Source organism: Ursus maritimus, unplaced genomic scaffold (genome assembly GCF_017311325.1).
Source record: "Ursus maritimus isolate PB19 unplaced genomic scaffold, ASM1731132v1 scaffold_29, whole genome shotgun sequence".
NCBI lineage: Eukaryota > Metazoa > Chordata > Mammalia > Carnivora > Ursidae > Ursus > Ursus maritimus.
In genome coordinates this window covers 23,386,317-23,458,405 of record NW_024425452.1, presented here as the reverse complement: position 1 = coordinate 23,458,405, position 72,089 = coordinate 23,386,317, and the positions used below count along the sequence as shown (strand labels likewise).

Genomic DNA, 72,089 nt, shown 5'->3' with positions numbered 1-72,089 from the left:
TGGATGAGGAAGACTGGGTGGTGGAAGTTTAGCAGGGATGATAAAATGCCAGTTTGGGATATGACAGATTTGAGATGCCAACTAGACACTCAAGTGGGGATGTTGAGTGGGAAGTTAAATATAAGCTTGGAATTCAGGGGACAGACCTTGGCCAAAGACAAAATCTGAGTGTCATAAGTGTATATGTGGCATTTAATGTCATGAGGCTGAATCAGATCACCAACAGAGTGAATGGAGATTAAAAAATGAAGTCCAAGTTCTGAGTATTTTGGTGTTCAGAAGGAGTAGCCAATGATACAGAAAAAAAAAAAAAAATAGAAAACTCTGATGTCCTGGAAGCCAAGTGAAGAAAAGGATGAAACAAGATGAAATCTCTGGTAGAGTAAAATGAGGACTGAGAATAAATAACTGGACTTTGCAATAAAGAGTTTTAGTGGGGTTGTGGCAAAGAAAGGCCAGGAAGGTTCCAAGAGAAAATGAAAGGAAAGGATTTGGAAGCAGTGATGGAGACAACTCTTTTAAGAAGTTTTTTTTTTTTCTATACAGGGAAAGGAAAAACTAGGATGTTAAAAATGGTGGTTTTTTTTAAGATGGGAGAAATTACAGCATGCATCGTATAATAAAAGAAAAATCAAGAGGAGAAAGACAATTTGAGGAAACTGGAGAGAGTGGGAAGAGTTGCTAGAGTGCTGTCCATGAGCAGTGACAAGACCCAGGCAGGTGCAAGGGACTGGAGGCCATAGTGAAGGGGATGTGTATGATTGACCAAGGCATCTGAGCCAAATAAGGAGGGAGTTGAAATACGTGGGCAGTGAGGGACAGTGAAAAGGGCGTAGGGACGGCATAAAGGATTATTGAGATTGGGGCACTAGAGGAAACAAGCTAGAAAGTTGGAAGGGGGTGGTCAGAAAGTGGAGAGCTTGAAATTGAAATTGTGGGAGGGTGGTACTTTTATGTAAATGATCAGGTCAAGTGTATCATGGGAGTAAGCGGAGGAAAAAATAGGGTGTTGGAGGAGAAGATCACTGGAAGAGAGGAGAGCAAGAAATTGAGAGGCCAGAATATTGGAAGGATTATGTACCTGGACACTGAAATCATTGCATTTTATGAAAGTTTTGGGAAGTCACAGTGACCTAAGAACTAAAATCTTCCCTAATAATATCCACACTCCAACTCTTCAAGGTGACTATTTTATACATTTTCTTTCCTCATGCTTTCAACAATCTCCCCATCCTAGTCAGCAGATGGCTTGTTTCTTTATTTCACTAAGAAAGTTAAATCAGTCTGAAGAGAACTTCCAGATGCTCTCACCAGTCCCAGCTCCCCACTCACCTGCCTCCATGCTGTGTTCTCTGCCTTCCCTTCTATTGGAATGGAAGCACAATTGTGGGTTCCTACTTAAGGCAACCTTTCCACTTGTCACCAGATCCCATCCCTCTCACTACTAGACTCCACATTGCCCTACAGCTACCTCCAATTTCTCTGTTTCTTCTTGCAGCAAAACCCAAGGGCAGACTTTAATCACTGTGTCCTCTTCCCCAACTCCCATCTGTCTTCTACTTACTCATCTGGGGACTCATCCCCACCACAACACTGACAATGTTCTGATTCACAGTTTTCAAATCCAATGGTCAATTCTCAATCCTCCTCGAATTGAATCTCTCACTGCATTTGATAGCGCTGATGACTCCCACATTCTTCAAACACTTTCTTCATCTGACTTCTGAGATATTATGCTCTCATGGACTTTTCCCCCAACAGATTCTCTTTTCCCCCTAGTGCTCCTAGACAGTTCTTGGGTTGCTTCTTTTCTCCATCATCCTTGTTTCTGTGGTGATCTCAACCAGTCCCATGACTTTAAACATCATCCATATGCCTGTGACTTCCATATTCATATCTCCAGTCCCAACCTCTCCTTTGAACTGCCTACTAGACATCTCCACTTGGATTTCTAACAGACACCCCAAACCAAGTATGTCCAAAATGGAATTCTTGAACCCCTATCCCCCCAAACCTGATCCTGCTTCAACATTCCCTAGCTCAGCAAATGGCATCTCCATTCACCCAGATACTCATGTTCAAGTCCTAGAATCACCCTTGATTCCTTTCTTTCTCTTATACCCCTCTTCCAATTTATCAGCAAGCAATGCCAACATTACCTTAGGAATACGTATCTGACCTTTCCTCGTCACCTTCACCCTATGACTGTAGACCAGCGCTAACTAATAGAAATATAACATAAACCACATGAATAAATCTGAATTTTCTAGTAGCCATATTAAAAAGGGTACAAAGTGGGGTATCTGGCACGTTCAGTCGGTATAGCGTGTTGACCCTTGATCTCAGGATCGTGAGTTCGAGCCCCACCCTGGGGCTTAAAAAATTATTTAAAAAAAAAAGGTGGAGGGACACCTCAGTCGCTCAGTTGGTTAAGCATCTGCCTTCAGCTCAGGTCATGATCCCAGAGTCCTGGGATCAAGCCCCGCGTCGGGCTCCCTGCTTAGCGGGGAGCCTACTTCTCCCTCTCCCTCTGCCTGCCGCTCTGCCTACTTGTGCTCTGTCTCTGTTTGTCAAATAGATAAAATTTTTTCAAAAAATAAAAAAGGGTGGAAAGAAGCAAGTGAAATCAATTTTAATTACAGACTTTATCTAACCAAATACCTCCAAAATGTTATCATTTCAACACGTAATAAACATAAAAATAATAAGTGAGATAACTTACGTTGTTTTTTCAGCTGTCTTTCATTTTTAAAAAAGATTTTATTTATTCATTTGAGAGACAGAGACAGAAGGAGCACAAGAAGGGGGAGAGGGAGAGGGAGAAGCAGACTCCATGCTGAGCCAGGAGCCCGATGTGGGGTTCCATGCGGGACTCCATCCCAGGACCTGGGATCATGACCTGAGCTGAAGGCAGATGCTTAACCATCTGAGCTACCCAAGCGCCCGTCAGCTGTCTTCCTAATCCCATGTGTATTCTATACTTACAGCACCTCCAGTTTGGATGGGCCACACTCTCAGTGCTCAGTAGCAACCGTGCTATCCTATTGAACAGTGCGTCATCTTTTACCTGGACAAATGAAGTCGTATTTTAATTGGTCCCCTCGTTACATCACGTTTCTCTCCTACTTTCCTCCCACAGATATTCACCCCTTATTAGCCAGAGTAAAATATAAAATATAGGCAAGATCATGTTCATTCCCTACTCAAAATCCTCCTATGACTTCCATCACACTTAAAATAAAGTCCAAATACTTCATCATTGCTTACATAGCCCTACACAATCAGGCTTCCTTTCCCACCCCTGCCCCTGCCCTGGACTTTTTCTCCTACCACAGACCCTGTCACCACTCCTTTGCCACCCCACTGACCTCAGCTGTTCCTCAAACATAGCAAACATACCCGCTCTCCACCAGGGACTTTCAATTGCTGTTCCTTCTGCTTGGAACTCTTTTTCCCCCAGACCTCTAGTGGTTTATTCCCTCACTTCATTCAGACCTTTGCTCAGACCACCTCAAAAGTGGGTATCTGGCACGTTACAACCTATCTAAAACAGAACCCTGCCACTTGGGCTTCTCTCTTTGCTTTAGTCTCTTCAAAGCATTGACTATGAAGGTCAGCATTACCTGACCTTGTGTTATGTACTTATTTGTTTGCTTAGCAAATTCCCCAAATTAGAATATAATCTCCAGGCAAGTGTGGGCTGTACTTTCTTCACTACATTCTAACTCCTTTATCTGAATGTTAAGTAGGTGCTTAATAAATATTTACTGACTGAATAGAGAAGGAAGACAAAAAGCAGCAGCCCCTGACATTCAAAACTGGCCTGACACAGTTGGGCCATGTTATATTCCCGTTAGACATAAACCATCTCAGAGATCATCAACTTCAGACAAGCTTACGCTGAGACCATGATGAAATGAGACAAGTAAGGCCACTTCATAATTTTGCCTAAGAATAGACAACAAAAACAGGGTCAATGTGCTACGCCACCCCCGCCCCCCCGCCATGTCCTCTTTCAGACAAAATGAGTGACTGCTGCTTCTTTATAAATTACAACTTCATTCTCATTTTGGTCTACCCTTCTTGCAACTAAAATTTGAGATGCCCATCACAGAACTGTCTTGTTTTCTTCTCCCCTTCTTTAGACCTCCCTGAATCACTCAACCAAGGTACAAATCCTGTAATACACTCTCTCTGATGCACTCTCTTACTGAGAGCCCCATGATTCTCCATGGTGTGTATTCTCCTTCATTACAAGGAGTAATAAACCCAACTTACTCACTTTCTGCTGTGTTCCTGGGGTCCTTTGGCAGTGAACACTGACAGAATGAATGAATGAATCAGCCTCTGCATTTGGAGATTATGGATGATCTCTATTCTCTTCTTCATAATTTTTTATTTCGTCTGTACTCTTTAATGTTTCTATAAAAAAATAAGTATTATTTTGAAATCAGGGAAATTTGAAGACATATTTAATTTTAAAATAACAACTAGTATTGTATATCAGAGACATAAATTCTTAATAAATAGGAGCCCTGGTTCTAAAGCCAATTCTGACACTTCCTAGCGGAGTAAATGTGGGAAGTCTATTTAGCCTTTCTGGATCTCATTGCTAAAATGCAGGGTATATCTTGAGATCCCCTGCAACTCTAAGAGCTTTAATTAAAATTCCTCCAAAGTAACTGTATTTAACTTGACACAGTGATGTTCAGGAAGGGAGCAGTGAGGAGAGTGTTAACATATGATCATATGCCAAATTGTTCTACTTTTTCTGTTAATTTGGACAAATTATTTTAAAACCTTGACTTCTTTCATCTTTCCTATAAATTACAGGTTGTAACACCTCTCCTTACATGGAGATTTCTTAAGTATCATTTTTTTTTTCGAGATTTATGTATTTGAAAGAGAGAGAGCACATGTGTGCACACGTGCAAGCGGGGGAAAGGGCAAAGGGAGAGGGAGAGAGAGAATCTCCAAGCGGTCTCCCTGCTGAGCGTGGAGCCCAAAGCAGGGATTCATCCCATGACCCATGAGATCATGACCTGAGCTGAAACCAAGAGTCAGATGCTTAACCGACTGAGCCACCTAGGTGCCCGTTAGGTATCATTTTGTAAATACCTGTGTCAGGAGTATCAGCTGTGGGCATCTTCCATTTCCGTTCAACGGAACTACTATGGAAGCCAGTTATGTTAACTGGAGACCCAAAACTGCCCTAACCTTAAGAACCTCAGAGTCAGGGCATCTGGCTGGCTCAGTCAGTAGAACACGTGTCTCTTCATCTAGGGTTCATGAGGTTGAGTCCCATGTTGGGTGTGGAGATTACTTAAAAATTAAATCTTAAAAAAAATAAGGAAACTCAGAGCAAACAGGAGAGAGGAAAATGTAAGCAGATGGTTGAAATATTGTATGATGCACTTAATAAGAGATAGATGTCCAAGATCAGAGGACATAAGTGTTGGGGTATCAGGAAAAGTTCTACAGAAGAATAACTAAGAATGTAAGGAAGGATGAGGAAAAGTAGAATATGTTGGAGGAGAGCATTCCATACAAATAAATCTTTTATAAACATGAAATAGCATTGTGTATTCAAGGAGATAAAAGCACGTTAGTATTACTTGAATGGGATATGAGCAGTAGGAGGGAGGAAGCAGTGAAAGGAGGCATTAGGAGGTGAGGGTAGAACTCTTAGAGGTGGTGTATTCCATATTTCAGCCCAATGCAGGAATTTCTTCTAGACTCTATATCTGCACCCTCCACTATGCCCATATGGCTGTTTAAATTTAAATCGTAATTACTTAAAATAATTCCATTCCTTGGTCACACTAGTCATATTTCAAGGGCTCTTTGCCCCATGTGGTGAATAAGTACTGTTTTGACAGGACATATCTAGGACATTTGTATCCCTGCACCATGTTTCATTGGACAGCACTGCTTTATAGTGTCCCTGATAGATGCCCGTTTATCTTCTACTTGAATGGTAGGGAAATAGCTACTACCCAAGATCGTATATTCCATTTTTAAACAGGTTTATTTGCTAAACATAATTTTAAATAATTTAACCTATAATACACTTCCCTCTGATTTCTGCATAAGAATCCTAGTTCTGTGGGTAAATATAATAAGTTCACACTTTCTTTCACTTCATGGCTCTTTGTCTATTTTCAGACCTTGTCTTGTGTCCTTCTTTTGTTCTCTTTCTCAGGCCAATCTTCCCAAACACCTTCTGTGCTTCCTCCCATGCCTGTTTTCAAATTCTTTCTATTCTGGTGGTCCTCCTCCACAGTTCTTCTAGATCATGTTTTCCTAAATTGAACTCTTTGTCTCAGTTGTGGTTTGATCAGCAGAAAACAGAATTACTACTTTCCTGTACTCCAAGAACTTCATTTCCATAAATGGAACCTAACCCTATTTTGCCTTTTAAGTTCTTTTTTAAAGCGTCTCTCATTCTGTTGTGCATTTTAAGCTCATTGACCTGTAATAGCCAGTCCCCACTTTATTTTTAACATAAGTTCGCGTTGTAGTAAGTCTCACTAAGTCTGTATCAGACAAGTACCCCCCCTTTTCTTAAAGCTTTTATTTATTTATTTATTTATTTATTTACTTACTTACTTACTTACTTATTTATTTATCAGAGAGAGAGAGAGAGGACAAGCAGGGGGAGCGGCAGAGAGAGAGGGAGAAGAAGGCTCCCCCCAAGCTGGGAGCCTGATGCAGAGCTCAATCCCAGGACCCTGGAATCATGACCTGAGCTGAAGGCAGATGCTTAACCTACTGAGCCACCCAGGTGCCCCCCCTCTTTTTTTGATTAGACCTCTAATTTCTTGCTGTCAATGAAATTCTGTTATGCACTCCAGAGAAAAAAAGCAGAAGAAGAGTGAAAAAACTCAGAGGTAAAAAGGTAATTAAGAAATATGATTTATTATTAAATCTGTCCCTTAAAAATATTAAATCAGATATAAAAGAAAATATTAAAAAGAGAAATGATAGCCTTTGACAAAAAATGGTAATAAAATTGCCAATTGAAAATGGGCCGACAGTAAATTGTTCATGCCAATAAGTGACTTTTAAGCGCTTCTTAGGTTAATGAATGCACTGAATTATTAAGTAATTCCTTTTCGCCAGGCTAATACCTCTTTAACACATAAAAGTTGCAGTTCATCTTTAGAGATACAGGTTTACCTGTGAGTGTGGCGCTGCAAATTGCAGGGGAATGTATATACACTGTGTTCCGATTCCTGCCTCTGAATGACGCCTGCAGGAACCGCCCAGAGCTGTTCCACCTGCAGCCTGATCTTCTATAAGGAAAAATTCCCTTTGTTCCTTTTGTGGGATCACATGTGGAAAGAGCATTCCCAACCATTCATCTGAATTACTAAAATTGCCTTTTGATTAGGCCATCTCTCCCTACTCTTCTTGTACCAGACTTTGAAACGACAATTTTCCTAAAGCGAGATGCAGCATACATTTGCCACAACAAGTGTGCGTCACGGAGGTCCCAGCAACTCAAGTACCTCAAATCCTACGCTGAGTATTTCGGTACCACTCCATGATCCTAAAATCGGGTAGCTGACAAACAGCTCCACCTCTCAAGTTTCATTATGGGATCAGTTTACACACTTTAGTGAGCCGTGTCGCCTCCTGTGTTCTGAGCCAGTACACTGTGGCCGCTCAGTGGATCCGTCTTCTCAGAACACTCTAGAAAACTGACAGTTGAATATCTGGCTACTCCTTTTTAGGCTGTTTTCAGTACATGGTCTACATATACTGAGTAGTGAAATTATTAATAATGCCTTAGCCTGGATTAGCTTTTTTTTTTTTTAAGATTTTATTTATTTATTCGACAGAGATAGAGACAGCCAGCGAGAGAGGGAACACAAGCAGGGGGAGTGGGAGAGGAAGAAGCAGACTCCCAGCAGAGGAGCCTGATGTGGGGCTCGATCCCATAACGCCAGGATCACACCCTGAGCCGAAGGCAGACGCTTAACCGCTGTGCCACCCAGACGCCCCAGCCTGGATTAGCTTCTTCACATCCATTATCTCCCTGGATCCCTACAACCCCCCATGAGACCAGCAGGGCAGAAATGATTCCCCTTTTATGTAAGAGGAAGCTTAGATTGCGAGAGATAACACGTTTGCTCAAGGTCACACAGAAAGTAAGTGGTAAGCCAGGATTCAGACCTTAGTCTGATAAAAAAAAAAAAAATAGCAATGTTCTTTTTATTATGATGCTTTCTCTATGTTAGGTAAGGTAGAATTCACCTAAAACTTCTCCACTTACTTCAAGAAACTGTCCTTTGTAAAGACTATTCATTTCATCTTTGAAAGACATAACCAGACTTATTCTATGGTACATGCTATGATGTATAATCCTCTGGTGACAAAATTAAGCACATGGTTTACAAAATATTCAGCAGTACCTAAGACTTGAATCACATGAACAACCATTTTCTACTGTTCGTACTTCAACTTATAATGTATCCTTGGAGATTGCCTATTGAACAGGGTTATGCAATATGATGATACAATAGAATTTGGGGCCTGGAAGGGACTTTCATCTTTTAAACCTTTTAAAATTAGCTTTAAAAAGAAAGATTTTATTTATTTATTTGACAGAGAGAGAGCAAGCACAAGCCGGGAGAGCGGCAGGCAGAGGGAGAAGCAGGCTCCCTGTTGACCAGGGAGCTCGATGCGGGACTCGATCCCCAGACCCTGAGATCATGACCAGAGCTGAAGGCAGACGCTTAACCAACTGAGACACCCAGGCGCCCCCAATTTAGCTCTTTTTTAAGTGAAAAGGTAATGCGTATAGGGAAAATTCAAATAGTATAAGAAGATATGTAGGTAGGTATATACCTTCTAATGTACAGATGTACCTACAGACATTTTTACACTACTTGAATTTTCTTACCCTACTTCAATGCTTGAATATTACATATTAAATATTAATATTACATATCAAATATTAATTATTAAATCTATGTATATATTTAACATATATATTTATATCTCAACCAAGAGCTCCAATTCCCTAATCTTCCTCCCCAGAGGCAATTTATAGATCTCCTAGAAGCTGTCTAGGCACACACAATATAAATGTAAACGAAAGCATGCTGTACATACTGTTCTGTATCTTGCTTGTTTTTTTTAACTTAACGATATATCTTGGAGGCCATTCCTTAGCAATGCATTATTTTCCAGGGCTACATAGTATTCTATGCTATAATTTATTCAAAAAATCCTACTAATAGAAATTGGTGTGGGGGGACTATATGCAGTCTTTTGTTATTATAAACAATACTGTAGTCATAACCTTTATATATATCTTGACTAAAAGTGGAATTGCTGGGCCAATCTGTATGCATTTCTATCGTACTGTTTAATCATTGTAAAATGGCCTTTTTTATCTAGTTTAATGTTTTTCCTATAAAATTCAACCTTGTCTGGTATTAATATTGGGGTCTCTATTTTCTTTTTGCATGAATTTGATCTATCTTTTACCATTCTTTCACCTTCAAGCTCTGAGTCACTTTTTTATGTGTGTCTCCTATTTGGTGCTTACATTTAGGTTTGCTTTGTCATCCAAACTGAGATTCTTATCTTTTAATAAGCAAGTCTATCCATTTTATATGAGTTCTGTCATCCAATTTTGTTATGTTTTCAGTTTTTAATGCTTCATTTTTTTTTTAGCTGGTTCCTTCTCAGAAATCTTTTGCTAAGAAGAACCTTAGAAGGGGCGCCTGGCTGGCTCAGGGAGTGGAGCACGGGACTCTTGATCTCAGGGTTGTGGATTTGAGTTATGTGCTGGGCGTGGAGAATGTTTAAAAATAAAATCTTTTTTTTTTTCAAAGAAGAATGTTAGGAAAGATAATAAGAAACTAATGAAATTGGTCATACATGGGGCTGGGGTGAGAACAAAGTGGGAAGAATCAGGAAAGGGACAACTTGTCTGAGCATAACATGTATAGTTGTTATTTTGGAAAGAAATATTTCTGCTGGGAGCCTGCTTCTTCCTCTCCCACTCCCCCTACTTGTGTCCCCTCTCTCGCTGGCTGTCTCTCTCTCTGTCAAATAAATAAATAAAATCTTTAAAACAAAATCAAAATTAAATGTAGGCATAACTGTGCAATTGAATATAAACAGAAACAAATGAACCTAGTTGTATTTCAAATGAACATAACTTCAGAGGGAAAAATAAACGAATCCAGATTATTTTGAACATAGCACTTTATCTACCCTCGATGTAAAAATAAAAAAGAAATGCCAACAAGTCTTAAATCCTATAATTGGTTAGAAACTTCAGGTTTTTAATGTTTACTTGAATAAACACATACTTTAAAAAAGTTTAAGATATCATTTACAACCATACAATTCACACATTTAATGTATGCAACTCAATAGTGTCTAGTATATTCACAGAGTTATGCAACCATCACCACGATCAATTTAGAACATTTTCATTGCCCCAAGAAGAAACTCCACACCCATTAACACATACTCCCCATTCTCCACCCCCCATCTCCCTCCTACTCTTAGACAAACACCAATATACTTTCTGTCTCTGTACATTTTATTCTAGACATTTCATATAAATGGAAGTCTACAGTATGTCATCTTTGGTTATTGGCTCCTTTCAGGTACTTTTCATAATGTGTTCAGGGTTCATCCATGCTGTAGCACGAATCAACATTTCATTCCTTTCATTGCTGTGTAATAATATTCCATTGTGTGCATATACCACAGTTTCTTTATCCATTCATCAAATTGGACATTTGTGCTGTTTCCACTTTTTTGAGATGAAGGGTTGTTCCCACTATTTACATTGTTAAACAGAAGTGATGAGAGCAGAGATTCTTATTTGTTCCTAATTTTTCACTATCTTCTCCTGGCCAAGTATTACAATGGATCCCTAAATTCCAGACCTGCCCAGCCCTCCTGTCAAATGCAACTTGTTTTTGGTAAGACCTGATTTATATACAGATCAGTAAGAAAAAGACCACTCAACAGAAATAAAATGGAAAAGTGGGCAAGGACATAAATGAGAAAACAACAAAAAGTGCGGTAAACATGTAGAGAAATATTCAAACTGCCTGGAAGTCAGTTAAAAACAAACCAAAGCACCACACTTGCTAATTCAATTAACAGAAATCTAAAACATAACAAATGTGCTATGAATAATGTTGCTATGACTCTTTAAACAAGTTTGTGTGTGGACATGTTTTCATTTCTCTTGGGTATATACCTAGGAGTGAATTGCTCAGTCAAATGGTAACTCTATGTTCAAAGTTTTGAGGAACTGTCAAACGTTTTTTCAAAGTGACTGTACCATTTTACATTTCCACCAGCAGTGAACGAGGGCTCCAATTTCTCCACATCTTCACCAACACTTGCAATAGTCTTCTTTTTTCTTTTTTTTCCATTATACCCATCACAGTGGATGTGAAGTGGCGTCTTATTGCGGTTTTGATTTGCATTTCTATAATGGCTAATAATGTTGAGCATCTTCTGACTAACTCATTCATCATTTGTGTATATGATTTGGAGGAATGTGTATTCAGAGCCTTCGCCTATTTGTATTTTTATTAGTAAGTGGTAAGTGTTCTTTGTATATTTTGGACACAAGTCCCTTGTCAGGCATATGAATTGCAAATATTTCCTCCCATTCTGTGGGATGTCTTTCACTTTCATGATGTCCTTTGAAACACAAGAATTTTTAATTTGGATGAAGTCCAGATTATTTTTCTGTTATCACATGTACTTTTGGTGTCGTTTCTAAGAAAACATTCATTGCTTAACCCAAGATCATGAAGATGCATGCCTATGCTTTCTTCTAGGAGTCTTATGGTTTTAGCTCTTACATTTAGGTCTATGATCAATTTTAAGTTAATTTTTTATGTATGGTATAAGGGAAGGTACAACTTTGTTCTTTTGCATGTGAATATCCAGTTTTCCCAGCACCATTTGTTAAAGATTTTTCTCTTTCCATTGAACTGCATTGTTACCCTTATCAAAAAATCAATTAACCACGTGAGGGTTTATTTTTGGACTCTCAGTGCTATTTCTTTGATACATATGTCTATTCTTATGCCAGTACTATAGTCTTGATTCCTATAGCTTTAGTAAGTTTTAAAATCAGAAAGAATGAATCCTCCAAGTTTGTTTTGTTTTACTTTTTTTTTTGGTATCCTGGGTCTCTTGCATTTCCACTGGAATTTTGGAATCGACTTGTCAATTTAATCAAAAAAGGAATATGATCTTTTGATCATGTTTGTATTGAATGTATAGATCAATTTGGGGAATACTGCCATTTTAACAACTTTATCTTCCAATGCATGAACAGGGGATGTCTTTCCATTTATTTAGATCTTCCTTAATTTCTATCAACAACGTTTTGCAATTCTCAGAATACAATTTTCACCTCCTTTAAGAAATTTCTTCAAAAGTATTGTTCTCTTTGATAGGATTGTAAATGAAATTTTCTTAATGTCATCTTGGTTTGTTCATTGTTAATATATAAAAAAAACAATTGATTTTTGTATATTGATCTTTTATCCTTCAGCCTTGCCAAAGTCACTTATTAGTTCTCATAGATTTTTAGTAGATCCCTTCAGCTTTTCTATGTACATTACTATATAACATCTATATAATGTAATCATCTATCACTATATAATCATCTATGATGATTGTATCATCAGCAAAGAGAGGTGATTTTGTCTTTTTTTTTAAGTATTTATTTATTTGAGAGAGAGAGAGAATGGTGGGGGAGGGGCAGAGGGAGAGGGAGAGAGAGTCTAAAGCAGACTCCACTCTGAGCGTGGAGCCAACCTGGGGCTTGATCTCAGGACCCTGAGATCTTGATCTGAGCGGAAACCAAAAGTCAGATGCTTAACAGACTTTGCTACCCAGGCACCTCAATTTTGTGCCTTACTTTCCCTTTTGGATGATTTTTATCTTTTTTCCTTGCTTAGTTGTCCTGTCTAGAACTTCCAGTGCAGTGCTAATTAGAAGTGGCAAGAGAAGACATCCTTGCCTTATTTCTGATCTTAGGGGGAAAGCATTCAGCCTTTTGCCATTAAGTATGATGTTAGCTGTGAGGTTTTCATACATTAATACTAAAGTATTAGGGATAACAGGCATCATGTCTGCAATCTACTCTCTCAAAGGGGACAGAAAAAGTAATGGGTGTGTGTGTGTGTGTGTGTGTGTGTGTGTGTGTGTGTGTTATGGAGAGAGAACAGAAAGATGGTGAATGTGATAAGGTCGATGTGGTAGATAAGGACTGAAGAATTCTAGAGTGACACATTCTCCAGTCTGTTTCCCCTGAGCCCTTTTACCAACTGAAAGGTTTACTGGGTGCCACCTCATTTACTCATCAAGTTTGAGAGCAATATTCTTGGCTTGATCCTTGCTGCAAACCCAAGACACTTCTTAATTTTCATCTTTTGTTACTTGGAGTTAAGCAGCAGTTGTCTCTTCCAATGCTACAAGTTCTGAATTTCTAGACTCTCTATTCTCTTTTGTTCCGGCTTGTAAACTAGCCAGTTATTTCTGAACCCATCTGTCTTTTAGTAATTTGGAAATGCACAAATATTAACCCATCTCTTCCCTTAAAATTACAAGTCTAGAGACACATCATTTGTCTTCCAAATTATCAGAGGCAGTAGTATATTTTGCTACAGCATAACATGGATCAACATTTATCTTCAAAATGTTTCATATTTGGCCGGTGGGAGAACTTTGAAGCTGGCCTTCTGCTTATTATTCTTTGAACACATCCTTACTTTTGGACAAAACTAGATATTCCAGGCTCATCTTGTACTTTCCCTGCCCCAGCCCTATAATCAGCCATTTATTCAAGAGCCCGAGTTCCTTGAATCGAAAATAGTATTGAGAAACCAAGTTCTAGGAGTTCAATGTGCTCATTGCTGCAGAAATATCAATCCTTCTAGGCCGAACAAGCTAAGTGATGTATGTATGTATATACATACACAGGAAAACACATACCTACATACCTATCTATCAACTACCTACCTACCTTGAAAACCAAGTGTTCACACTGATACTTCTATCTCCAATTCCAGTTTGATACTCTAACATTGATTCTGGCCCTCCTTTGTACCATATTTGTACCTCCTTTCTCTATCAGTGAGAAGCCTGGCTCCTCTTCCCCAATATATTTACTTATCTGCTCAATCCCTCCATATATGATCAGCCTTCCAAACATTTAGGCTCTATCTTTGGCTCTACCTCTTCTGGACACACAAACCACATGTGACCAAGTTCCCTTGACCCTGGCTCCAGCCCTTCTGAGCACTTAACCATATCCCAACCAAAGGAAGGCAGAATGAGCCAACTAAGTTTTTGAGGCAGTTATAATATCAAAGAAATAATAATCTTGGCTAAAAATGTTTGTGATTGTTGGCATCTTAAAAAGACCCTTGGGCCCCCAACCCAAGGGCTATTTATTACCTCAGCAGATGTTAATCTATCCTGACTGATATATCAGTGCATGTGGGTAGGGTGGGAATGTGGGGAGAAGTGACTGTTTCCTAGGAGTAATTCCCTGCTTAGCTTTAAGAATATAACTTTTCTATTCAGTGTGTGTGTGTATGTGTGTGTGTGTGTGTACACACATATATGTATACGTATTTACCTGTGTATATTATATATGCATACATATACATACTACTAGTAGGGGAAAATTATCAAATGTATTCCTTTTTGTAATTCTAAGAACAAGAATGGGTACAGACCAAGAAAAAGTAGTAGTCTATTTTTATTTTTATAATTTTAGTGTATCTTGTTTTCAAGCTAATGTTAGCACTCTCACAAATTGAAATTTAATTCTGCTTGGACTTAATATGTTGGTTTAGACTGGTAATCGCTTTTCATTTTTTTTTTTTAAGATTTTATTTACTTATTTGACAGAGACAGCCAGCGAGAGAGGGCACACAAGCAAGAGGAGTGGGAGAGGAAGAAGCAGGCTTCCAGTGGAGGAGCCTGATGTGGGGCTCAACCCCAGAATGCTGGGATCACGCCCTGAGCTGAAGGCAGATGCTTAACTGAGCCACCCAGGTGCCCCCGGTAATTGCTTTTCAAATTCAAGATGATGCTACCAAACATATTAATGAATGGTAGTGAAAGCATAGTTTCCAAACTATGTGCAGAACAGTAAGCCATTCTATATATCAGTTTGGCACATAAATAAATATGTCCATCTTTCATTTGAAAAGGGCTAATTCATAATTACAGGGGAAAAAATCAGTAAACTAGAATGCAGTCCAATTTCTGAAAGCTTCCTGGGACATGGGCCAGTCAGTTTCTTGGTGGATAACTATTTGCCACCTCTCAGGTGGTCAGTTCTCTGACTTGGTGAAGGACACGCTGATGAAGGAGGACTGAAACAGGGGAGGCTGCTTTGGTTGGTGAAGTTGCTTGAGTCTTACGCTGGAGGGTGGGAGACTGTGATCCTGTGTTTCCCTCACCCTCTCTAAGCCTGTTTTCTTATCTGTGAGATAAGAGGACTGGAAATAGTAATTCTCTGGTTTATCCCAAGTTCTATTATTCTACTATTAGGGTTATTTATTTCCTTAAGTAAGACTTTCCACCTTGAGCAGAAATCTTATCTTCCAAAAGGATTTGATGAACCTGGATTTCTGGCTTGCAGGAATTTAATGGAGAATTCAGGCATTGTCCATGTTCTTATTTAGTTGCAGCTGCTTCTCAAGAGCCTCGAAAGCCATTCCTTTCATAACTAAAGCACAAAAATAAGTTCCTTAATTTTCTAATGATTCTTCTCTGCTCTAGATACCATCTGGGATTTATAATATATTGGCAGTGTCCAGTTCTAACTTCTGATCCACTTGACTAGAGCTGGTGGTACCTCGGGGAAGGTGGAAAAGTAGCCACAGGCTTTGTGTGAAGGTGAAGAGCTCCCCACCATCCAGCCACCTCTGCTGAGGGGACCCCAGGCCTTGGACTCTATGTGCAAGGGGCATTATCCCTGCGATACAGACAAGAGGTGGGAGTTCACAAGGACACCGGGTAAAATGTCCTAGAGCCCTATGTGAGACAGAGCTGGGGGGAGTTTTGTTCATCTTTGATATCACAACTTTGATGTTGATAGGAGACAGCAGAGTGCTCTCTATTTACAGAGGACGGGTTTCTCTTGGGTGAAAGAACAGTTCCAAGGAAAAGCAGCCATTATGGGGAAGGTGATGAATGTGCCATTCTAAAAAGCCTGCCATGCTATTATACCACATGGCCATCAGCCAGCTTCCAATAATTCTGTCCTTAGTATGTTGCTGGGAAGCTGAGAGTAAGGAGTCAAGATGTTTGTACTGTTCAGTCACTGTAAAAATTACAGGTGGTAAATGAAGAATTGATCAGTGAGATTCACCAGTTATTTGTTCTCAAGAGTATGAATGACAAGTGGGTTTGCACCAGTGATATTTTTTAGAGTGGCTTCAGATAATTTTCATTGAATACTTTGCGTATTGACTCTTCACCCTTTTAACAGCTTGGTTTGACTCAAGAAAAATGCAACGAGTATGCTGGGGTTTTTTGTTTTCTTTTCTTGGCTTTGCTTCAGAGTAGTTAAATAAATAAAGGAAAATGGATGGTTTCATAAAAAACAATTACCAATATGTAATTCAGTTGGTATCAATACTTTTAAACCCAAGAAATAACTGATAAACTTTATGGAAATGACTTGTAATTAGCCATTAAACTGTCAATGCTTGTACTTCTTGATGTGAGGGTATGATGTACTGTGAAACGCCTTCCAGAGGGTGATGATTGTGCAGGGAGATGGATTCAAGCTGATGGCTGCTGGGGCAAAGAGGAAATTGAAGTACTAAGAGCGTTACCCAGATGCTGGAGGCCAGGATAACACAGTCAGGCAAGTAAGCATATAATGCTGTTCTTGACTGCATGCCTTTAAGTTCTATAAGCAGTTAAGAAACAAACAGGTTGGCTGAGAATTTCTGGAATGCCACTATTTCTAAAATTAAAAAGATATTTGCTTGATTATCAGTTGCATCTACATTTTATGTTATACTTTGAAATGGCTAAATATAGAAGAAGATATATTAGGGATCTAACATATAAACAGCAAATAAAATGAATTCAAACTGGATACTTTCTTTTCTAAGTTAATCGTTTTAAATTTAGTTTCAAGAGAAGCAATGAAGGGGTGGGGGTAGGATGGGGAGGAGGGGAAAGGGGAGGGTTAAAAGCACTGACTTGGTGGTCAAGAAAGCTAAGTATTGGCTCTGGGGCTACTGAGCAGAGGGTGAGCTCAGTGAGGTCACTTACTAGTCTCTGCACCTGTTTGCTTGGCTGAACATTAGATACTAAGTACTTCCAAGATCTAAGTAGCCATGATTCTAAGATAAACATCTTACCCTCATCCCTCATCCTTCCTCAGATGCATAGTCCCATTACTCAAGAGATCACATCTGCCCACTCTGGTTCTATCCTGCAACAGTAGTTCCAGGCACTGCTCTCAGCTCTTCAACAATACAATCCAGGCGCTGTGCTCCCGTTCTCACCACCTCCCTTTCCTCTTCTACATTTTAATAGGTGATGGCTAATAAAGCTTTAGGGAAATGAGTCAATGAATCACAATAATTATGCATAGCCCTGAAGATAAACTTTATATATATATATATTACATATATATATTTATATGTTTTATATATATTTATATATATTTAAAAGAAATAGAATTCTTTGTAAAATGATTCTGTGTTCAGATTGTTAAATCTTAATGATTTTGTATTAAGGGGGGTGAAGGGCAGTTTCCAGCCCTGCCTTTTCATTGTTTTAAAGGAGAATTTTTAAAAAGTATTCAATAAATAAAGTGGTTTAGCAATTTTATTGGTAATTAGTTGTATTATCAAATATAACTAAAATGCTTTTACATAATATTTATATGATTTTATAAATATAGTTTGCCTGTTGTTATTTCTTGGATTTTTTTTCTGTGTGCAACTGTGAAGATGCTTTGATTACAGAACAGTGTACAGAGGTTTCCATTTTGTCTCTGAGTAGGCGGTTGCTATTACAGGATTTAAAAAATTGTAGACAGATTCTAGTTTTAAAACTAAGGAAAAATCAGAGTGGTGATATCTCAAATGAATTTGAGCAGAAATGGGGCATTTGTTTGATTTTTTATATAACTGAAGAAAAAAAATCCAGCCTCCCATATTGTCAACCCCTAGGGACTGACTCTGTGAGGAGAGGAACATGTTTTTCTATTCCTTCCCTGCTGCTTATAGGGTCTGGTAGCAGACTAAGTTCCTTTTACAAATTTTATATAGGATGTATTAAAGAAAAACTGTTACTGCGAAATGTTTTATTCTAAGTCTACCCACCAGGAGTAGATGGCACTTTTGACTAGAAGCGACCTTAGTTTTTTGCCTACATGTATACAGTCTGCAAAAGTGTCAAATGGAACATAAAAGAGTATTCTAAAAGTAGTACACTAGCAACTGTGGAAAGTAAATGAAAGAATGGGGCACTTAGAGAGAAAAAACAGTCAGTATGAAATGGCTGGAGGTGGGGATGGTCCAGGGAGTAGGAACCATGATGTCAAGTGTAGTCATCTGAAGACATTCCCATACACTCTGGTGCAGAATCAGCAAATCTATCCCCCCCCCCAGGAAATGCAAGCACAGTCATTATTATTTGGGATGGTGGAGGTGGAGTGAGGGAGGCTTCCTTACCATCTTAAGGTTGTATAAGAGTTTCTAAATGCTTACACAGCTTAAAAAACTTGAGGAGGGCTTCTGGCCTTTGGTAGGTCGATGCTGAAAACAGTCATTATTCAAGCTTGCTCGGCCTATTCGAAGGCCGGTGGCTGTCTCCTCCATAGCAGGCTTGGTCCAGGTATCTTGTACCATGGTTCTTGTTATGGTTTGAATTGTGTTTCTCCCCAAAAAAGCTAAGTTGAGGTCCTAGCTCTGGCCTTATTTGGAATGAGGATCAAAACATGACCTTATTTGGAATGAGGTTCATTACAGATGTAATCTGTTAAGATGAGGTCATAATGAAGTAGGGTGGGCCCCTACTCCAATATGACTGGAGTCCTTCTAACAACAGTCATGTGAAAGCAGAGACACACAACAAGAATGCCATGTGACCACAAGGGCAGAGATTGGAGCCATGTGCCTGTAAACCATGGAATGCCAAAGATTGCCGGCATTCCATCAGAAGCTAGAAAGAGGTAAGGAAGGATTCTTCTCTACAGGTTTTAGTGGGAGTAATGCTCTGCTGACACCTTGAGTTCAGACTTCTGGCCTCCACAATGGTGAGAGAATGCATTTCTGCTGTTTGAAGCCATACAATTTGTGATACGCTGTGTGGCAGCCCTAGGAAATGGACGCAGCTCACAACGCAGGGGCACTCGGCATTTAATCCCCAGTCCATCCCCTCAAAGGTGTTTTTGCGGGGGTCCTGCTTGGAGCGGGGTATGAGTGGGCCACACTCCTTCCTGAAGCCAAAGCCCGAGCCCTCTTCCCCTCTCCTCTAGAAGCAGCCCAGGTTAGTCTCTCTCAAAGCACCTGAATCACAACAGCTATTTACTTCCTTGGTAGAAGCAGAGACATAAAAAATAACTTGAGCCTTAAAAACACAATACTGGTCTCTTACTGGATTGGTGCAAGGGACAGAGAATTTATTCTTCCCTGGTGAGGTCACAATAATTAAAGGAAACCAATAACATGGTGGAAAAAAAAGCCCAATGGATTTTTTTCCTTAGTAGCTTACCTATCATGTTAGTGTGCAGTCGTTTCCTAATCTGTGCTGCCCAAACACAATCTCAGTCACCTCAAACCCTGACTGAGAGAATCATAGGAGCGCCAGGCGGTGTAAGGGACTCAGAGGTACAGGAAGTATGGCCCTTTCCCAGCCCCCGCCAGCATGCAGAGACCGGCAACATCAGCATCCCACCGAGAAGAGGCAGGGGTGATGGAGGTGTGGGCAAGATATGAGCCACAGATGGACACTGAGTGGCCAAGTGGCAAGGAGGTCACCTCTGCAGTGAGGAATAACTCACACGCTGTTCTGTAACAACCCTTTCCCAAACATGCTAGTGCAAGGACGAGTTAGCCACTTGGGTTACATACACACTTAAAGATAGACAAAGGACTGGGGCATCTGGGTGGCTCACTCAGTTAGGCATCTGCCTTCGGCTCAGGTCATGATCTCAGTGTCCTGGGATCAAGCCCCCCATTGAGCCCCACATCGGGCTCCCTGCTCAGCGGGGAGCCTGCTTCTCCAGCTCCCTCTCCCTCTGCCCCGTCCCCCAGCTCGTGCTCTCTCACTCACTCTCTCTCAAATAAATAAGTGAAATCTTTAAAACAAAAAAGAAAAGATAGACAAGGGACTATCTAAAAGACTATATGATGAATATTTGTAAATAGAGGTTTCTTTAAGGAATAGACAATTCCAAAGAGTTTAACTGCCACTTTTCCAAAGGAAAATAAGTGGAAATATATGAAATAATCAAAGATAAATAATAAGAGTTTTAATAATAACAACAATAATAACTTTCCTGAATGTAAAAGATGGTGAAACTTTTTAATATTTCCTAAAGTCTGTGAAATCACTGTCCTTGGTCTTTAAGAATTAGTTGTAGAGGGGTACCTGTGTGGCTCAGTCAGTTAAGCCACCAACTCTTGATTTCAGCTCAGGTCATGAAGGTCACAGTCTCAAGGTCATGAGATTGAGCCCTGTGTCTGGCTCCGCACCCAATGAGGAGTCGGCTTCCTCTCCCTCCCCCCCTTCTCTCTCTCAAATAAATAAATACATCTTAAAAAAATAAAGAACTGGCTGTAAAACTGAAGAACTGAGAACCACTGGGTTACCATCCTGCTTACAACAGGACGTTTAAACTCAGGGTAATTATGAGTATTTTAAGTCTAAAATAAATACCTTGAAACAAATGAAAATATAGGCAAAATCTTCCTCTACTTAAGACGAAACAAAACAGTAAAGCAAGACCTTTTTTTTTTTTTTTGATTTGCAGTCAAGATCAGCTCTTTCTTTCTCAGAAAATATACATCTAAAAAAACTCCTTGGCCTTTCAGTACCACCCCCCCTCCTGGGTTAGTACCTCCTTCCTGCTGACAACCTCTGTTCGTGTCACACCCCCCACCCCCCCAAGCTGGACAGGCTGCCCAGCCAGGGACCTATTTATTCTCTGACATTTGCTTAACTCCTCTCTATAAGATACTACACATCCAGTGGGAAGCTGTTTGCCATAAAATATCTCAGAGGAGAGAAAAAGTGTGTAAAAGGAAACAAAAATAGTAACTGTTGATAAATACTGATAATGGTTAAAGTTGGGTGGTGGGTACATTCGTGGGGGACACATTATGTTATTCTTTCTACCTCTGTGTATTTTTAAATTTTTCATAATAAAAGCTTAAGCAACAATAATAAAGTGAATGTCTGGTCTCTTTCCACAGGACATTACTTAATGCCAAGTGGCAATGAATATATTGACAGTAATTAACACATTCTAATGAGTTATACACATCTTAACAGGCGCCTTAATACCATTAACTGTGCAAGTATGCATCTAGACGGCCTTTTGGAAGTGACTCTAATGTGAGGAATATTACAAAGAGCAGGGAAGTTTGGAGAAAAGCACATTTTCTGAGAGGGCTTAAATTAAATCAGGATATGTAGGTCTTGAACTGGTTCTGAGAGTGTCCTGAAATATTTATCTAGTACTCACATTTTGAAGCAGAAAATAAGGAAATATCTTGTATTTCGATTACTGAAATAGCTATGACATTTCACGCCTAAGGATCTTTTTAGTGACTTGACCCTGGTGTGGTAACAAGGCCTACTTGATCGCCTGCAGTGGGGACGGCGTGTGGGGGTGGAGGGGCTTGGCAGGAAGTCAGCAGGAGCTCATTCCCCCACTGGTGCTCATCTAAGTCAGGCTGCTACACGCCAGAAGAGGAGCTTTCCTTTGGCGGAGTATCTGAAAATGTCAGCATTATTCTTTTCTGAAACTATTTTTGTCTCTTACATTTTAATTATTCTAAATTTTGGAAAGCATCTGAACACGGTAAAGAATCTTTATTCTGTTATTTTGGCGCTTGCTGTACTTACAGCTTCCCGTTTCTAGTAAATTCTTTTTAGATTGCCTTAAAAAATTAAACACAAATAATATGGGTAGTTTAAGTGAATTTAGTGTTTCTGAAAAGTAAGTGGGATCTGCCTTACGTAGCCTGAAGTTCTTGGTTCATTTATAGAAAATGAGGGGAACTGCCTTGGAGCTCAGCTCATATCCATGTATGAATGATGCTAAGACCAGGCCCAGTCTCTGACATTTGAGACCAAGTCCATTACTGGGTTAAACTCCTCCCGAGGTGGCACTTGCCAGCCCTCCCCAGCCCCTAAGGCTTTCCTCAAGCAGCACGTTAGCTCGACCTGCCCCAACTCTGTCTTCCTTAACTACCACTTATCTTTTTATTTTATTTAAAGATTTTATTTATTTACTTGACAGAGAGAGAGTGAGAGAGGGAACACAAGCAGGGGATGTGAGAGAGGGAGAAGCAGGCCTCCCGCTGAGCAGGGAGCCTGACTTGGGTCTCGATCCCAGGACCCTGGGACCATGACCTGACCCAAAGGCATACGCTTAACAACAGAGCCACCCCGTCACCCCTACCACCTATCCTTTTTTTTTTTTGAAAAAATTTTTTTAATGATTTCTTATTACATTATGTTAGTCACCATACAGTACATCTCTGGTTTCTGATGCAAAGTTCGATGATTCATTAGTTGCGTATAACACCCAGTGCACCATGCAATATGTGCCCTCCTTACTACCCATCACCTACCACCTATCTTTTTAAATCACTTGCCCCTGGACCTCAAGTGGAACTCTCTGCTACCTGTCTTTTATCAACATCAGAGATCATAGAAGATTCCAAATCTTTTAATATTTTGGGTGGTTTTAAAAAAAAAGAGTGCACTTTCATTTAATAAATCAATTATTTTTTAAATAAAGCAAAAGAATTTGGGGCACTTTTATAGCAATCCAAATTCTTTAAAATGTTTCTCATTATATTTTCTAAACAAAAGCAAATAGCATCGTATGTTTAAATGTTCTTTCAATGACTTGGATTAATCATTTTATTTCACCCGAGAGACCCAACTGGTCCAATTCTAGAATATTGGGCCAGGTAACTGTTACCAGAGGGGAGTCTGAGAAGGAAACAGATCTACCTTCTGGGCTGTGAACAAGACCAGGCTGTGGGCTAGTGAGGGTTCAGTCAAGCAGTCTTAATGCAGCATATAAAGGCCATCACAATAAATAGTAAGTGGTAGCTCACACATGCGATTCCCTAGGGAAGGAGATTCCCTGCAAAATAACAGGAGTGCTAGTATATGTGGACAGAACACGGCAAGAAGGAATCCAAGAGCAGTAACTAAATTGTTGATCAATACAGGGTTATGTTATCAATGAGGGAATGCCTACGGGTAAGCATGGTTTTGCATCTCTTAAGAGAGATAGTGATGAGAGTTTGGCGGGGTAGGTCTCAGAAGGATTTTGTATACAAATATTCAAAACCAGGATACAGTTATCAAAACTTTAAGGTCTTAAAGCCCACCTAGTCATTGCTCCTGAGATTCGAGGCCCCAGTGCCCTGGTAATAGCAGCTTGAATGCTGTGTCAGTTTTCTACTGCTGCATAAGACATTATAACACACTTAGTGGCTTAAAGCAGCACAGACTTACTATCCACAGCTTCCTTGGATTAGGAGTCTGGGCACCTGTTAGTTAGGTCCTCTGCTTAGGGTCTCACTAGACTGAATTTGAGGTGTCGGCTGGGGCTGGGATCTTATCCGAGTCTCGGAATCCTCCTCCAACCTCATTCAGGGGGTTGGCAGAATTCAGAGCCTTGTGGTTGTAGAACTAAGGTCCTTGTGTTCTTGCTGGCTGCCAGCTGGGGATCGCCGTCAGCTCCTAGAGGCTGAGCCTCTAGCATACGGTACCATATGCCTCTAGCCTGTGGCACCTTCCCAGCATAGCATCTTATTTCTTCACAGTCAGTAGGAGACTCTTCTTCCGGTTGGCTACAGTGGGGTCTGTTACAAAGGTAACATGACCACTAGAATAACTGCTCCAGCACCTTTGCCATATAACGCAACCTAATCAGGAGAATGACTATTTCATTATATTCACAGGTCCTACCTGCACTGAAGGGGGAGGGACAGTGCACATACACCAAGGGGAGGGAATCCTGGGGCCACTGTGGAATTCTGCCTACCACAAATACTGAATTATTCAACACTGAGCCAACATTTATTGAGTGTTTACTAAGTACTCAGCACTGTGCTGCAACGGGGGATACAAAGCTGAACAAAGATAGATAAGGAAGCCCACAGACTAATGGAGGAGACAGAATTGACAATTCTAAAACAAGTCAGTACATTTGTAATGGTTGAATGTGGAAAGAACACAGAAAAGACACTCGAGAAGGTGAGGTATCGATCAAAAGGTGTTTTCTAGACAGACAGTAAAGAAAAGGCATTTCAGGCAGAAAGCATGTTTATCATCAAGATGGGGAGATATTGGGAAGCCTGTTTGAAAGTCTCTTAGTGGTAGGTCTTGACTGGAATGGAGAGGGCCTGTGGAAGAGAGGCCCAAACAGATGTCAAGGCCCAGACCAGGAAGGGCACAGAACTTAGGACTTCATTACAGGCAAGAACCACTGAAGGACTTTGTGAAGGGATATTAATAAGTTAAGGTCACAGAGACCAAGTTATACCAAAGGGGGGAAAAAGTGACCTCATGAAAATAAACATTTCAGCATAAACAAGCAGAACGAGGAGCAAAATCTCATACAAATTGATAATAGAAAGACCAATATCCAAAGGAAAAGGAGCAAGGGACAAGTAAAAGCAATTAATAGAGGAAATGAGAAAATGCAAAAGGCTGATAAGCATAGGGAGAGGTGTTTAACATCACTTGTCATTAAGAAGTGAAGATTAAAATAGTGGAATTTTGGCTATGAAATTATTAGGATAATGCCTATATAAAAAAACATCTATACTTACTTAAGACTATTGAAGGACAATTTACCAAAGGTTAAGCAGGTATAAAGGTTTCCTAGATAATTTTTGTTTTCTTCTTTATACTCTGTTTTCTAAATTTCCCCAAGAAATCTGTGTAAGTTCTTAAAATAATAACTAGTACATTCATTTATTTTAAGAAATAGAGCTTCTAATGAAAAACAGCCGTTCTTGCCCAGCCAATTCACCTCCAGGGGCAACCACTCTCAGCTCTTCCATTTGATTCTTCTGGTATTTACCTCCCTCTTTCTACATGACACGCACACATTGTTATCTCTGGACTGATCAGTTTTAGCAATTACCTCCTGGCTTTTTGTTAGTATGGGGTGCTAGACTCAGCTCTGCGACACTATCATCTTCTGCCCACTTCCTCCCCTTCTCTCCACGCAGCTAAGTCATCGCTCAAAAAATTCAAATCAATAACGTTTTAAAAATTGTTATGATTATGTAATAACTACACGTGTTCTGACTTATCCGCTGAGCCAGGCAGTGTACTGTAGGTACATGTCCTTTCCTGCACAAAGTTGTTTTTCTTAGGGTTAATAATTTAAAAATCGTCTCCTTTTTTGTTTGCATAGTTTTCTAGGTTCCTGTTGTTTCCTAAATTCTCCAACATTTCTCAGATGCTTATCAATAATTTTTTTAACGCTCAAGCAAATTAAATAATACATCATTTCCATTTCCCTCTCTCTCCCATATCTCCCTTCTATGCACCTCCCACCTTAGTCTTGTCTGGACTGGTTGTTCTCTGGGTTGTTGCTCGGCTGTGCCCTGGAATCTTCCTTTACTGCATCCCTTGTGTTGAATCTCTTGCTTCCTGGATCCCATGTTTTTTTGTTTTGTTGTTTGTTTATGCCTTCTTTGGCGGAAGCACATCCACCAGCAGTTCCCTAAGATGTAGTATATGAGAGTAAAGCTTCTTTCCTGGGCTTTGCTGTCTGAAAATATTTTGATTCTCATACTTGGTTATGTATGTTCCATGCTCACACTTGGTAGGCTGTACTGAGTTCTAAATGAAAAAATTTTACCTTCAATTTGGATCAGATTGCTTCACTATTTTCCAGTGTTCTGGTGGAAAGCTTGGTACCATTTGTTTTTTCCTTTGTGACATTTCCCTCCCTCTTCTTTGGAAGATTTTTGATTATCCCTGATGGTCTACAATTTCATTATGACTTGGAATGGTACTGGAGGGTCTCTTTAGTCTGGTAATATATTCTTTGATTCTGCTAAATAGTCTTGCATTGACTCTTTAATAATTTCTACCCTGTTTCTCTTTGTCTTTCTGGAACTCCTGTTAGTTGCCTGCAGTGGGGACTGGCATGTGGGCGGGGTCAAGTAGCTCCAGATACATAAAGAAAAGCAGTGCCGAATCTAGGAACAAAACGGGACATGACGTAAGTGGTCTATCCACAGATAAATACCTTGACAGTCAGGATTCATTGTAGGAAACAAACCTCTCTAGTTTCTCTAAAAGGAAAGTACTGAAGTGATGACATTGGAAAGGCTGGGTAGGTAGAGACTAGAATGAACTTCCAGGATGAATTTCAAGAAAGAGATGGCCAAACTGGCCTATGGCAGGGGGCGGCCATCACCTCAGCCACAACGAGAAGGGTGGGGACCTGTTCAGTACAATACGCTAACGTGGTAGTGACTCAGGAATCGGAAGGCGCGGATGTCACTATTGCGATACCTCTTGACTCCACAAGGCTAGAGACTAAACACTGGAGTGCTGCCGCAGGCCGATCCGAAGTCTGTGCAACCGTGCCTGCCCACTGTACAAGCTCGCAGCAGGACGAGGGCCCTGCCTCACATCCCCTTTCAAATCCCATCAAGTGCAGTTAATTGGCAGAAATTGCACTCAGAACCCTCACCTTCTTTGGCATTCTAATCCCCACAGAACAGAAAAACAGAACATTGGAAAAGAGGACAAAGGCCAAATCAGCACAACCATCAGGGTACATTCACACAGGGTCGAGCCATGACCTCTGCGACAGGGACAAGGAGCTGCCGCAGTGACGGGCTTGACTAGAGGTGGTCAGGATTCATTATACGGAAAAACATTAAGGTCTGACGTGAGTCGTATTTTTTTTTTTTTTTTGAAGCAGAGAAGGGCATTTCATTCATGTAATTTATACCCAACCTCATTCCAGCAAAGGACTGGAGGAAGAGAGAAAAGATGTGTGTTCGTAAAGAAAGGCAGGGGCATTCCAGTCAGCATTAACCTATCTATATAAAATAAGGAAATAAAAAGATTGTTCTGCCCAGTTGAAACATTTAGTATGTAGGTATGGACAATGGTGGAGGGTCATGTAATCAAGGGTTTGGATTTGATATGGGACGATCTACTCAGAAGTTCTGACATTTCTAACCAGCAGAAAATGAAAGGATGCTATCAAAATAAAATCTGTGTAGGCTTTTTTTAAAAAAAAATAAGGGACCTACCAGAGTCATTGACTTAGGGATGAGACAAAATATGAGCTCTTCTGATAAACAAAAGAATCCAAACTTTATGTATGTCTAAAGTTGAAGATGCCAACTTGAATACAGTGACCACCTGTGCTAGGAAATATACGGTGTGTTAAGATAACGGTTACAGGAGTGCCCGGTGGCTCCATTGGTTAAGCATCTGCCTTCCATTCAGGTCATGATCTCAGGGTCCTGGGATTGAGCCCCACATCGGGATCCCTGCTCAACAGAGAGTCTGCTTCTCCCTCTACCTCTCCCCCCACTCATGCTCTCTCTCTCTAATAAATAAAATCTTTAAAAAAAGATAATGGTTACAGTCCAGTCTGTAACATCTCAGTTTATAAGATTTTTCCAAAGGGGCTAAAGACAACTCTGCAAAGACATTTCCCTAGTTTTCTCCTTTGCATGTTTTCAGCTTCCAATATTCTAAGTTGCTTCTAAAAGTCCCTTTGTTTTTCATCTCCTTCTCACACCTGCATCAACAAAAAACGCCCTTCTCAATCTGTCCATGATTCCTTTTTACTAGCAACAGCTAATTAGGAGTACTTGCAGTTTCAAGGCTTTAGACAAGATTCCACTTGCCACGACCAAGTTAGAAATGCAGGGCCTAAATATATCTAGACTGTATTTTAAGTGAATATGGGCTGTTCCTGAATTTTAAGCAACTTTCACATAACTCATGTTCATATTCATTAACCAAGGCTATGTAACTGTCATAAAAAGAAATTATAGGCTCAGATGTCCAATCTTTATGGAAGCATTCTTCAAATGAGCAGGAATAGATATTTAACATATTTTAGGGATCACTCAAACCTTATTTTTACATGTCTACATTATATTTTACATATGTTACACTTTGATGCCCCAATAAAGCTGATTCCCAACTAGTTTTCTCAGATGATAGCGGTCAGCAAGTAACATCTGCACAAAATCTTCTAAACGCCATCTCTACATCTGGCGAGTTCCCCAGTGTGGAGCCTCCCAAACCCACACAGAATTCGGTGAAAGTACATGTCCTATCTTCCACTAGGGTAGACAGACATCTGGCTTTAGTGTCCACCCACATAAGACAATGATGCAGAAATAGGTTAGGTGAGGGGGGACAATGCTACCAAGACTTCATTTTGTCAGTGTGCTTGGCAGCAGCCTCAGGGCCTCAGGGGTCCGTAGCGGTGGCCATGGCGGGTTCTTGCCTGGAAGAGATGCAGCCGACTAGGATTTGAGGCAGCAGCTCCTTTCTCCAGCCAGCGCTGTTGTGCGGGTCTGAAATGTGGTCTTAGAGGTTTAGCCTGTTCTGCTCACCCTTCCAAAGTGTCTGCATTTAGTACCCTCCTTCCTACTTAAATTAGCTCAGCAGTTCTTGGAAGTGTGTGGTCCAGTTCAGGGGATCTGTGAGATTCTCCCTTTTCTAACTTCGGATCTGTGTGAAGCCAGCTTTTTTCTTCAATACACCTCAATCAAAACAGTATCAAAACAGACTGAATGCAGAAGAGGATATGAGAATACAGCTGCCTCCTATTAAGTTAGACATAAAAGAGAATTGCAAAAATATGAAACAATACCACTCTTCTTAATTTTTTTTGTTTTGGAAAGATTAGTTATTTTTGCCAAAAAATGCTATTTTATGTTAACATGTAATGGGTTTATTATGGGGTTATCTTTTATTTTAAGATTTTTATTTTTAAGTAATCTCTACACCCCAGCTGGGGCTTGAACTCACAACCCTGAGATCAAAAGCCACATGCTCTACTAACTGAGCCAGTCAGGTGCCCCAATTATGGGAGTTTTTTAAAATTAATTAAATATTTTAAAGATTGCTTGGTTTTCATTCTTAATATGGTAAATATCAATAGATATAACACATATAAACATGAGTTCTTCGGGGTCCTAAACAACTTAGGGACCGCCAAAGAGTTTTAGAGCATAAGAGGGCCTTAAGACCAAAGAGTCCTGAAACAGAGTAGATTCTGTTACTTTATCTAAAAACCTTGAATATTAGAAGTTACCTTTTTAATTTTCCATCCAGATTTGGGTGATCATAAGAGAGAAGTAGGTTTAGACAGAATACACAGTCTTGCCCCCACTGGGGAGAAAGAAAAGGAGGGAGATGCAAAAAAGCAGCACATTTTGGAACCCCGGCCAGAGTCTGCGCGGGTCAGGAAAGCAGTATCTGTTTCTACAAATGAAAGATCTCAAGGAGGAAGACTTAGAACAAAGTCCCCAGAGGACACAGAACACCAAATACGTAATGATCATAAATATTTCTTAATATTCATATATTCCCTCCTGTGCATGGATCATTCAATATTCTTTATATTTCATTCACAGCAGCCAGTCCTGGCTTAGGGAAGTAAGAAGCAGCTTCAGTTCCAGTGGTTGTACAGAGGGAGGCCCACCAAAAATGCTCTTCTGGAGCCAGGAGAGGCTTGAGGGATCTTTACAGGTCCAAGAATCTTCATTACATCACTCTGTTCACTCCACCTCTTCTTGGTCAGTAGCTACGTCAATCTGATACGTGGCAAGGTCAGAGCGCAACTGATCACAGAATGAATATTTGACTTGATTCATATCTCACAGAATCAGTTTAGATTTTAAAAGGTGAACACATATGTCTCTGAAGAGTCATCTGGTAACAAAAATTCAGAAAGTGATAGCCTCATCAAACATAGAAAGTTCCCTTAGGTTTGGTTGGGTTGAAGTACAGTCACTTGCAATGCATTTAGCCTTCAGTTATCATTGTTCTCATGTGTAAATCAAATCCATCAGACATTATGACAGGATGGCAAGGGCTCTGTTTCATTCGTCACCAAATACACAGAGCCTAGCAGAATATCTGAACAATCACTGATTAAATAGAAAGAATCAACTGAACGCAAGAATGAACTCAGGAATTCTTCATTTTACTCTCCTTCCTAAACGATCAATCAGTATTGGTTAACAGTCCACTGCCATTCTTCTACTTATAAAAATTACTGCCCTGTTCTGAAAGTATCATTAAAATTGCTGATACATCATTAACAATTACTGTTACTAAGTTTATTCATTGTAAGCCATACTATTCATCCAATGAACATTTGTTATTTATTTGCAGAATATGGCTTTAGGTTGTTCAAGTTTAGTAATAGGTAACGGTAGATTCTGACTCATAGTAGTTCACAGCAACTGCCATCAAAATAAGAAAAATGATGGACATAATTCAATTTCACCAAAACACCTAAAATGTACAAAGGTTCCATGGTCCAAGTCTTCTGTATAAATGTACAGCGTATAATTTCCCAGAAATTCCCAAGCAATGTAAGATTTAAATGGTTAGATTATGACTGTACTAGAAAAAGCCACAAGCTTTGTGGCATTTTCTAAAAACCTGTCTATAAGTTGTTCTTTTATAAGCTGTTCTTTTAAAACTACACATTAGTTTGGGTTCTCTGAGAAACAAATGATAAGATGGGATTAATTGTAAAGGAGATTTACTGGGGAAATGTTTTGAATTATAAAGGGGAAAAGTAGGCAGAGTCTGACGCCTGTGAAGGGGAGAGAGAAGGAAAGAAGACTCGGGCAGGAAGAGTCTTAGACAGCAGCACAGTCTGAAGAAAGTATTGGGCAGGCTAATGGGGAGTCCTTGAGCCAATGTCATCCATCAGGGGAGTGGGCCACCATACTCATTCATTGGCTGGGAACAGCCTGCGGGAAGTGTAGCTTCAGCAGGAACAGAGGTGGATCCCATGGGGCAGCAGCTGGGGTTCTCAGTCACCTCTGCTTCCCACAGGAGGAGATGTGAGTGATGCATTTCCACTGCTGCTACATCATCTTTTGGGAGTCTTCAGGTTTTTTAGTTAATGTCCGATGGACATAAAAATCACAAATGTTTTTATGACACCAAATTGTACCTATGTATTTGATGGCTGTCATGAAACATGTTACTATTAACAGAGGTTAAGGATTATCTTTTTTTTTTTTTTTTTAAGATTTCATTTATTTGACAGAGAGAGACAGCCAGTGAGAGAGGGAACACAAGCAGGGGGAGTGGGAAAGGAAGAAGCAGGCTCCCAATGTACGAGCCTGATGTGCGGCTTGGTCCCAGGACGCTGGTACCACACCCTGAGCTGAAGGCAGACACTTAACGACTGAGCCTCCCAGGCGCCTCCAGGATTCTATTATCTTAATACAACATTTTGGTTGTTACATATTTCATACTAGTTTTTGAAGTATCTAAGTTGTCTCTCCTATATCACATACCACAAACACAGGCAAAACTATACAAAATAATTTCACATAGTACTTCTGGAATGTTAACCTAATAAAAACTTTCACTAACGTAGGCTAACTGAAGGATGACTAAATTACAGACTGTTTTTAAAGGAATATGGTTATCACTCAGCAGCAAACCCAGTAACTGCCATGAGAAGAACAAATGTTGACAGAGAGAGAACCGATACAAAGACTGAATGACTAGGCACAATTACCACACTACTTAGTTTGTTTCGGAGAAGAATACACTTTTAAGAAAGTGTATTCTCTTGTATAAATCTTCTACAATCTTCTCAAATAACATCGCATTTACAAGTCATATCACAGCATTATCAGCCTGCGGCACTGTCTTCCACAGACCCTGCAAAGCCTTTCCTCCTAAGTAACTTAAGTGTAGCCTGGGGGCTGAAGGTCCGGTCTCTGGGACTGAGTAAGGCCAGAGGACAGCACAGGATGCCTTAGGCAAGCCCAGCAGTTTCCATTCTTCCTTCCACATCTGTAAACTGGACATGACTTTTCCTGACCCAGTTATCCAAAGGCCAAAACTGACTAAGCTGGCCCATTTCATCCCCTGCTTTCCTCATATTGACCCTCTGTATCTAAATTTTATGTTTAACAAACTAGCATATATTTCAGCTCAGTTCATCCATGCAAAAAATCACGAATTTTCCAACTAATGATTTTTTAATGCTATATTCATATAAAACAATTTCAGTTCAACTATTTCAAACTCGGTTTCTTACTATTTCCCCACAGAAAGCCTAGAGACTTGGAAAAATACCTTTAAGATTGAAGGATAGCTAACACACTGAGAGCTATGTGCTACGCACTGTTCCAAGTAGTTTACATGTACTTACTCATTTAAATATCTTCTCACTACCCTAGAAGGTAAAACTAGTATTAACTCCAATTTGCACATGAAGATAACTGAGGTGTAGAAAAGTTAAATAAATTATCCAAGATCACATGGCTAATAAGTAGCAGAGCCAGGATTTGAACCCAAGTAATCTGGCTCTGGAGTTAGATTTTCTCTTGTTACTGAGACCTTATCAAACTATAATGTATTACTTAACTCACATTTAAAAAGTCACCATTACCTAGCATGTGGCAACAAAAATCATTAAAACTTGTTTTATTTACATTTGCATTTTATAAGCAGATGATTAATTTAAACTGAAATGTGATGAAATGAGTTTGCAGCTCTAATCATGTATATACTCCAATATATTTAAATGAAAATTAATGTGCTAATGTAGAACTATTTCCCCTTTCTTGATTTATAGCAGCATATTTTCTTTCAAGGCATTATTTATGCTTTTAAACACATTATAGAAATTAAATGACTTAAAGGATATACAGAAAGAAAACAACTGGAAATAAATTCTGGTGTACATATTCAGAAAAAGATACTGAAGTTAATAATATGTGTCTTAAAAATCAATACAGCGTCCTTTTCGTTCCCAGTCTCCGTATCGGGTAGGTTCTGGGCCTCTGGGACCACCTTTTTCTTTGGTATCAGGATTAATATCATCTGGAAATTCTAAAGAAAGATGGAAGATGCAAAAACAGTAGTCAACAGAGACAAGAAAGGCATTTTGGCCAATTTGGAAGACAGGGTTACAGCAGATTTCACTGACGGCGCAATCTTTTAAATGAACTGTAAATGTGGTTCTTTTTCCCAAGTTTGAGAAAACACTTTAGGATACAATTGTCATATTCAATGAACTTTATTACCTACATTAATTACTTAGAATGTTCTCAGGCCCCAATGTGGGGAGTGAGCTGCATATATGCTGATGGACTGTAAGAGAAGGTAAGGAATGCAGGGAATATAGAGTACAAATCCATAAGGTTTGAAAGGTCTTGAAACAAGAGTACTTTGGCTCAATGCCTCAGTTTTGTTATCAGTAAAATGGACACAACAATCGTACCTGATTTAGTCTGTTGAGAATTAAACAAAGAAATGCATGGAAAGGACCTAGCTCAGTGCTGGGTACATAAGAATGTTCAATTAATTTTAGCTATGAGTACTCTTGCCCTTCATCATAGGGTTTTGGCTTCAGCAAATGGTTAGCTGATACTAGCATTTATGGACATAACAGATGTTACTATTAATACTCTGTGTTCATAATAGGACCACCCATCTTGAGTCGGGCCCACTTTTGAGCACTTTATTCATAGTAACTCATTTTGTTCTCATGATAATCCTATGGGACAGGAACAATTATTGCCTCCATTTTATAGATGAGGAAAATGAGGCACAAAGAGGTTCAGAAAGGTATCCCTGGTCACACCGCTACTACTGTGGTAAAACGGAGTTTGATTTCAGACATTCCGGTTGCAGTCTTGTTCTCAGCCCATAAACTATTGCTCTGTATATGGGAAGAGCAGGAGAGGAATGAGCTATTAGAAAGAACCCCAATTCTTAAGCTGTGTCTCTTTAGAAAACTAAATGAACATCACCAAACTCATGTAGTCCCTCTCTAGGAAAAAGAAAATAGAGAATTTACCTTGAAAATGTTCAAATATATACCTATTTTTAAACTTCTTTCTCCACTGTGAATAAACTCTTCCCCACCCATCATTCTGTTTTTTAAAGAACTCCGTCCTGGGACTTTCTCCAAAAGCCTCTACGGGAAGCTCTTCTGTCTCCCATATTTCTGGGGCTCACTGAGTATCTTAGTCAGCTTGGGCCGCCGTAACAAACTACCACAGACTGAGTGGCTTCAACAACAGAAGTTAACTTTCTTACAGTTCTGGAGGCTACAAGTCTGAGATCAGGGTGCCAGCATGTCTGGGTTCTGGTGGAGCCTCTCCCTGGCTTGCAGATGGCCCCTTTTCACTATGTCCTCACAAGGCAGGGAGAGAAAGATCGTGAGCTCTCTAGTGTCTCCTATTATGAGGGCACGAATTCCATCATGGGGCCCCAGTGTCATGACTCATTTAAACCTAATTATCTCTCAAAGGCCCCATCTCCAAATACCACCCCTTTGGGGGTGGGCTTTGAAAATGGATTTCGGGGAGACAATTCAGTCCACAGCACTAGGGAAGAAGTGGTCAAGATATCCCTGTGCCTCACTGCTACTTCCAGCTTCCCATTCTCCCACCAAACCTCTATGGCCTTTCCTCTTTTGAGTTCCACACCATTCACTTGCCCAACACTTCTTTCCAGTCCGGTAATAAAGACGCTTCTATCTTCCTGGATAGGATCAATACTTGGTTCACAGCTTCGCCTCTCCCCATTATCCCTCCTACTAACACCCACATCAGTAACCTCACATACTGGGGACACAGAGCTCCTTGGTCCTCTTTCCTAGTGATCCTCACGTCCACTTGCACCATCTGTTTTGATTTCATTATCTCCTGAATATGTTCCTTCTCCAAGTCCCACACTCTTGAGCTTTCTTCTTTCTGACTGCAACCGTCTATGGAGTCTTTTCCCTCATGTTTCTTTAACCTAATTTTCACCCTCATTATGACCTGCAGTTTTCTGAAACCTTTTACTCTCTCTAGTACCACTCTGAGTCATGCCGAGTCACATTCTAGACTAATGTAAGAGTTTTCTAACTCATCTGTTTTCTGACTCTCATGACTTCAGCCTCATCTGCATAGAAGGATGAATTAATCTTTCTAAAACAGAATCCCTCCTCCACATTACATTAAGTGAAAGAAGCCAGACACAAAAGACTATGTACTGTATGATTTCATTTATATAAAATCCTAGGAAAGGCAAAATTATAGTGACAGAGAACAGATTCATGGTTGCCAGGGGTATGGGGAAATGAGACTAATTATAAAGAGGCACTAGGGACTCCTTGTGGGATGGAACTGTTGTATACTTTGTGTTGGTTACATGACTATAAACACTGTTAAAATTAATCAAGCTGTTTACTTCAAACGGGTGAATTTAATATATGCACTGTATTACAGTAAAGCTGATTAAAATAATCTCCATTCAAAACCATTCAGTTTCCTCACTGTCCACTGCATAAAGCCCATGTGCTGTAACCTGGTACTTCAGGCCCTCCCAGATTGGAGTCATACCTACCTCTCTAGCTCTAGATGCCATTAATCCACTATGTGCTCTAACCTGCAGCCAAACAGGCCCACTGGCCGGCTCTCGCAGGTATCATGTTCCCTAGCCTCTATCTCTCCGACCACACCTTTCTCTTTTTTGAAACATCTCCCCACCATTCCTTAACTACTTAAGATTTTACTGTGCCTTTAAACCCCAGCACAAATGTTATCTTTTCTGTACTTTTCTTCCGAACTTTTTTTGCATATCTCTTATGCCAGTTATCACACAACGTCCTGTTCAGTTATTTTTGTATCTCATTTTCCTTACTCATCCTTGCATCAAACAGGGTGCTCAGCTGCAAACAATCTTCCTTTATTATCTTAATAATGAAGTCTACTTTCTGCAAAGGGACAACTTATACACTTTTCTTAGAATGACGTATGTACCAGAGGCAGGGAGACAAGCCCGGAGGGAAGGAAACGAAGAAGACAGACCAACAGAACCACAGATGCTTGAATTTGGGCTTTACTGGTAGGATGGATAAGAGGAGATGAGTTTGACAAATGTTAAGGTGGTTATCAACAAAACCAGGAGCCAGGACACAGGAAGAGAAGCAGGAGCGAAGAACTATACCCAGATTTCTGAATCTCTGTGGTAGAAGAGCTTAAAAAAGAGTTCAGGGAGAAATAGTTCAAGAAACAGGAGGAGGAACTGGACAAACGATAACCAAAACCAAGACAGGAAATTTCCAGAAGCAGTGTTAACAATGCCAAAGCCTGTAGACGTTCCTATAGAATGAGGACTGAAAAAAAGCATTTGCTGGATTTGGTGATGTTTACTAGACCAGCTTCTAAGAGATGCTACTATGTTCAACATAAATTTCAGCAACTCAAAAGTTAACGATGAATACCTAGCATTGTGTCAAACAGATGATTACCTTTTGAAATGTACTTTCTTTTTTATTGTATTTAATATATATAATATTTATCACTTTAACCATTTGTAAGTATACAATTCAGTGGCATTAACTGCATTCTCAATGGTCTATAACCATCACACTATCTATACCCAAAAGTTTTTCATTATCCTCAATATAACCTCTGTACCCATTAAACAAAAACTTTCCCTTTTCTCCTTTCCTCTAGACTTTGATAACCTCATCCTACCTTATCTCTATGAATTTGCCTACTCTAGGCACATAATTTAAGTGGAATCATATATTTGTCCGTGCCTAGCTTATTTCATTAAGTATAATGTTTTCAAGGTCCATCCATATTGTAGCACAATCAAAATGCCATTCCTTTTTATGACTGAATAGTATTCCACGTACCACATTTTGTTTATCCATTTATCTATCAACGGACATCTGAGTTGTTTCTTTTGGCTACTGTGAATAAAGCTGCGATGAACACAGGTATACAGATATCTGTTCAATTCTTTTGGATATATACCTAGAGGTAGAACGGCTGGGTTCTATATCTAACTTTTTTGAGAAATTGCCGAACTGTTTCCCATAGTAGTTGCATCATTTTACATTCCCACCAGAAACACGGGATGGTTCCAATTTCTCCACATTGTTGCCATCACTTGTTTTCTGGTTTTTCTTAAATTGTAGCCATCCTAGTTGGCGTGAAGTGGTATCTCACTGTGGTTTTGATTTGTAAGGAATGTGATCTTGAGCACCTTCTCAAGTGCTTGTTAGTCATTTGTCGATCTTTGGAGAAATGCATATTCAAGTCGTTTGTCCATTGTTGAATTGAGTTGTTTTTGTGGGGTTGTAAGAGTTTTCTATATACTCTCGATATTCTTTGTCAGATACATGACCTACAAATATTTTCCACCATTCCGTAGGTTTTCTTTTCACTTTCTTGATAATGTCCTTTGATGTCCAAAATTTATTAATTTTGGTAATGTCCCACCTACATATTTTTGTGTTTGCTGTCTATGCTTTTGGTGTCATAACCATGAAACTGCTGTCAAAATCAGTATCAGGAAGGTTTTTCCCAACGTTTTCATTTAAGAATTTTATAGTTTTATCTCTTAATTTTAGGTTTTTGACATATTTAGAGTTAATTTTTATATATGGTGTAAGGTAAGGTATAGTTTCATTCTTTTGCATGTGGATATCCAGTTTTCTCAGTACCACATATAGAAAAGACTGTCTTTTCCCTACTAAATGATCTTGGCAACCTTCTCAAAAGCCAATTGAGCATATATGTGAGGGTTTACTTCTGGGATTGCTACTTTTGTGTATGATGTTTCAATGAAAAATTTCCTCTTATATTTTTGTGCTTGGCTATAACTATGAAATAAGAATTTTACCTTTAGATTATGCTTTCTAAAAGTCTCCATCATTTTGGCTGACTGATCTGGTTATTAGACTGGGCTTAGTAAAGTGCTATGAACTGAAATACTTAAAAGAATGAACAAAAAGAAAAGCTTTTATATTCTAAAGAGTTCCAGATATAGGTCCCTGTATCCTCTGTTGATATCTTCTTGTCTAGGATGCTTCACTGCATAAATGGGTTAACTCTCGGGAGATAAGCAGGGCAGCCCTGCCAAGGTTTCGAACTGGTATATTTACATTTACGTTATCTAAAATGATACTTTTTGAATAGCTAATACTTGCACATGTTCCACAATTCAAAGGCACAAAAGAGTATAGAATGAAAATAAAGTAGCACTTTAAAAAACAGAGATTTAAGACATGAACCAAATTTTGTATATACTAAATACAAAACGATGTTCAGTCTATTACCCCACCACTCTCAAAAAACCTCTTCTTTCTCCAAACTCCCCTTCTCTTTCTACAACCACATGGCTACGGTGAGAATAACCACCTTCACCTGTAACCCACCCCACTGGCCACTCTGATTTAGCAATAGACACCTGACCCAAGCTTGGCCAATGAGCTCTGTTCTTAAGAAATTTAGAATTAGGGATGTCTGGGTAGCTCAGTTGGTTGAGGGACGAACTCTTGGTTTTGGCTCAGGTCGTGATCTCAGGGTCCTGGGAATCTAGCCCCACCTCAGCTCTGCACTCAGCAGGGAATCTGTTCAAGATTCACTTCCTCTCCCTTCCCCTCCCCTTACCCCCCAGCCTGTGCATACTCACTCTCTCAAATAAATAGATAAATCTTAAAAGAAAAAAAAAAGAAATCTGGAATTAGAACTAAACAATTGTATTTTCTGTCTAGTCGCTCTATTGACCTGAGTAGCAGCTAGGAGCAGTTCCTTCCACTCAGTGACTTAGAAGGGAGTCTGATGACAGAAAACAATGAAGAGAAGTGACCAGGGACAAGAGAAGGAGGAAGAATATCCTGGTTTCCATACAGTGTTTACGCCCAAGGTCCATTTTTTTCCAAGGCCCAGCAGCATCATTGCCCTGGGGTACCCCACCTGAGTACCTTGTAGGCCAGTAGCAACCTGCACAACCATTTGTTAAAGTCTACTTAAGTGATTTTTCAAGTTATTTGCATCGAAACAGGTCTCAATTCATATACTTTGTCATGTGAATAAGGGGTATAATAAATAAAACAAACACAGTCAATCACTGTGAGGGGCTTGGAACTTATCCTTTCTAAACCTAACCATAGTGAAGGTCAGTATGGTAATTTATTCATTGTGAAATATGTTTTATTATTAATAAAAAACTATAAACAATAACATGTTTCTTTCATTCTTTTTTCTCAATAACTAAAATACTTTTTTGATACTTCAAAAATTAAGAGAAGCTTTACTATACCAGCATACTTCATTTTATTATGCTTCACAGATACCGCTTTTTTTTTTTTTTAATTTTTTTTACAAATTGTGGCATCCCTACTATGAGCAAGTCTACTGGTGCCATTTTTCCAAATAGCACTTTGCTCACTTTGTGTTTCTGTGTCATATCTTGGTAATTCTCACAATATTTCAAACTTTGTCACTATTATTACATTCGTTACGGTGCTCTGTGATCAGTGATCTTTGCTATTACTATTAGAGCTGTTTTGGAGCACCAGAAAACATACCATATAAAATAGTTAACTGATAAATGTTGCATGTGCTCTGACTGCTCCACTGAACAGCTGTTCCCTTGTCTTTCCCCTTCTTTGGACCTCCCCGCTTCCTGGGAAAAACAATACCGAAATTAGGCCAATTAATATCCCTACAATGGCTTCTAACTGTTCAAGTGAAAGGAAGAGTCACAAGTGTCTCACTTTAAATCAAGGCTCCACATGATTAAACTTAATGTGGAAGGCACGTTGAAAGCCAAGATAGGCCAAAAGCTAGGCCACTTGCAACAACCGGTTAGCCAAATTGTGCAGGCAAAGGAAAAGTTCTTGAAGGAAATGAAAAGTGCTACTTCAGTGAATGCACAAATGATAAGAAAGCAAACAGACTTATTGCTGATACGGAGAAAGAAGCCATCTCCCTAACATCAAAGTGCAAGGTGAAGCAGCAGGTGCTGACGTAGAAGCTGCGGCAAGTTATCCAGATCCAGCTGAGATCAGTAATGAAGGTGGCTACAGTGAACAACAGATTTCAATGTGGACGAAACAGCTTTCTGTTGGAAAAAAGACTCATGGCTAGAGAGGAGAAGTCAACGCCTGGCTCCAAAGCTTCAAAGAACAGGCTAACTCTCCTATTAGGGGCTAATGTAGCTGGTGACTTCACGTTGAAGCCAGTGTTCATTCCCTAAATCCTAGGGCACTTAAGAATTAGCTACATCTACTCTGCCCGCGCTCCATGAGTGGAACAACAAAGCCTGGATGACAGCACATCTGTTCACAACACAACGGTTTACTGAATATCATAAGCCCGCTGATGAGACCTACAGCTCAGAAAAAAAGATTCCTTTCAAAATATGACGGCTCATTGACAATGCACCTGGTCCCCCAAGAGCTCTGATGGAGATGGTCAATGAGATTAATGTTGTTTTCATGTCTGCTAACACAGAATCCATTCTGCAGCTCGTGGATCAAGGAGTCATTCCTCTTTCAAGTCTTATTATTTAAGGAATACATTTTTGTAAGGCTGTAGCTGCCATAGGTGATGATTGTTCTGATGGATTCAGACAAAGTAAATTGAAAACCTTCTGGAAAGGATTCACCATTTTGATGCCATGAAGAACATGTGTGATTCATCGGAAGAGGTCAAAATATCAACATTAAAAGGAGTTTGGAAGAAGTTGGTTCCAGCCCTCATGGATGACTTTGAGGAGGTCAAGACTTCAGTGGTGGAAGCAACTGCAAATGTGGAAACCGCAAGAGAAGTAGCATTAGAAGTGGAGCCTGAAGATGGGACTGAACTGCCGCCATCTCTTGATAAAACTTCAACAGTTGAGCAGTTGCTTCTTAAGGACGAGCAAAGACAGTGGTTTCTTGAGATGGAATCTACTCCTGTTTAAGATACTGGGAAGACTGTTCAAATGACAACAAAGGGTATAGAATATTATACAAACTTAGTTGATAAAGAAGTGGCAGGGTTTGAGAGGACTGACCCCAATTTTTAAAGATGTTCCACTGTGGGTAAAATGCTACCAAACAGCATCTCATGCTACAGAGAAATCTTTCATGAAAGGAGTAAACAACTTCATTGTTGTCCTATTTTAAGAAATTGTTGTATCAAGCACCATCCTGATCAGTTGGCAGCCATTAACACTGAGGCAAGTCCCTCCACCAGAAAAACATTATGACTCACTGAAAGCTCAGATGATGGTTAGTATTTTCTAGCAATAAAGTATTTTTAAATTAAGGTACATATATTGTTTTTTTAGACACAGTGCTATTGCATACTTTATAGACTGCAGTATAGTGTAAACATAACTTTTATACATACTGAGAAAGCCAAAAAAAAATTATTTGACTTGCTTTACTGCCATATTTGCTTTATTGCAGTGGTCTGGAACCAAACCCGTAGTATCTGTGAGGTATGCCCATACTCACTTGTCAGTGGTTCTTTCTCTAAATTAGAATCTTCTGGTGCATCAAAACGACCTTCTGGTAACTTTGGCTTCTTAAGAGATTGTTTAACGGGTTTGGATTTTTCTCCTTGAGAACTCATTTTCCTCAAAGAATGACATAGAAGGGGTGATCCTGGAGAGTGGAGACAGTGAAAAATTAGAAGCTGTTCATTTATTTTACTTTAAAAAGTTAACAATTCTATTTATTTGTTTTTAGTTTATGCACTCACATTTATCAAAGTACAAAAAGTACAAAAGGACATACAGTGAAAATTCTTCCACCTTCCACACAGGCATTTCCCTTCCTCAGGGGCAACCAATATTATCAGTTTAAAAAGAAGAGCTTTAAAATAAATTAGTTAACCATTATCAAAATTGTAAAAACTTATATATAAAATACTGATTCCTGGGGCACCTGGGTGGCACAGCGGTTAAGCGTCTGCCTTTGGCTCAGGGCGTGATCCCGGCGTTGTGGGATCGAGCCCCACATCAGGCTCCTCCGCTGTGAGCCTGCTTCTTCCTCTCCCACTCCCCTTGCTTGTGTTCCCTCTCTCGCTGGCTGTCTCTATCTCTGTCGAATAAATAAATAAAATCTTAAAAAAAAAATAAAAAATAAAAAATAAATAAATAAAATACTGATTCCTGTGTAAAGCAATGTCCCGAATACCAGAAATGAGATGATTGTTACTAAGTAGTACAAAGTTTTAATGACAATATTTACTATTTAAATTACAAGAGACTGTATTTCATGTTCTTATATTTGAATCCTAAAAACATTTAAAAATGTATCAGGCATTTACAACATATAAGTGAGATCACTTTGTCTATAGGTCATATAGACAAAGCTAAACTTTCTAAACTGCTCTGAAAGTGATCCAACCCTTGTTAAGATCATGTTCAATAAATGCAAAACCCCACCCTGAAAAAAATGATCTCAGGGTTGGGTGTTGAACTTCCTGAAGGAATGGTTTTAGAAACAGACAGAGTTGGGGACCAGTTCCAGTTATACCACTGTGGTAAGCAGAATAATGGCTTCCAAAGATGATTGGAACCTCACACCCAGACCCTATGAAGAGGTTAGGTTCCATGGTAAAGGAGAATTTGGGTCGCAGTTCGAACTGAGGTTGCTCATCAGATGACCTTCGACTAGAGCAGTTGCCCTGGACTAGCTGTGTGGGTCCACTGTAATCACAAGAATCCTTTTTTTTTTTTTAATTTTATTTTTTTTAAAGATTTTATTTATTTATTTGACAGAGAGAGAGACAGCCAGAGAGAGAGGGGACACAAGCAGGGGGAGTGGGAGAGGAAGAAGCAGGCTCCCAGTGGAGGAGCCCGATGCGGGGCTAGATCCCAGAACACCGGGATCATGCCCCGAGCCGAAGGCAGACGCTTAACGACTGAGCCACCCAGGCGCTCCAAGAATCCTTAAAAGGGTAAAAGACAACTGGAAGAGAGAACCAGAGGGATGGCAGCATGAGGCAGTCTTAATGGATGCTGCTGGCTTTGAAAATGGAGGAAAGGAATTTCAGCAGCCTCTAGAAGTTGGAAAAGGGAAGAGATTCTCCCCCTGGAGCATCCAGAAGAACACAGCCCTAACACTTTGATCTCAGTCCAGACACTTCTCATCCATTTCAGACTTCTCACCTCCCCACTAAGTTTGTGACAACTGGTTACAGCAGCAGTAGGAAGCTAATACAAACACTTTTAGTTGTTTGACATTTGTCAAGTAACTTACCCTTTCTAAATCTGTTTCCTCCCTTCTAAATTGAAGGTAACAGTACCTATCACGTGTTTAAATAAATTGAGCAAGACAATTCATGCAAAGCTTTTACCACTGTGACAAATTTTATCTAATATTATCATCATCGTATTATCTGGAAGCTGCTGGTAGCATTACATATAATTAGAATTTTCTTTCATTACATGTATTTAATTCATATTCTAGCTATCACTACAACACCCTACCATCTGCTTTAAAAAATTATACATGGGGTGTCTGGCTAGCTCAGTCAGTAGAGCACATGATTGTGGATCTCAGAGTTGTGAGTGGGTGCAAAAATTACTTTAAAAATTATATATATACACACACACATGTACATACACACACAAATATATATGCACATAAATATTTATACATATATATATACATATATATAATCTTTTTATACATACACACCCTTCACAGCCAACTCGGAATTTATGTAAGACTTGTTTGTAAGATTACATAAAGTTAACATCACATACAAACTGTATTAACAATTTCGAAATAGTACATCAAGCTGTTCATTTGCATATATACTGCAGACAGCTCAGGGAGTAGGAAAATTATCGTCTGAATGACCAATCAGAATACAAACTATCATTCTTCCACAGATCCAAGGGTCCATAAAACACAAGGATTAAAAAAATAAATACATAACTGAATGTTTTAATAAAGCTATGACAATGATCTACAGAATTAATATAGTTTTCTCCCATCTACCTGCTCATTTATATAAAATACTTTACATTTGTGATATTAATTGGCTGAGAAAAACTCTGTGGATCAACAAAAATTTCCATATGCATTAAAATAGAAAGCTATTTATTTAACATTTTTACTTATTTATTGATTTAGAATACAGGCCATTTTGCCTTCTAACTCCCACTTCAATATCTAAGGGTGTATTGAATTTTTTCTTATGTCCTCATAATAATACTTAAACATATACTAAAAGGCTAAAGAGAAAAATCTGTAATAATATCTTTTAGGGCAGCATTTCTTTTTGTTTAAGAAATGGAAAACACAGACCTATGAGTTTCTGATTATATTAATATATTTCATGTAACAATATGATCTTGGCTTACTGTGACTATTTAAAAAATATTATGTTGAAAATTTTGGTGAACCATACTCAATGGAAAGATATTTCCAGTCTAAATCATGGGATTTTTGTTAATTAGTCACTTCTTATCTGAAATATAGGATTCTTTAGAATGTGACATCAATATATCTCAATTTAGGAAGTTTAGCCAACCTCCACAATAGAAACTTCTGTCTGTCATCTAATGTCCAACTATCTATCCATCAAAAAATCTACAACAAATTTATAAAGCATGAAAGGTTGTTTCTAAGCCATGATAATTCAGTAATAATTAATACAGATATACAGAAAGAATTTTAATAGTTACAAATTAGATTCTAAATGTGGGCAGATTTTTCATCTCTTCTGGCTAATAACTAGATTCTGCATCTGGTTACCAAACAAGTCTGTTTTATTGTATATCAAATAACTCACTTTGTAGCCTAAAATCAGCCAAGTATTTAACAGACACCAGGAGCCACCTGCTACTGTGCACTCAGATTCGATTCAATACAATAAATTAGCACTTTCTGTTTTAGGTTTGGTTGTTTTTGCAAATCAAAAAAAATCCTTAACTCAAAGCCTGTAATAATATTCAGTGTAAAAATTAATCTTGGTATGTTTCAAATCTGTAGAAATTCCTAAGCATTTACACAAAATCATAAAAATGGTACAAAATAGTCCTGACTACCAATTATAATGCCGACAAAATCTGAAGCTAAAAATTTTGCCTCTTAAATGATGCAGATATACTAACTGTAACTAACAAATAATAAATATGTGTTAGATGCCTACTATGTGCCAGGCTCTGTACTAGGGGCTGAAAACATGACACCTCATTAAACCTCACAATAATCCAATGGGGCAGGTCTAACAGTCTTTTACAGTAATTCTGTTCAATTTGAACACAATTATTTTCTGAAAAAGTGACATTAGGTAGATGTGGTGGAAGCTGCCTAATGTTTCAAGTAGCCCCTTTTCCCTTCTTTCATTTAGTTCTAGGAATCCCACCCCCACCTCATTTGCTATAAGCTGAGCACCAGGCCACTCGCTTAAAGATGACACTTCCCAGTCTCCCCTGCAGCCAAGCGGCCACGTGTCCAAGTGGTGACCAATGGGTTGTGACTGTAAGTAACGTGTGCAAATATTAGGCTGCCTCAATTTTGCAACAAGCTGACTGCCCTGGATTTCTTTTCCCATTTCCTTGGGTTATAATACAGACATGGCAGTGACCCAGCTTCAACCATGCAGATGTGGACAAAACCCAGGGCAAGGTGATACTTAGAATATTTAATAACTTGTATGATATAGACAGTGCCCATTCAGAACATACGTCCAATGATTCGGAAGAAACACAGTTGTAACTAATTAGTAAAACTCAGCTACTGTACATGGGGCTGATCAGCGGCACTGCCCTACAGATGGTGGAGGAACAAGATGAAAAGAACACAGATCCTGAATTACCTGTCAAAGCAGAGTTGTCCTGCCCATCCCATCAGCAGAACTGTTACACCAGCTTGGCCCTTTCCTTCAGTAATACAACGAACAAGTAAAAAAAAAAACAAAAACAAAAACAAAACCAACAAAAACTGGCAAACTAAGGGCACTAGAATCACACTGGGTTCTAATGCCAGCCACACCACTTTTAGTAACGTGACCGACCCTAAGAAGGTTCCTGTATTTCACTGAGTCTGCATCCCCCCCCCCCAGAATGGGGGTACCTCTACTTACCCTGCAGGCTAGCTCAGAGAAATGAAGTAATATGTATGTCTCTGCACACACACTGAATGGAATAGTAACTTGAGTCTAACTGTAGCACAGAGAAGTCAATGTGCAAAAGGGTTTTGAGGAAAGAAAAGGAACATCAGTGTACTGTGGGAAAAGAGAGACGAGTAGCAAAGGAGAAGTTTGAGAAACTAGTCTTGTAGGTCTGGCCTTGAGTACTTCTGAAGGAACTTTATCTTAGAAACAAAGGTTACAAGGAAAAGCTAAAAGACCAGTTTCCTCAAAGGACTGGAGACCACGCAGGCCTAAACAGAACTCTGTAGATAGGTAACAGTGTGACAGAACGGGGAGGAGGGGAATTCCTCTCATTTCTGTGCTGTACGAGATAAGACAGGGGACACTGTGCTCTTTGGTACTCACACGCTTTATAGTTTTGGAAACAAGTCCCTGCACAGCCACCTGGCAGGGGTGGCAGCAGTGAGGCACATACAAGTAGCTTGCAGGGCAGACAAGAAAAAAGGGTCTATCGGATCATAAGGATTAGCAAAGAGGTGAAGGGGAGACCCAGAGCCACTCCTGTGGATTCTGCCTATCAAATAGCAGGTATAAAGCAAGAGTAATTACAGCTGACCCTTGAATAACACAGGTCTGAACTGCACAGGTCCACTAATAAGTGAATTTTTTACAGTACAGTACTATACATGTGTTTTCTCTTCCTTATGATTTTCTTAAGAACATTTATTTTCTATTTTACTTTACTGTAAGAATACAACATATAATACTTACAATATGCAAAATAGGTGTTAATCAATGCTTACGTTATCATAAGGCTTCCATTCAATAGTAGGCTATGAGTAGTCAAGTTCTGGGGAAGTCAGAAGTTATACGTGGGTTTTTTATGGTACAGGGGGTCAGCCCCTAACCCCGACAGTGCTCAAAAGTTAGCTGTATATTAATGTTCGTGTTACATTTTGGCCTTCAGCAAGTTTCTGACTACCTCAACTGCATGGACAATGGCTGACAAATTTAAAGCAAAAATCATCCTTTGAGAAACAAGGAAATCACCACCATAAAGCCCATGTCTTCTTCTTCAAGGGGTGGTTTGGCCTTATCCAAAGCCTATTTAGAACTCTGTTTACAAGTACATTACAAGCAAGAAGATGACCTTCTGAAAGAATAGTAAGAGCAAAGGAAAAAAGACTGAATGACCATTAAATCAAAACAACAAATAACTTTTCAAAACTTTTGCTTCTGGCAATTTGATAAATTAGAGATGCCTAAAAACCTATAGCTATAAAACATCTAAAACGGTTGAACAACTATACAAAAATTTCTTAATCAAAGAGCCTTTAAGGAAGTATAAAATGATAAACTAACAAAGCTGTTCAGTGAGGTAACCAATCACTTAAACCACTACATATCCTGTGTCTTTCTCACCTAGAGCTGGGGTACAGAGCTTCCAGAACAGCAGGGAGAGAGGTCTTCTGAGCCTGAGCAAAACAAAAGCCTATTGGGGCGCCTGGGTGGCACAGCGGTTAAGCGTCTGCCTTCGGCTCAGGGCGTGATCCCGGCGTTCTGGGATCGAGCCCCACATCAGGCTCCTCCGCTATGAGCCTGCTTCTTCCTCTCCCACTCCCCCTGCTTGTGTTCCCTCTCTCGCTGGCTGTCTCTATCTCTGTTGAATAAATAAATTAAAAATCTTAAAAAAAAAAAAAAAAAGCCTATTAGAGGCCAGGACTCGAGGAGGCTCAGCACTCAGAAGAGAAATTGAGCCTGAAGATCTTAATGTGCATATAAAACACCCGGAGGATCTTGTTAAAATGCAGACTCGGAGGAGGTCTGAGCGAGACCTGAGATTCTGCATTTTAACGCTCTCCAGGTGATGTTCATGCTGCCGGTCAAAAGAGCAAGGAGCTACAAGCAAGCTTCCAGTTAATAAAGAGAACAGTTAAGGAAGGACAAGTATCCATCTCAACCTTGGTTCTGAGTGGAGATGAAAAAAAAGAAGCCCTTATAGAGATTTTGAAACTACTGGCTGGCCACACCTATGTTTATGCCTGATTACACACTACCTGCAAGGTCCAAAAACGCCCAAGGGGAGCATCTTATATAAAGTGGACCCAAGTCAAGGTGAAGTGCTCCAGACACATGGGAAGAGCAGAAGCAAATCCTCTGTGGAGAAATACCCTCTCAACCCCTGTCTCATGCAAGTCTCAAGAGAGAATCCCAGTAAAATTTGAGGAAACAAGCCATCACAAGCAAGAGTCAGTGAAATCAACAAACAGGACCAGACCATCTGACATACTGAAATCACTGCAATCAGAATATAACTACTTAATGTGTTCAAGGAAAAAAAAAAAAAAGCAAAAAGGAGAAATGAGTAAGACTATGAAAGGCCAACTTAAAACACAAAGAAGTTTAGAAATACAACAATTTAAATTTAAAGTTCAGTAAAAGGGCTAAATAGCAGAACAGATACAGTTGAGAAGAGAATTTGTGATCTAGAATTAAGTTCTGAAGAAATTATGCAGGAAAAAGCATAGAGACAAAGATGAAAATAACCAAAGAGAAGTTCAAACATATGGAGGATAAAATGAGAAGGTCTAACAAATGTTTGTTTAATCATGATTCCACAAGGAGATGGTGGAAAAACCATGAGAAATACAACAGAGAGGAATCTACAGATACAGGAAGCACAAAGAAATGCCAAATTAAAGGGAAAAAAAAGTACATCTGGACACAAGGTAAAATGAAGAACCCCAACAAGGAAACCAGATCAAAGGAAGATCTAAGAAGCAGCCAGGAAAAAGATTACTAATGAAGGAACAAAAACTGGACAGATAACTTCCCCATAGCCATAACAGAAGCCAGAAGATAGAGCCATGAGAAGATGATACACCCACTGAAACCACCTTTCAAAAACAAAAAGTGAAAGAAACCAGATTTTCAGATTAAAAGTAAAACCTATATAAAAAAGAACACTAAGAAACTTAATCACAAAAAGACAGTCATGAATGGAATTTCTAAGTGATTTAAGAAAATGACCCCAAAAGTAAAGTGTGAGATAATAACAGAAAGAAAATGAAAGTTTTATTCATTGACTGTATAAAGCCATAATAATAACTGTGATGGGGTATTATCAAAACCACAATCCCATCCCAACGTATACACGAGAACACACAAATATACACACCTAAAAGGCTGAACAACAAAAGGTAGAGGGTGGGTGAATTCAAAGCATTTTTATACTTTGTATTGTTCAGGAGAAGTTGTTAACTTTAGATTTCCTTAAGTATGCATTTAGACTTTAAGGGTAACCAATATAAGATAATGTATATCTTCCAAACCAGCAGAGGAAAAAAAAAAATGGAAGAAGAAAATATTTAATTCAAACCAAGTATGACAAATAGAAGACATAAAAAGTAAGATGGTAGAAATAAAACCAATTATATCAATAACTATAATAAATGGACCGAACTTTCCAGTTAAATAGGTACAGACTGTCAAACTCCAAAAAACAAAACAAAACAAAATTCAGCCACATATTGTTCCTATAAGAAGCTCCATTACCATTACCATGTTTCTTAAAAAAAAAAAAAAAAAAAGACCAGTGTTAGGAACTGAAGATTTGAGCCCCCTTCACCACTCTCATTCATATGTTGAAATTCTAACCCCTAATGTGGTGATATTAAGAGGTGGAGCTTCCTTTCGGTAATTAGGTGATGAGGGTGGAGCCCTCACGAACGGGATTAGTGCCCTTTGCTGTGGCTTCCTGCTCTCTGCCACACAAGGAGACAATGAGAGGACAGCCATCTACAAACCAGGAAGCAGGCTCTCATCAGAGACCAGATGTCCTGGCACCTTGATCTTAGACTTCCCAACCTCCAGAACTGTGAGAAATAAATGTTTGGTGTTTAAACCACCCAGTCTACGGTAACTTGTTATTGTAGCCCAAACTAAGCCATGTGAGATGCACCATTTCCATGTTTTTAGTTTTGTTTTAAAGAGGGAGACACACAGAAAATGGAAAGAAAATAACCAGTTAAGAAAATGATAACATAAATAAGACATATAAATGATAGAATCAACAAAAGCAAGAGTTGGTTCCCTTGAGAGATTAAAACTGCTGTGAAGTCTTTGATTAGGCTAATAAGACAAAAACAAGAGAAAGCAAAATAAATAATATGAAGAGAAGAGACTACATAATTATGAGAGCAGACATTTTTTTTTAAAAAGGGAACTTTATGCCTACATAACAAAAGCATACAAAATGAACAATTTTCTAGAAAAGTTTAACTTATCAAAGCTGACTGAAGAGAAAACCTGATGAACAATGCAATAACTATTAAAGAAATTAAACCAGTAATTTAAAATCTTCCCTTAAAGAGCAGATAGTTTATACTTGACTTATACCAAACACTCAAAGAATGATTTCTTTAAACAAAATATAACAAGAGAAAACGGTCCTAAGACTCTTGAATTCACTGCACGAGGCTAGAATAACTTATGCTTCAAAACTAGAAAAGGAACCTGCAAAAGAGGAAAATTACAGGCCAACGTCTTTCCTTTTTTTTTTAAAAAAGATTTTATTTATTTATTATTTATTTGACAGAGAAAGAGAAAGCACAAGCAGGGGGAGCAGCAGGCAGAGGAAGAAGCAGACTCCCTGCTGAGCAGGGAGCTGGATGCGGGACTCGAACCTAGGACCCTGAGATCATAACACTGAGCCGAAGACGAACGCTTAACCAACTGAGCCACCCAGGTGCCCCTACAGGCCAATTTCTAAACTAAATATTAGCATACCAAATCCAACTTCATATTAAAAATATAATCATCATGATCAATTTGAATATTTGCTAGGAATGCTAGAGTGACTTAGCATTAGAAAAATCTACAGTTCACCAACTCAACAGATTTAAAGGAGAAAAATGATATAATCACCCCGAGAAGACGAAGAAAAATGAATTCAGTAAATTTCAAGACTTATTCAGTCTTAAAAACCAGACAAATATATAAACAACAATAAAAACCCTTCTAGACATAGCATAGGATTTTGTTAACCTAATAAAGGCACATCCACAGCTAATATGACACTTGAAATACGAATGCATTCCCTTTACAATTACAAACAAGATATCATCACTTCTAGAGAACATGGTACTAGAAATCTGAGCAAGTCAGAAAAACAAGAGAAAAGAAAAAGATATAAATATTGGAAAGTGAGAAATTAGATTTTCATTACTTGCTGTTAATATAAGTGTCTACCTAGCAAAATACCTCTCCCACCTAGCTACAAATAATTTAAATTAATAAACTAATTTAGCTAGGTTACAGCATACAAAAGCAATAAGTAGGTTATGTTTCTATACATAAGCAGCAATCACAAAATGGTAATTTAAAAAAATACTGAGCAGTGTTAATCAAATCCCAGCAGGAACTTTTTTTTTAAGAATTTGATATGGAAAGCAGATACCTAAGATTAGCCAAGGCACTTCTGAAAAACAAAATGGGAGGATTTACTCTATTAGCTATCAAGATTTATTACAGAGGTGGGATGCCTGGGTGGCTCAGTCGGTTGAGCATCTGCCTTCAGCTCAGATCATGATCCAACACCCTGGGATGGAGTCCCGAATTGGGCTCCTTGCTCAGCGGGGAGCCTGCTTCTCCTCTGTGTGCTGCTCTCCCTGCTTGTGCTCTCTGACAAATAAACAAAATATTTTTTAAAAAAAAGGTTTATTACAAAGGTATGGTTATTAAGACAGGTGATATCAGCACAGGAATAGACAATAGATCAATGGAACTAAAAAGGGAGCCAAGAAATAAACCCATGCCTAGATGTTTATGTGAACTTAAAAGACAGCTGACATTATATCATTGAAGGAAAGGCCCAATATATGGACCTGGGACAACAGATTACTGACATGGAAAATAAATGAAATTGGTTTCCTGCCTCACATCATACATAAAAATCAATCCTGGTAGAATAAAGGCTTATATGTAAAAAGCAAAACTATAGACCTTTGAGAAGAAAATACTGGAGAATAACTGACTTTAGGGTAGAAAAGGCTTTCTTAGACAAGATCGCAAAGCACTGACAATAAACAAAAGGATCAAGACAAGATTACAATACAATTATGAATGATTATCTGTTCATCAAAAGACACCTTTTTTTTTTTAAGATTTTATTTAATTATTTGACAGAGAGGGACACTCAGGGAGAGAGGGAACACAAGCAGGGAGAGTGGGAGAGGAAGAAGCAGGCTCCCAGCGGAGCAGGGATCCCCATGTGGGGCTCCATCCCAGGACGCTGGGATCATGACCTGAGCCGAAGGCAGACGCTCATCGAATGAGCCACCCAGGCGCCCCTAAAAGACATCTTTCTTAAAAAAAAAAAAAAAAAAAAAGACACCTTTCTTTTGAAGCTGTGTGATTGCACATGCAGATCCGTTATTTTCTTCTGCTGCTGTTGTATATGATTAAAAAAAAAACGAAAACACCAAGGAGTGACAAAAACAGCCCCCAAACTGGCAATTTGCCATTTACATAACTAAAAAAGGTTTAGTATTAAAATATATGTGAAGAATATAAATAAGAAAGACAATCTATTAAGAAAATGAAGAGATTTCACCAAAAAAAGCTAATATTTGAAAAGATGTTTAACTTCTCTAATCAGAGAAGTTAAAAGAGGAAAGTAATTTAGCTAGGATAGTGGATATAAAATCCAGAAACAAAATCATAATGACATTCCATTTCAACACCCTTTTCGGACAAAAATGAAATTTTCTGATGATTAGCAAATGTTGACAAGTATGTGGAGCAACAAGAACTCATGTTCCTGCTGGTAGGAATCTAATTGCCAGTAGGCATGGAAATGCCTTTACAACTTGGCATCGTATTATAAAATTGAAAAGGCCTATACCATATGTTCCAGGAATTCCACTCCTTGCATTAGAACACCCATAACAAGAATGCGTAGCAGCCAATACTGATGTTTCCAGAATTACAAAAGTGTCCACTGGGAAGAAGAATGGAAAAACTGTACAATATATTCTCACAACTGAATGATTAACTATAACCCCACACATCAATATAGGTGAATCTAGAAATACAGTGTTAGAAGAAAAAAGCAAGTAAAATAAATAAAAATGGTAAGAAGTCATTTCCATGAAGACCAAAACCATGTAAAGTAACAACTGCCTCAGGAAGAAGAACAGGGGAACTGCTATTTCTTAAATTGGAAAATGAGTTCATAAATGTAAGCTTTGCTTCATAACTTACACGTGTTATATACATTCTTGGTATCAAATACTTCATTCTTAAGTTGTTAACACAAGTGAGAAAGGGATGGTGAATGAACACACAACAATATTTACAGTTATTACTTTGGGGTTTGGGTAAAGTGGGACTTTCACTTCATTATTCACTCCTGGACCATTTAAAATGTTTACAATTAACAAGTAACATGTTTGGGGGAGAAATGATTACAGAAAACAAACTGCATAGACATGTGGGACCCATTACTATGAGGGGCAGTAATTCTGTTTTCAACTTAAACAATTTCTTCAGGATGTCCTCAATTAAAACTATGCTTAGCATACTCTGTGGGTTAAGCCTAAAATATTGAGAAAATTTTCCAACAAAAAATGGGTTTAAAAACGTTGTTTTTACTGAAAGCATGCATACTTCCTTTGTATTAACAATTCTTGACTTCATCTGATTTTTATTATACTAATTTGCTACTTTGACCCACCTCTGCACTTTTCCATTTTTAACACTCTACCCTGCCACAAAACCTTTTTGATGTAAATTAAATATGTAATTGAATGGCTCGTTCCCAAAGGGCCCTCTTTTCCATTTTTTTTTTTCACGAGCACCAAAGCATAGTGCGCCCAGAGAGCTCCCAAGTAAACAACCCCGAAGGTTTGCTGCCCTTCCCGACCAGTGTGACCGGAAGGAAGCAGGTGCCCAGGCTGGAAGGACCTGCGTGATCTTCTAGCCCTAGTCCCACCCCTGAGATCTGGGATGGGGAAGGGACCTGCCCAGGGCCAAGACGTGGGTGGCCGAGCCGAAGATGAGAAGCTCTGCAACACCCGGCGCCTTCAGACGCCCGGGACACAAGCCGCTTCCCCCGAAGGAAGACTTTCTCGCGGCGCCAGGCCTTCGCGACCCCGCCCGCGACCTCGGCCCCGGAGCCGGACGCCTTACTTGACGCTCTCCACGCGGTGGCCGGGACGCAGCCAAGCAACAGAGCTAGCCTTGATACACTCATGGCGCAAACTCCCGCAGCTTTCTCCGGGGCCCAGCAGGGAGAGGAGGAGCCAGCGGCGCCAACCGGGGCCCACCCCACAGGAGGGGCGGAGGTCTCGTGAGACGGGGCCTGCGTGTGATTGGGTGGGGCCTGCGTGTGGAGGGGTGGGGCCTGCGTGTGACCAGGCGGGACGGGAGCTCCGAGGCGAAGCTCCGCCTCGGAATCCGTGCTCCTGTCCAGGGCTGTCCGTAGAGAAAGCGGCATGGAGGGCGTCAGGTTCTCGCGAAGACGGACTCAAACTACCCTGACCTCCGTGTCGATTAAAATCCCAAATCATGGCTGAGGTTGGATGAGGGAATAACTCCGTATATTCCTCTTAATCTGAGGCAGACGTCTCTTGAAAAATCCGTTTTATAGTACACAAAGATGAAGATACCTTTCACTCTTATGCCGGTGTTAATAGTAGCCTTCTTTCCTTTTTCAGTTCTCTTTTGTTTTTTAACTATCTAGTTGTTCAGTGAGCTCCTAATTCGTCAGTTCTGACTCATTGACCAGATGACCTGAAAGATGACAGTTTCGAGTGAAGAGCAGAGCAAGAAAAGGCTTGCCATCTGGTCCAGGCTGCAGTGGAAGGAACTCTGCCAGTTGGCCCATAAATTCCAGCAGTTCCAATGACTTTTGGAGCATATGTGGCAGATCGGGAGGCTTTATGTAGTTTGTGGAAATCCTTACAGAATCACAGTGCAGGTCGCTATTTATTTTTTTTTTTATTTTTCAGAAAAGTTCTTGGCTAGCTATTGGGCTCCGGCAATGCCTGACAATGTGACATTAGGTGACCCTGCAATCTGAATTTCTCATCATGAACTGGGAGTTATCTGATCCTCTTAGGTAAGGAGTCCTCTTACTAAAAGTATTATATACAAAACAGGGCCAGAACAAAACCCAAGCAATTTTCATTAGCAGTTAGCTCCCACAAATACTTTTGACCCTTAGTTCATATCTACAGTTTAGTGATCAGTTCCTTGTGATCAGTTGACTGAGGAAAAAAAATTCAAAGCCAGATTAGGGATAGCTTTGCTAAATATTCTAACTTAGCTATCAATAGACTGCCTTGGCATTTAGAGCCCCATTTAACAGAGGCCCTCAAGGAACTGCAGAGAGAGAGATCCTCTAAGAGGCTAAAACTTTGTCCTGTACCCTTTGCCTGGAAGGAGATGTGGCTTGAGATGAAGATCTACATCATTTCATGGGCACTGGTGTAGTCAAGTTTTGGTCAAACACTGGACTGTAAAGGATTTGGAATAGTTCTTTGGAATAGGATGTCTCAAAATCGCCCCCAAACATAAGAATATTTGGATCTCATTACTCCCCCCCCCCAAAAAAGCTCCCATTTCACAAGGGCTCTTAATCAGAATAAGATTACTGTGTTACTTATCTATTGCTCCATAACTATTAAACCAAAATTTTGTCTTAAAACAATAAACACTTATTCTCAGTTTTTGTGGGTCAAAAATGCAGGAGCCAGTGTGCCTCTGGCTCTAGGTCCTAAGGGAGTTTGCAGTCAAGCTCTTAGCTGGGTTTCCAGTCTCATATGGAGGCACAACTAGGGGAGGATCTGCTTCCAAGCTTACTAGTACGATTATTGGCAGGTTTTAATGCTTTGTGTGGGCTTTTGGACAGGAGGCCTCTTTCAGTTCTTGTTATGTGGGCTTCTTCAAAGGTCATCTCAAATATGGAAGCTGGTTTTCCACAGAATGAATGAGAGAACAAGACTACTGAAGTGGAAACCACGGTATTTTTGTAATCTCATTTCAAGTTTTGATGTATTCTATCATTAGAAGTGATGCATTCTTTTTGATGTATTCTATTAGAAGTGAGTCAGTATATCCAGCACCCTCTCAAAAGGAAGGGGATTACACAAAGGGTGAATACCAGCAGATGGGGATCACTGAAGATCATTTTAGAGGCTGCCTACCACAGTGACCCACTCCATAGACATCAGTCAGCCTCATTCCCTCACCACAGCTGGACCCATAATCGGGTAGCCATGGTGGCATAGCGATGCATGGATTTTAACAAGGTCTTTTTCCCTGCCAAGACTGATTGGCTAGCACCACTACTTGCAGTGAGCCGTCTGTCCCCCTGATATAGGATAACATAGCCTGGGTGGCAGGAATCCTACTACAATGAAGGAGTAACTAGTTGTATAGGAACAATTATACTGCGTTTGGATTGGCTTCCCTGACTTATGCTTCTTTTATACATACTTGCTGTGGACTTAGTGAATACCTTATATTCATACACTTTATATAGCATTTCATACAACATTGCTTCTTACCAAAGAACTCACTTTCCTGTGAAAAACGTAGAATACTGATGCCTGTGGGATTAACAAGCCTTATCATATATCCCGTCAGTCCAGAAGCAACTGGTCTTATAGAATAACGGACAGCCCTACTGAACGTTTACTTTTGTAACAAGGTGAGAAAATACACTTTGGGATGTTGTCCTAAAGTACTTGGCATATGCTCCCAATGATGTAACAGTATCTTCGGTGATATCTCTTCTATAGACAGAACAGGATCCAAAGAATAGTAGAAGGACTAATATCTTGTTACATCTGATACACTGTCCATATATTTTGCTTTCCATTGTGGGGAGAGACAATCTCCCCACATGGGTCCTGGGCATCCCTGCATATTATTGTTGACTTTACCAATGGCAAGGCTTATCCATGTCCTCAAACTGAGCAATTTCTGTAGCTAGTCATATAGGCATTTAAATACAGCATTACTACCATTTAACTGCTGTTCCTCTTGGGGAAAAGAGACTGGCTTGTTTGCTGCTTGTTCAAAAAATGCTTGGCCCTTGGCCCTGGACTTTTCTCCTGTGATGCAACCCATTGTGTGTAGAGGTGGCATCGGGCACTCTGCATCACTGTGGGAATTGGGGCTCCAGGAGCTAGTGCAAATATGCTGATGCCCTATCTTGCTGTGATAGTCTTCTGTGCCCGGCAGTTTCCTGTCAGCATCCATTTAACTGTAGCAAGCATGCCTACAAGTAGGATAAGATCTTAGACCCTTCACTGCTCTTGCCATCCATCTCCATGATTCCAGATTCTGTCTGGCATACACCCAGAGTGGGCTGTAAGGGGATACAATGTTTTCTCTGCATTGGAGGTTGGGATTGTAACCTGGTCATTTTAGCTCATTCCTCTAGGTAAGGAGTTAGAAAAAGTGGTTATGGCACTAGTTGGGGTGATTGGCCCTAATGACCACGGAAGAAAAGGGAGTAGGGAGAGGAGTCTGATTAGAGCTTGGGAAATCTTATCTCCTGGAATACCTCCTCTTAATACCATGTTGAATTATAAAAATTAAGCAAACATCTGCAACCATATATAGGCAAGAGCACTCAAGCCTCAGATACTTGGATTAGGCACTAGGTAAAGAAATCTCATCCACCGAGATACTGGTTGAACACAAAGGAAACAGGGAGAAAGTGGCAGTGGTAAGTCATAACCATCTAGCTCATGGCCAGTGGCAGAACTGAGGACTGTATTTAGCATAGTCTTTTTTAAATTTAAATCAGAGACCTTTGGGACAAAGCATTCTGCTCCTAAACCCTATCCTGGATATTGTTTCAGTTCATCTGTTATACGGCTCTGAAATTTGTATTTTAACAACTAATTCAGGTAATTCTCAGCAAGGAAATTGGCAAAGCCCTGCTCTAGTATATTTTCTTCCTCATTGTTACATACATATGCATATATATTTAATATTTTCCCTTTTCTTTCCTATCTTATACTATTATTGCATATAGGCGTGATTGTGGGTAGGTGACAATTTTGTCTATGGGTTACATACTATGGAGACATCATTACAGAATTAGAGGAATGGACATCACATGGAGATTCTGGACTTGAAAGTAGATGAGGGGGGCGCCTGGGTGGCACAGCGGTTAAGCGTCTGCCTTCGGCTCAGGGCGTGATCCCAGCGTTCTGGGATCGAGCCCCACATCAGGCTCCTCCACTATGAGCCTGCTTCTTCCTCTCCCACTCCCCCTGCTGTGTTCCCTCTCTCGCTGGCTGTCTCTATCTCTGTTAAATAAATAAATAAAAATCTTAAAAAAAAAAAAAAAGAAAGTAGATGAGGGATAATCATATTATGTTAGTATTACGTAAATATTTAAATATGGGAGAAGTGGTATATGTAGATATTGGAAAGAAATGGGACTATAATAGATCTCTGATGTTTCTATATTTGGTGTTCAGTCATCAAACCCATTTCATATGTTTGGTGGATCTTGTGAGAGAAATGGTCCCATCTTCTACTGTGGAAGCTCAGAAGGTCAGACACACTTGCCATCTTTGATGTCATACCCATCAGACTTTGAATCTGGAGTGTTTGGAATCCAGTTTTCAGAGGCACCACTGCCAGTAGACTTATACACAAACTTCCAGTTCTTCTTGAGGTCAGAACTTGGCTACGATTTTGGTCATTTAGCTTCCCTTAGTTTCTATCTGTTTTCCAAAGTTCATTCTCCAGCATTTCCAACAATTCTGTGAGCTACCTAATATTGTTGCATTAAATTATTTTTCTGCTTATTCATAATTGTTTTTGTTGTTGTTTGCAACAAGAATTCATATAGGTATATGTATACTTTAATGAGATTCATTCTCTAAAAGTCAATTATTCTATTTCAGATAATCACTTCCCCTTTCCCTCAGAACCCCCACTCCAGTCCTGCAATCTAAATTTGGAGGTCAGTAACATATGATAGTTTCCCTGGCAAATGAGAAGTGAAATCTGGTAGATTTTAAACGATGATCATTAATACACTTTTAAAAACTGTGTCAAAACAACCAACAACCAATCAACCAACTACAATCATAAGAACAATTTACCCTCAAATACAATTATATGATTATGAGTAAGAATGAGTCCTTTGATAAACCTGGAAGATTATTCAAACTTAGAATAAGCATATTTCAAACTCAGGGCCAAGGTATGTGAAGATGAAAAACGTGTGTGGCAAAAATATGTGGTTGTTAATGCATATATTTGTATTTTCAAGTTATAATGCACTTGGTATATAATTGCTTAGTCAGTTCATTGAATTTTCAAATACTTTCACAAAGTAAAGGATTATGGAGAGCCAATGAAATACCTTTTAACTACTTAATATATGCAAAAGACATAAATTATAAAAATACAAAGGCTGTAAGTTAGATAATCATGCTGGTCTATATGATTAATTAACACAGTCTGCCCAATTACAAATAAAAATATACCCCTAGTGTTCTGAAAATAAGCAAGTGTTTTAGCTGTTCCTCCAGATAGTCACTTGTTCATTTATTAACACCAGAGGCAATAACACAATGCTAAAAATAAAACATGCATCAATTATACAACACATACTTACAAAAACCTCCGTCCATCACAACTGGCGAATGCAAACAGACCTATCCACCCTTAGTGCATTATTATTTTCACAAGTAAAACAGGAAAGGAAAATAGTGAAATTAATGCTATTCAGCACCTTTAGTAAAGTCAAACGACTTAACATCTTCATATATCAAAAACATTTGCATCTCTGTCATCCAAACATGTTAATTATTTTGTTCCATTTTTAACATGAATTATTTTATTTACATTACTTTTTAGTTCAACAAATTTTAACAATATTTAAAAATTATCTAAATTCATAAAAGTATTTCATAAATTTCAACACTTAATTATTATGTACATACAAGAGAAGTCCATGAAAAAAGTTGAAGAAATGTAGTCAGAAACTTCAAGCAACACTACCAAATATAGCAAAATTCCAACCAAATCAAAGCAGAGGGCATTCAAACATTCCAAAAATTTCTAGATGCTGCTAACATGAACATGAAAAAGTTCCAGTAATAAAAGTCAATATGAGAAATAATGTTGAAATTACTGTAGAAAATATATTTTAATAGGCATGACATATGTTTAATAGCAACAGTAATAATGACTTTTATAGAAAACTTTTATAACATTGTCATATATGAACTTCCTGGTTTGACAGGGCTAGAGTTGATCTCAAAAAATATACTTTAGCAGCCATAATTTTATTTCCAGTTAAAACATAGTAAAATGTTAAAAGTAAAATTTATAATTAACTAAATAATACCCCAATACTAGAAAATTTAAAATCCCATGCTATTCTTGCAATAAATGGCCTCTAGTATGATGTGTCTGATGTAAGGATTGTGAAAAGCCAATAATAAACAATCAGATATACATATGGGCTTAAAGTTTCACTGAAATACTTATGTAGCAAAATATATGAAAAAGTAATAGAAAAGTAAAAAGATAAAATTAAAAAAATATTGCACAGCCACATTACCTAGAAAGTAAAGTTGATGTAAAAAGCTCTAAACATGGATGATATAAATTATCTTCCATATAAAAAGGTATAAATATTTCTTAGAACTTATCAGCATCTACAGTTTAATATAATACATATTTGAATCATTGTTGAATGAGGTAATTATCAAGTCTCTAACAATGTTTTTATCCTATTGGAAATATTTGAGGGCAGCAACCAGAAAGAATTTCTCTAAAAATATTTCTGAATCCAGAACAGCTATGTGTGCAGCTCTCCCAATAAGTGAATCAGCTGTATTGGGCAATGCATTGATGACATTATATCGAACCAAATTACAGTCCTTGCTTTGCAGAACTGGGCGAAGCAAGTTGTGGATCATTTCTGAATAGATCTGTCCTACGGAACAAAGAGAAAACAGGAAAATTAGTTCACATGAATAACTGAAAAAAATTCTATGCCAAGTTTTATATAATTAATGAAATTTAGTTATATTATTTCTATTTAAAGCAGAAGAATGCTTTTTAAAAGATTTTCTTTTTCTTATACTGTCATTTTTGAGACTGTTTTATAAAAAATATAAATAACCACATTATCTGGCCAAGTAAAAATAATAGATATATTGTAAATTATTATCAATTTGATACTTTTAATTCAAAGCAATGGATATAACAGAGCAAATAGTTTTATTCAACATTAAGTCACTTATGATTTATTAAATCATTATGAAATTAAGGTAGCCATGCTAAGACATTTCGCCTTTTACGCAGTACAGGGAATGATCAGTGATACTGTAACAGTGTTGTATAGTGACAGATGGTAACAACGCTTGTGATGAGCACAGCATAATTTATAGAAAAACTGAATCACCACCTTGTACACCTGAAACTAATGTAACATTGTGTGTCTACTAAAAAAAAAAAAAAAGCCTTTTATAACTTTTAAAACTTGAACCCATAGCAAGTACTTTAAAAATGTTTCTGTGGCATTCAACATTATTCCACATATTTCCATATTATTCTGAGAAAAAACAGCAACTTCTTGCAGTCAGAAGAACAATGTGAATTTGACTCAAAGATCAGACAGGGCCCTTTTCTTTGGTCTAAGGGTTTATTTAATGCTTGGTTCTGCTTTTAATTCCAAAATTGTGCTTCTCTCTCCATCTTTTTTGGCTAATTCTTACAATGAATTAATTGAGGTCATTCACAGTATAAAAGATGAAGGTCAGATACGCATAAAGGCACAAACTGCCTTACAGGGCGAAACAGTTTTCAATGCTTATGCACTACTAATAATACTATAGAGGAGTGCCAACACATATCCATGGAATTTTAGGGAGTAAAGTATCAAATTTCTGAGGAGAGGCAGGGTTTATCCCTGAGGAATCATGAGAAGGGAAAAGTATATAGAAGTACATTCCGAGAAAGGAGAGAGAGGTATTTAAGAGAGAGATTAACATCAGATAGATCCATAGAAAACTTTTTACCCCCACCTCCTTCTCTTAGTTTTCACTGTGAGTCAAGCTGGATTTCTGGTTCCATGCTATCTGAAAAACATCTTTACATAGGAAGAAGTCCAAACCTGTCTTTATTAAATTCTCCCTGTCCCCCACTGGCACAGAATCTCTGTTAAAACAAAGCACATTTCTCTAGTTTCTGTGACCCATCGGAAAGTTAAATCTCTTCTGAATTTTTCCCTAAGTCCCTTGCTAGAACAGAAGTTAAGGGGGAAAAGGAGGTTATTCTAATGTCACAAAATGCTAAAAAAAAAAAAAAAAAAAAAAAAAAAAAAAAAAAAGAAAGAAAAAAGATACTTGTTAAATGAATAGAGTACCTACTATGTGCCAGGCATCATGCTAGGCAATGCCAATACAAATGTGTATAAGAGAGATTCCCTGCCTAAAGAGGCTGTCCACTGTTAAAATGTGCAAAAAAGCAAAGGATTAAGAGTTCATTTAAAAATCAGCCTCATTCCAAAAAAGGAACTGAGCAAATATGGGGAGGCAGGACACCCAAGTTCTTGCCCTAAGCCTGTAATTAATTAATCACCAGTGACTTTGGATCAGACACTTAGCATCTCTGGGCCTCAATTATAAAATAAGCAAACAGGACCCAACTCTCTTTCTGGTTCTAAATAGCTATGATTTAAATTTCTTTTGTTATTCAAAAATGGCAAAAGAAAAAATATATAAAATCTTTATTACTTTATTAAAGTGAGGTAAGTCTTTGCTGCCATCTTTGACTAAAAGCAAGGTACAGCAGAACATGGAACATGATCATTACCATAATCACCAATCCCAATAATCCAGAAGAAATCAAATTACAGATTACTTTTGAGGAAACAAAATGGAGAGCATTTATAATCAGAAAAAAGAACTCTTGCATAAGAGTGACTGTTTTATTGGCAAAAATATCTCAGCGGTTAAGTGTTTGCCTTCGGCTCAGGATGTGATCCCGGCGTTCCGGGATCGAGCCCCACATCAGGCTCCTCCGCTGGGAGCCTGCTTCTTCCTCTCCCACTCCCCCTGCTTGTGTTCCCTCTCTCGCTGGCTGTCTCTATCTCTGTCAAATAAATAAATAAAATCTTTAAAAAAAAAAATCTCATGGCAGGATAAAAGAAAGGAAGAAAAAGAGAGGAAGGATAGCTGTTAATATCAGTGGGTGGAAAAGAAAAAAGAGAAAAGGAAGAAAGTGACTACAAGAAAAATTTGGGAAAAAGCTCATGTGTAGTTACAACTCTTTGAAATATTTTTTTTGAATATAGAGAGATTTTATTGAGAAATAGATAAGTAACTCCATAGAAAATAATGATTCAAAGTCATAAGCAGGCATTTCAAAGAATAATAAACATGATCAATTAACATATGAAAAAGTTTTAACGTCATTTGTAATTGGTAAAATACAAACACAAACCACAATGGCGCGCATTGTCAGAGAAACAAATGGAGATGAAATACTTCTAATTTAGTTACCTGACTGTTTGTCCTTTAAAGCTGTTTTACACATTTCAATGCGGGCAGAGTGATAAGGAACATAACGATCCTGTAGAGATCCCACTAGCACAACATTTTTGAAATAATGAAGCCCTATGAAGAAAAAATACTGAATTATAATGCAACCAGATTTAAAATAACTTAATTATGATATTAAGTGACCAGAAAATTTTATTTCCTCAGTAGTATTAAGTTTATGGACTTTTAAAAAATTTATTTATTTATTTATTTATAGGGGCACCTGGCGGGCTCAATCTGATAAATGTCTGACTTTGGCTCAGGTCATGATCTCAGGGTCCTGGGGTGGAGTTGTGCCTCCCGCCCCCTGCTCAGCAGGGAGTCTGCTGCTCCCTCTCCTTCTGTCCCTCCCCCCACTCATGCTCTCTCTCCCTCTCAAATACATACATACATACATACATTAAATCTTTACTTGAGAGGGAGAGAGAGAGAGACAGAGCCTGTGCACACACGGCGGGGGGGGGGGGGGGCGCGCAGAGGGAGAAGCAGACTCCCTGAGGGTGGGGGCGGTGGAGCGGATTGATCTGACCACCTGGGCAGAAACCAAGAGTCCCATGCTCAACTGACTGAGCCACCCAGGGACCATAAATTAACGACTTTTTACATTAATGACTTTTTACATTTGATGAATTCTTTCTCCAAATTTCTATGTATTATCTACAAAAAAAAAACCCTACCTTCATTGTACATACAATGTACTGGTATGTGCTGGTATGAGAAATGTATGCTTGCACTGAGTGAGGCAAGGATTGTGATGTGGTGGTGTAGGGGTATGGGTGAGATTAGATGCTACAGGAAGTATCTTATGACTTTCTTACTTTCCAAAGTAAAATAATATTTTTTCATACAAACAAAACACTCTATATGAAACCATTTGAAGCTTTTTACTTTATATTTTCATTTGACTCTTGACTAGTATTATTATTTTTCCCTTACTTAAGTATGATGTTAACAGGATACATACTTAAGATTTTTCAATATAATAATGGGTTTTGTGATCCATCCATAGACTTTAATCAGGTCCATTTTTTTTAGTAAATTAAGGGAATTTAGGGCTTGTGATACTTTGAATTAACTCACTTTTAAGTACTGAAACCAGGTTCTTGACCACTTTACTACCCATAATGTTCTAATTTTACTATGTAGCTCTAGTAGTAAGTAAATAATAAACAATAAAAAATTCATGTGGTTATTAAATAAGATACAAACCAATAATGACAATACATTAGAATTGAGGTGTTTACTTTAGGGCATATAATTTTGTTCTGGAACATTCCAGAGTAAAATTTGATACTTTTTGCCTACTGAAATTCAGATTCTTAGAAATAGGCCAATTGTGGGGACTACTGTGGATACAGGAATACAGAATACAGGAAGCCTTTGTAGACAACCCTTTCTCTCTTGGAACTTACGATCCCAATAATGAGACATCCTAGATCCACACACAGGCAGGTGAGACTGTTTATACCCTCTATGTCAAATATAAGGTTATCCTCCCTTTTTCTCAATGACAAGATAACACCTTGTGGCAATTTGGATATATAAAATTCTAGGGATACAAGTGGAATAATCAAATGTCTATAATACACAATTATGCAAACATTTAAAATATTTTAGAAAAATATCAAGAAAAATTGATTTTTTCCCCCTTCATTCTCACATTTCGTGTGATAAATTAATTCTACTTTTGGCAACATTTGACACTAATGTAATATTAGTGCTACTCTGGGAATCATCTATGTGTCCTAGAGCAGAGGTGCTACTGGTACACATTTACCCTCAAGGGTAATTGTAGACTTTCCATACTTGAAACTAATACAACACTATATGTTAATTATACTTCAATTAAAAAAAAAAAAAAAACTCTAGATGGTGAGGACGGGCATGTATAGCTTTAAGGGAATTGAATTCTAGATCCCAATTTCTGTATGAGTGCTTTCCTAAAAATGACTTGTTCTCCCATTTTATTAGAGAAAGGTATTTGTCCAATCTATTTCAGATTTTATTATGGTGTATGGCTGGAGGTGTAAAAGTCTCTGGGGGAATGAAGCAAAATATAAATGAAATCTAACATTTTCTGACAAAAAGTTTGCTTTGACTGTTGACAATAAGAATTAGCTTTGCTAATTAGATTTTATGGCACACATTTTCTATCAGGTGAATGACCTAAATCTGTAACTCCAACTGAGTAAGTTGTTTTTTATATTTTTATGAAAATATAATTACAGCAAATACATACTACCTGATATGCCAGAAAATATATCCTCTGCTGCTCTTTAAAATTATAGGAAATATTTTTAGATGTCACCCTAAAATTATACAAGGGGTACATATTTTTTCAAAATTCTTTTAAGGGGTAAACAAGTTAAAAATGTGAAAGCCACTGTCCTACAGTACATCATCTTTACTTCTACCCAAGTTGTTCTAGGTACTGTGCTTTTTTTTTTTTTTTTTTTAAAGATTTTATTTGAGAGATAGAGCAGGAGCTAGGGGAGGGGCAGACAGAGAGGGAGGGAAGAAGCAGACTTCCCGCTGAGTGGAGAGCCCAACACCAGGCTCCATCCCACAACCCCGAGGTCAACTGACTGAGCCACCCAAGTGCCCCGGTACTGTGCTTTTTGAATCTAAGTATGATGCTGTTTACTGAAATTTTATCCCAAGCTGCATGAAAGCAGCTTATGTAACAGCACAGATGAAAGATGTATATTTGTGTTCTCCATAAAGAACTATCATCATACTGCACAACTCAAGGGGCACCATTCATATTACAGTCCACATGAATAACACTCCTTGGAGCTGTGCAGTGCACACCCTGTGGCAGCCTTGCTAGGCAACATTCATTTTTGTACTTTCCTAAATGACTATTTTTCCTCAAACCACCAGCATCTTCTATCCCCTCTTCACTGTGACCTGATGACCTTGTTTCCTATTTCACTGAGAATATAGAAGAATCAGAAACGAACATCCACATACTCCTACCTTAACCAAACCAACCTATCATACGATAGCTTCATGTTCTGCCCTTGCTCTTCTACGGATTCACTAGAATGCTAGGTGCCATTCCCTCCTGCCCATTAAGGACATGACTCTAGTAGCTGTCCTATCCCTCTCTTGCATCATCAATTTTTTCATTTGTATGAATCATTCTTATTAATATGCAAAACACTGTAATATCTCTTATTTAAAAAAAAATCAATGAACCTGTTCTTGGACTTTATACTCCTTTGCAATGACCACCCCATTTCTTGGCACTGCTTTATTTCTATAATATATATTCTAAGAACAATAGGCACTACATTAAAAAATTATATGAAATATATTTTTCAAAATAATAGCTCCTTGCAGAGATTCTGATATGCTTCTACAAGGAAATGACACTCAGGTTGAGATCACTGCTTCGGACTGAGTTCCTTGAGGGAAGTGTCTGTGTCTCTGCAGGTGCAGACAGCTCAGCCAAATGGAAATAGGCAAAATCAATAAAGATTAGATGAGGGGATTTCTAAGAAAACCTTTAATTCTCAGATTTCATGATGATGAAAAAAATAAAATCAAAGATCTTGACACTGATATAAATATACTATATTGTCATTTCTAAATGTGATTTCTAAGACAGTACTATACTTTAAAAATACATTTTAAATTTAGTAGTCTAATTTTAATAAGAGTTTTTCAACAACAAGGTATTAATTCTAATACTGTGCTTCTGCATGGGAGGTTTACTTTTTGTATTAGCCAAGAACCAAGTCAGTTAAATAGACTATGACTCTTTTTGAATCTTTTGGTTTTAATTCCTGTCTAACAGCATTGGCTAGAGAGGGCAGAAACTCAAAGTGAAACTTGGTAGGCCCCAGGGTTGCAATGCTGGTGGGAATTACAGAAGTACTTCATCTATATTGAAGTCTAGCAAATGAAAGTGTCTGAAGTCTTTATGGGGACGCTTATATTCTAGGTTCATCTTCTCCGCACCTACACTGATTCTACCTGCTCAAAGATGACCTAGTTAACTGGCCTTCGGTTAGCACTTCACTCAGCCCTTGAAATGCCTAATTCTAGATTGAAAAGTTACCTCTAACTTGGGAAAACAACAGTTCCCCATTTATAGAATGAGACAGTTTAGCTAAAAAATTTCTGAATATATTAGTTACTTTTCAGGTACCAAGAAAAAGATTAAAGTAAATCTTCAATATTTTTCTGGACTGTATAACAACATGATTTATGTCTGAACATTGTAATGGTATGGTAACTTTCATCTTCATTATTTTAGTCTTCCTGATACTTCTGGCAACCCATTTTTTTTCTAAAAATTTTAATGACTTCTAAAGTAATTCCTGTTGACTCATTTTCTGTTTATTCTCTGGAATTGGCTCAAGCAGTAGTTCTAAACTGGTGGCTTTGCACCTTAAAGGATATCGAGCAGCATCTGAAGACATTTTTGTTGTCACAACCAGGGGGTATGGGGGGATGAAAGCATGAAGGGGGTGTGTGCTACTGGCATTTACTGGGTAGAGGCTAGGGATGCTACTAAACATCTTACGATGCACAAGACAACCCCCGATGACAAGGAATTATCCAGCCCAGAATGTCAATAGTGCGGAGGTAAAGAAAACCCTATGCTTCTAAAATTGAAACATACTAAGAAATATTAGACTATTCTCATTTTTACTCATTTATTTTAAATACATTTGAAAGAATTTGCTTCCCAAAATGTTAGCTGATGCTGATTCTTTCCTACACTTTCAAAAACAAAATACCAAATGTAACTTACAAATCAATTGATACCTATTATTATACACCTCTGTAATCTGCTGGAAGAAAAGATTATCTTGTGCCATAGTAGCACAGCAGGAGATTTCTTAAATTATTATATTTTCTTAGTCAGAACTCAACAGCTAGTAAAGAGATGCTAAGCAGATGTTTTGGAGAAAATCTTAAAATAAGGATATTTTGTTTCTGCAATTCCAACAATGAATAGATACTCATTTGGCTATTTTTGAGCCCTCATTACAGAATGCAAGAATGTCCATGGTCCTTCTCTTTATGTGATCTTGACTACTTCACCATTAGTGTCACCAAATCTATATATAATATACATTTTACCTACTACATTGTTCTAGTTCCTTCATATTTTTCTTTCTTTTGATATTCAATGCTGAGACACTAGTATGCCATAACTATACTGTAAAATTTGTAGAATGCAATAAGGTTTTTTTAGTCAAAAGTTGCTATAAAAATTTAATGAATGTTTATAATTGTAACACCTTAATCAAAATAGATAATTTCCTCTTAAAAGTAACATTTTCTTAGCACTTTAGTAGATCTTTTGTGTTCATCAAAAAAAAAGGCAATACACAATAAATATGACTTTTACAAAAATATAACATTTCTCAATTGTTTCAGAAATCATATATATTATTTTATGCTTTTAAAATAATTTATTATTTTAAAAGAATAAATAGCTTTTAATTAAGGAAAGCTACTAACTAGTGATACATTGCAGAGAAGAAGACTGTTTCAAAAGGAAGACCCACGGGGTGGGGGCTTTGCCTGAATAAAAAAAGGAACATAGTAGAAGGCTGGAATTTGCTTCAGACAGGTTATTTTACGCTTTCCCAAAAGAACAGGAAATTGGCTGTTCAGGAGAAACAGAAGCAATAATTGCACAAGGACGTCTGAGACTTCATAGCTTTATCAGTAAAATACAAACTAAGTCAATTATAGAAGTATTTTTAAAAATACATAGGGTAAAATATAAAAGAGAAACTATCACTAGGGCTTAGGGGCACCTGGGTGGCTCAGTCAGTTACACATCTGCCTTCGGCTCAGGTCACGATCTCGGGGTCCTGGGATGGAGCCCTTCACCCGGCTTCCTGCTCAGCAGGGAGTCTGCTTCTCCCTCTCCCTGCAACCCCATCCCCACTTGTGATCTCTCTCTCAAATAGATAAATAAAATCTTAAAAAAAAAAAAACCCACAACACCTGAGACTAGCCTACCAGTTAAGTAAACACTGCTTTTGTTTTCCTGTTTTACTTATCTTTCTGATGTGACTCCAAATATATTTACTTAGTAAATGAAGTAAATACATACATTAAGATTATAAATTATTATATATTATATAATTATATATTTGTACACACACACACACACACACACACACACACACACACACATGAATACCTATACAGGTATAGGAATTGACCACTCATTTCTCACAATTTTCTAGATGATCAAAAATCCCTCAAAAACAAAACAAAACAAAAAAACCAGGGCATAACATAGCTCAATAGAGAATTTCTCCACCTCTGTGGTAATTTAAAAATCAATTCATAAATATTTGTTGATATTTAAAATGGCAATTAGAAACAGCTTCTAAAGTACCTGAAAATGTGCATTCATGGCTAAACATGACATGACTGGAACACTCATGATTGCTTACTAGCTTTATGACTTGAGACAAGTTACCTTCTCTATGTTTCAGTGTCCTGATCTGCAATATGGGGCAATAAAATTCTTAATAAGATTAAATAAACTAATATGTATATAATGTGCTTAGACAGGATCTGGAATATAGTAAGTGCCATATGTGTGTTGGCTATTGTTATTTATTCTTATACTTTAGTATTATCCAATGCATTGCTCATGATTATTAGAAAACAGTATTCTTTCATGTTAATTCAATTCAGATGTATATTAATAGACTCATATTTGGGTACAAGTAGAAATCTTAAAACATAAATACAATTTGAATAAGTCACTTGAATAATTTTTTATAGCCAGTAATACTGACATTTAGATGAGCTAATTTTTAATAGTTCTGTTATGAAAATTTCCTACAACAGATTTGTGATTGTAATGTGAAGGCAAATTTTTTTTTTTTAAAGATTTTATTTATTTATTTGACAGAGATAGAGACAGCCAGCGAGAGAAGGAACACAAGCAGGGGGAGCGGGAGAGGAAGAAGCAGGCTCATAGCGGAGGAGCCTGATGTGGGGCTCCATCCCGTAACGCCGGGATCACGCCCTGAGCTGAAGGCAGGCGCCTAACCGCTGTGCCACCCAGGCGCCCCAACAAATTTTTATAATCTATAATACTAATCTCATTTTAGCTCAGGCATCTCTTCACTTAGAGCTATTTTTACCATCTAACATTTACTGAGTTTTGTGTTATTCAAAATGGTAATCATTTCACATGTATTATCTCATTTAATCCTTTAATAGTCTTGTGAGGAAGATACTATTATTCCCATTTTACCAATGAAGAAACTGAAGTCTATTTAGATTAAGTATCCTACTCAGTTTTTCAGCTAAGACTGACATCTACTTATGACTTAAGGTTTGGCTCTTAAACAGATGTTAGGCTGGTACAACTGGAGAGAAGGTACAAGTCTTGCCATGCATTATAAGGCAAATAATGAATAACTTGTAAGCAAAAGTTTGAACTAATCCTTAAGAAATAACTCAAGTGCAAAAGATCTACTCACATCTACTAATAATTAGAAACAGCAGTCCAAATACCTGTTCAGATGGGGAAGGCCATGGATTACAAATTTTTATAGTAAAATTTTAGTTATGCCTTGTTTAGTATTTTTATTTTCTTATGTTGTTACTATTCTTATTGCTAATTTTACTTCATAAAATACAGTATAAATATGCAGACCTCAGGGAACATTTATAATCAGTTTTGCCTTTCCTTTATTTCCTAACTTGTCAACAGCAGTGGTACAAACTTCATGTACCTAAAACACAATAGTTCTAGTCAATGCCAGTAAGTTTTTCCCACGTGAGAACTATACACTTGATTTGATTTGTAGGCATATCTTGTACTTTAATGAATCAAGCAAATATTTCTGCGTACTGTATATAACTTGTTGTTGCTTTGTACTCTTAGAAACGAAACATAAAGATTGACCTGTAAGAGAACAAATTTCACTGATTCTAATAACAGAAAATACACGAAATAACCATTCCAACATCTCTTTCTCACATTAATAACAGCATTTAAGGCGGAATCCTAAAAAGGCTTAAATAGCACTCAGTGAAGTGGGCATTATTCAATTAGTAAATCTATCCAGTGTTCACATCAAATGTTTCAAGAGCAGAATGGAGGACATGCATGATAAGAATGTAGATAAAAAATAGATTT

The 72,089-nt window shown here is 38.5% G+C and overlaps 2 protein-coding genes across 4 annotated transcripts in view; both read right to left on the bottom strand.

Annotated features, from left to right (window-relative positions):
• Positions 1-29,521: 29,521 nt before the first annotated feature.
• SDHAF4 (succinate dehydrogenase complex assembly factor 4) lies at positions 29,522-54,693 on the bottom strand. Of its 3 annotated transcripts, XM_008684823.2 has the most exons (4): positions 54,546-54,693; positions 41,756-41,905; positions 33,219-33,348; positions 29,522-31,480 (listed from the first exon to the last, which is right to left on the bottom strand). In XM_008684823.2, the coding sequence occupies exons 1-3, from the start codon at positions 54,607-54,609 to the stop codon at positions 33,239-33,241; spliced, it is 324 nt and encodes a 107-aa protein (XP_008683045.1). In that variant the 5' UTR covers positions 54,610-54,693; the 3' UTR covers positions 29,522-31,480; positions 33,219-33,238. The 3 variants fall into 3 exon arrangements, with proteins under 3 accessions (XP_008683045.1, XP_008683044.1, XP_040499542.1); XM_008684822.2 differs by having other exon boundaries at positions 29,522-33,348; XM_040643608.1 differs by lacking the exons at positions 29,522-31,480; positions 33,219-33,348 and adding an exon at positions 40,591-41,056.
• Positions 54,694-59,918: 5,225 nt separating this feature from the next.
• FAM135A (family with sequence similarity 135 member A) overlaps positions 59,919-72,089 on the bottom strand; it is a 123,888-nt gene continuing 111,717 nt past the window's right edge. The window contains exons 22-23 of the mRNA XM_008684820.2: positions 63,911-64,024; positions 59,919-61,338 (exon numbers count right to left, since the gene is read on the bottom strand). Coding sequence (XP_008683042.2) covers positions 61,133-61,338; positions 63,911-64,024 — 320 coding nt within the window. The 3' untranslated portion in view covers positions 59,919-61,132. The remainder of the gene's footprint in view (positions 61,339-63,910; positions 64,025-72,089) is intronic.

Excerpts from the sequence above, each read along its gene's own strand:
- SDHAF4 (XM_040643608.1), bottom strand. The coding sequence starts at position 54,609 with ATGAGTGTATCAAGGCTAGCTCTGTTGCTTGGCTGCGTCCCGGCCACC. Across the intron at positions 41,906-54,545 it reads CACCGCGTGGAGAGCGTCAA|GATCACCCCTTCTATGTCAT; the intron begins GTAAGGCGTCCG and ends TCCACTCTCCAG. Across the intron at positions 41,057-41,755 it reads AGAGAAAGAACCACTGACAA|TTGCTTCCACCACTGAAGTC; the intron begins GTGAGTATGGGC and ends CCACATTTGCAG.